This window comes from Chenopodium quinoa, unplaced genomic scaffold (assembly GCF_001683475.1).
Source record: "Chenopodium quinoa cultivar QQ74 unplaced genomic scaffold, ASM168347v1, whole genome shotgun sequence".
Taxonomy (NCBI): domain Eukaryota; kingdom Viridiplantae; phylum Streptophyta; class Magnoliopsida; order Caryophyllales; family Amaranthaceae; genus Chenopodium; species Chenopodium quinoa.
Window position 1 is genome coordinate 535,534 of NW_018745566.1, and position 72,089 is coordinate 607,622.

The following is a 72,089-nucleotide window of genomic DNA, read 5'->3' on the forward strand; positions in this document are numbered from 1 at the left end:
CTTGACAATCATATCATCAATATATGCCTCGACATTTCTCCCAATTTGATCAAAGAACACAGTGTTTATCATTCGCAGGAAAGTGGCCGGGGCATTCTTAAGACCAAACGGCATGACCGTGTAACAGTATAACCCCTGATCAGTGACGAAGGCCGTCTTCTCCTGATCTTTCTTCCATAAAGGAATTTGATGGAAACCAGAGTAGGCGTCCATAAAGCTCATCAAAGCATGGCCGGCTGTTGAGTCGACCAGGTTATCAATTTTAGGCAGAGGGTAAATGTCTTTGGGGCACGCCTTGTTTAAGTCTGTGTAGTCTACACACATTCGCCAGGTGCCATTCGGCTTTTTAACAAGCACCACATTTGCAACCCATTATGGGAAGTAACATTGCCGAATGAACCCTGCATCAAGTAATTTTTTAACTTCGGCGGCTGCCGCCTGACTTCTTTCTTCGCCATGGTTCCGCTTCTTCTGCCGTACCGGCTTCTTTTTCGGATCCACGTCCAGTTTATGTACCGCCAGATCAGGACTAATGCCTGGCATTTCATGGACTTCGAATGCAAAGATGTCCTTGTATTCTTTCAATAGCTTGTGAAAGTCGTCACCCAGGACTCTCAGAGCAGTCGTCCCAACCTTGACTGTTTGCTCAGGACGTGAATTGTCTAAGATCAAGTCCGTATGCTCACCAGTCGGCTGAGGGCGGAATTCATCCGACCCCTCCTCTGCCAATGATTGCTATTTTCTGTCTTTTCTTGCGGCCCCTGTCTGGGATGCCTTTCTCTTCTTGCCGCCTGCTTCTTGAATAGGCGCACTCTCCTTGACATTGTCAAGGTCTATTTTTCAACCACTCGACCCAGTGGCCATAACAGTGGGCTTGACATCCGAGAGATAGCACTCTCGGGCCATCCTCTGATCTCCCCTTAGGGACCCGACTGTTCCATTTGATTTATTATCCGCCTGGTTGCTATGATAGCCGGACTGACGGGAGGTGCCGCCTGACTGACTCTCATGATACGACTGAGTATGCCTCATCGAGGTATTTCGAAGACTGTCTTGGAGGTTTGAAGAAGAGGCCGACTCTGACAATCGGTCACTCTTCTTCTGCTCTAGCAGTAGCCGAGCATCTGTGTATGTTTTCCTCGACCCGTCCGCCTAAATATGACGAACAGGTTTCCTATTTCCTGGAGTAGGAAAACGGTATTTTGTGAAATCAAGGGCAGGTGGCTCCCACTTCCTAGATTTAGGATGAGGGGTCGCCTCTCGCCCTTGAACTGGTTTCCTCTTTCGTGAAGTGGAGGGTTTCTTAGCCGACTACTCCTTGTCCAGAGCAGGCGGCTTCTTGTTGATCAACTCTTGAATTTCTCCCTTGAAGTCCCTCATGAAGGTCATGAGTTCGTTCCTTGTGATGGGAGCAGACCCATCAGTCGGCTGCTGCCGAACAGGCGGTGCGCCTGCTGGCTCGCTTCCAGTTTGAAGATGTTCCTGTTCCCTCCTTTTGATATGACGGGCACGTCGGGCCCTTAGGGTCCCGTCTGAAGCTGTGTGAGCTTCAACTTCAAATTCATTCTTAGTATCGTGGTCCGACTGAACTTAAGGGTCGTCCAGGGGACGCCTCTCTTCAGGAGTCGGTACAGACGTGGATGCCATCTCAGAAGTACTCTCCCCACAGACGGCGCCAAATGTTTCAGGGTTTTCTGATGTCCTGCGGGAGAGTTACAATTCCGAGACTGGAACCGGACGCCTGTACCTGCAAAACAAACGGATGCTCCGGATGATTGGAGATCCGCCTCCGACGGTCAAGTTAGTACTTGATTAAGGAGTAATTAATGCGGAAATTAAAGTGATTGGGTCTCTCTAGGTGAGAGTGTTTAATGTGTGTAATCTGCGTTTTTAGCGTCCTCTCTCTTAATAAGGATTAAGGGAGGTATTTATAACCTCGGGAAACGTGTCAATCTAGGTTTAGGTTAACCTTAGGCTGATTGGGCTTCCCTCGGAAGTTGGGCCTAGGTGACCGGTTATCCTAGGTGTCATGGGAAGGACACGTGTCGTGTCGTAATTGGTCCATAGTGGACGGATCATTGCTTGACACGTGGCAGACTCCTATTGGCCCATGTGACGGACACATGGCGGAACCTGATTGGTCCACTTGTCAGATGGTGATTGGTGGGGAAAAATCCCCTAATCAAATGTGGGTTTGTGACAATTGTGGAAATTTTAACTAATTTGTAGCACTTTTAGAATAAAACATTCAACCTTATAGTAGAATTGTGCTAGATTCACAAATTAGAGAGGAAAAGAGGAAGAAGTGAATGTGTGTGGTGTGAGAGAGAGAAAGAGAGAGAGAGCATGTAACCGGGAGAGAAAGAGAGAGATATTTAGAGTGATAAAGAGAGAGATGGGTCGGTGGAAAAAGAAAGAAAGGGAGGTTCAAAGAAAGAGGGAGATAGAGATAAACCGAGAGATATAAAGGGGCAAGGGGGCGAAGGAGAGTGAGGGCAGGGGGAAGGGACTAAGGGGAGAGAGATAAATTGCAGCCTATAATTTTTAAAGTCTTTTAGAGGATGGAACAAGGATAAGAGGGATTGGGAATTTTCAAAACTTTTTATAATTTTCAAAGCCTTTTAGAAGATGGAACAAGGACAAGTAATCTAATTAGTAGCACATTTAACATAAAAGTTCAACATTATGGTAGAATCGTGTTAGATTCATGAGTAAGTATTTTATTTATTTATTTATTTATTTTTTATGTTTGTACAACCATAGGGAGAGAAAGAGAGAATATAAAAAAAAGGGGGAGAGGGAGAAGGAGAAAAAGGAACCGGGAAAGAGAAGGAGGAGGAGGAAGAGAGAAAGAGAGCGCGAGAAAGAGAGAGAGAGAGAGAGAGAGGAGAAGAGGGAAGGAGTAGGCCAGGAGAAGGAGATTAGAGAAAGAGTAAAAGAGGAAGGGAGTAGGAGGACGAGAGAGAGGAAAAGAAGGAGGGAGTGGGACGAGAGATAGAGATAGATCTAGAGAGATAGGAGTGAGAGAGAGAGAGGTCGAGATACAGATGAGCCAGGAGGGGGGGGAGGAGAGAGAGAGAAAGAGAGAGGTTGGGAGAAAAAGAAAGAGATAAGAGTCGGAAATGCATTTCAATTGTACTTTACTTATTTTGGAAATACAAGACACACATACTCATCCATGCTTCTTCAACAATACATTCGTTTCTACCAACTACATTCCTTCTAATTTGAACAAAATAACTCATTTCAATAGTACAAAAACGAAGGTCTTATTAATAACTGTGACTACAATTTCCAATTTTACGATATTAATATACTTACCTTGTCATACACTCGAAATCTATATAGCAATAACAAAGAAAATAACAATAACTACACTGACAAATAGCATACAAACACTTACGCTACGTAATTTCACAAGCCAATAACATCATTTTGGGCTATCGCGCGTGTTTAGGGTAAAAATACTCCCAGTCCACGTGGACCAATTGCATGCTAACACGTGTCAGCCTCAGAGAAGTTCTGAAAGAACCAATCCTATGATGACACGTGGCAGTCCTAGTCATGAATGGGAAGTTGATCCTCAAACCCTATAAATAGGGAGAGATCCCCATTTATTGCCCATTCAGAAATATTCTCACAAACCAGAGCAATATTAATTGTAGATACTCTCTCTCGGAATCCGAGAGAAACTCTTTACATTCCTCACTTTCAACTCCGTCCGTACACATACTAACTTGATCGTCGGAGGCGGAACTCCACCGTACCGAAGTTTCCGTGGTTTTGCAGGTACAAATGGTCGGCACCCATTCTTGGAATTGTAACTCTCCCGAGGGACTCCAAAAACCCCAAAATATTTGGCGCCGTTTGTGGGGACAGTACTTCTGAGATGGCTTCGCATGAGTTTGTACCGCTTGCTAATGAGAAACGACCTACGGTTGAGGTAGAGGTCTATACAGACCAAGACAGTGGTGACGACTCCGATGTCGACACCTATGTGGCCCCAGACGGGTCACTCAGGACAAGACGCACCCGTTCCAAGGAAACAAGGGAACGGGGCGAAGACAAAGCTAGTCCAAGCAACCCAATTGTCAAGTCAGCTGGACAGCCCCAGGCGGAGGAGGGTGCTGCCCCTGTTACAAGAGAGGAGCTCATGAAATTCATGACTAGTTTCAAAGGGGAAATTAAGGACCTGGTAAGTAAGAAGACGACTGGCACGAACAGGGGTCAGTCGGCTAAGAAGCCTTCTCCCTCAGGGAAGAAGCATGTGAAGGATCGTGTGCCTACTCCTCACCCCAAACCGAAGGGGACGGATGGGCCCATGATTGATTTATCGAAGTTCCGTTTCCTTGAAGCAGGGATAAAGAAGGTCATCCGACAAGTTCAGCCGGATGGATAAAAAAAGACTTACTCGGATGCCCGAATGTTAATCAGTAGAAGAGAAGTCAACAATTGTCTGAGTCGGCTTCAACGTCGACCTACCTAGACAGTTTCCCGAATACTTCAATGAGGTATTCAGAAACAAACCGAGGGAGTCAGTCACGCGGCATGTCCGCACGACCTGGCCCTCAGATTATCCAACCGACTCCGTATGTGCCCCAATAGCCATACATTCCATATAGATCACCATACATGTAGCCAGCCCTCTTTGGGGGTCAGGCGGCACTGAATGTCCAGCCAATGGACTGGCAGCTTCGGCTGCTAAACCTTGGGGACATCCATCGGCGTTCTCCAGGGAGATAACCGAGGCGCCTCAGCCGGCCAAGGTTAAGAATGTGTTGGTTGGTACCTATGACGGTACCACCAACCCGGAAGACCATCTAATGGCATACACCAACCTCATGTATTTACAGGGGTTGGATGACGCCGCCTGGTGCTGATGCTTTCCGGCGACATTAAAGGGTATAGCCCAACGATGGTTTGGCAATCTTCCAGTCGGATGCATCAACAATTTCAAGACGCTTGCATACTTGTTTGCGTCCAACTTCTCTATGCATATCCCCGCCAAAAAGAAAGTCTCGACTTGGGAGCTATTTAGCAGGGAGATAGAGAGGGGCTAAGGTTCTACGTCAGGCGGTTCAATCTGATGAGAATTCAGATTCAAGGGTTGTTTGACGAAGTTGCCTACATACACTTCTTCAAGGGTCTGAAGGACGGGTCGACCTTTAAGTTCGACCTGGTCAGAATGAGGGTTGCTAACCTCCAAGAAGCTTTGATGGAAGCCGAAGCCTATATATACAGGCGACGGAGCTCTGTTCCATCAAGTAGCCGTTGGACCCTAAAAAGTCTGACAAAAAAGAGAGCCGGTCAGCTCAGCCGGCTAAAAAAGAAGAGAGTAAGAAAAGGAAAGAGGTCTGGGTGGCGGACAATTCTGGTCAGCCATCCTAGAAGTAGAAGAAAGAGTTGAAACCGTACGTCCCCAAGTATGAGTTCAACAAGGATTGTTACTCCATCCTCATGGAGATCAAAGACCGAGTGATTATTGAGAAACCGACTGCAATGAAAAGTCTTGTCAAAAGTCGGGACAAGGACAAATATTGTCACTTCCATGATGAAATAGGCCATGACACCAACGATTGCTATAGCCTCAGGCGGTCGTTAGACCGTCTGGCTGACAAAGGGGTACTGAAGTCCTACATTTGGAAGTCCAAGGTGACCCTCAAAACAAACAATGGATAGTTGTCCAAAAAGTCAGACCAGCTTGCTATTAGCTCTGACACTGATGATGGCCAGATCTATACTATAGCAGGCGGTTTGATAGAGAGGGTCCTACCATCCGGGGCACCAAGGACGACATCAGAAGGCTGGAGGGGTTAACTCGGTTGATAAGGGTCAGGCGTTGAAAGACACCTTCCCTGAGGTCATCATCTCTGAGAAGGACCGTGGCAAGGTCAGGCGGCCACATGATGACCCTATAGTCATCGAGTGCAAGGTCGCCAATCAACGAGTAGGCCGGATCCTTATTGATACCGGGAGCTCGTCTGACCTTATCAGCTACAGGTGCTTGGCAAAGCTCAAGTACAAGCCTAGCAGCATGCACAAAGTCTCTCACCCCTTAGTCGGTTTCGGGGGTGGAGTAGTGCATCCGGTGGGGAGGATTGACCTACCCATCTAGCTAGGAGAAAAGGGGGAAGGACGCCACATGGTCGTCAAATTCTTGGTGGTTGAAGAATTGACCGCCTACAATCTGATTTTGGGCCGTCCAACCCTCAACGAGTCCAAGACATTCATCATCCTATCCCTCATGCTGCTGAAATTTGAAAGGGATGATGGGTCAGTGGGTTCCCTGAATGGGGATTAGAAGACGCCAAGGGAGTGCTATCTCTCAGACGTCAAGCCTACTGTGGCCGCAACCGGCTAAGGTGAAGAACCCATTGACCTTGATGACTTCAAGGAAGCCGCGTCTGCTCATAAGGCACCCGGCAAAAAGAAGAAGTCGGACCAGTTGGTGGCCGTCAAGAAAGAAAAGCAATAGCAATCACTAATTGGGGAACGGTCAGATTATCTCCGTCCCCAGCCGGCGGGTGAGCATATAGACATCACTTTTGAGGATGCACGTCCGGAGCGAACTGTTAAGGTGGGGACGGCTGATTTTGCAAAGTTGGGTGCCGACTTGCACCAACTGTTGAAAGAATACAAAGACATTTTTGCCTTTGAAGTGGAAGAGATGCCAGGCGTCAGCCCGGATTTTGCTATCCACAAACTCGTCGTGGATCCAAAACAGAAGCCGGTTAGGCAAAAGAAGAGAAATCATGGCGAGGAGAGATCTCAAGCGGCTGCCGCCGAGGTCAAGAAGCTGACGGATGCCGGGTTCATTCGGGAATGTCACTATCCGGATTGGGTAGCAAACATTGTTCTAGTGAAAAAGCCGAATGGTACCTGGCGCATGTGTGTTGATTACACAGATCTGAACAAGGCATGTCCGAAGGATAGCTATTCACTTCTAAAGATTGACAGTCTGGTCGACTCTACAACCGGTCATGCCTTGATGAGTTTTATGGACGCCTAATCAGGCTTTCATCAGATACCCTTGTGGAAAAAAGATCAAGAGAAGATGGCATTTGTCACTGATCAAAGGTTATTCTGTTACGGTGATGCCGTTTGGGCTGAAGAATGCGCCTGCTACTTTCCAACGAATGATTAATACAGTCTTCATTAATCAAATTTGGAGGAATGTAGAGGCGTACATTAATGACATGATACTCAAATCTAAACTACAGCCAGATCACCTTGCTAACCTCCGAGAAACATTCACCACCCTCATGTGGCATAAGGTCATGCTTAATCCCAAGAAGTGTGTCGTTGGTGTTGAGTCTGGGAAGTTTCTCGGATTTTTTATTGATCAAAGGGGGATAGAGGCCAATCTAGAAAAGGTGTAGGCGGTAATTGACATGAAGTCACCCCGCACTTTCTAAGAGGTCCAAAAATTGACCAGTTGCCTGGCGGCATTGGGGAGATTTCTCGACCGGTCAGGTGATAATTGCCTCTATTTCTTCCAAGCAATCAAGAAGAAGACTAGATTCGAATGGGGGGAAAACGCTAAGGCGAAATTTCAGAAATTGAAAAAGCACTTGCACTCGTTGCCAAGGCTAGTTAGCCCGCTAGCACAGGAGGTTCTTTACATGTACTTGGCCGTCTCAGATCATGCCCTCAGTGCCGTTCTCCTAGCTGAGAGAGACGACATTCAGCTCCCGGTCTATTTCATTAGCCATATTCTTCGAAATGCTAAACTACCGTATCCTTTGGTTGAAAAATTTGGCCTTGCCCTTGCCCTTTTCATGGCAATGAAGAAGTTGAAACCCTACTTCTTGGCTGATCTGGTGGTGGTCTACACAGATCAACCCCTCAAGTAGCCAATGACAACTTTGGAGTCATCTGGTAGGATGCTCAAGTGGGCTATTGAAATGCAAAGCCTTGAAATCACTTTCAAACCTAGAAAGGCAGTGAAGGGTCAAGCGTTTGCCGACTTCATTGTCAAAATGACGAGGCCGGCCCAGCCGGAAAATCTTAATCAGGTTTGGAAAGTGTATGTAGATGGGAGCTCTACTATGAACGGTTGTGGTGTAGGGGTAATATGCTAGTCTCCGGAAGGGGACAAATATGAATATGCACTGCGGTTCAAGTTCCAAGCCTCAAATAATGAGGCGGAATATGAGGCCCTGTTAGCCGGTATCCGCATGTGTAAGTTAGCGGGAGCAAGAAAGGTTGACGCATACTCTGACTCTCAATTGATCGTTAGCCAATACCATGGGGACTACGAGGCCACCCATCTGGCTATGATCAAATATCTTCAGTCAGTCAAAGACGAGGCCGAGACACTTGACAAATTTCATCTAAGTCAGGTGCCCAGGTCAAACAACAATCAGGTGGATGCCCTCTGTAAACTGGCATCATCCGCCTCCTATGATATGCCTAGGTCAGTCTTTTGGGAAGTCATGGAGAAGAGAAGTATTGAACATGGTCCCATTGGAATTCTTGACCGAAGCTTAACTTGGATGGATGGCATCCGGACCTATCTGGTAGACGACACTTTGTCGGATGCCCATTCAGAAGCGGATGCATTGAAGAAGTGGGCCGCAAGTTTTGAGATCCATAATGGAGAACTTTTCAAGAAGGGTTACCTCCAGCCACTGCTGAAATGTGTCACCCCGGAAAGGGAGAAAGAAGTTCTAGAGGATCTGCACTCGGGCTTTTGTGCATCACATATAGGCAACAAAACTTTAGCAAAACGGGCTAGGCGACAAGGCTACTTTTGGCCCACTCTTGAGGCAGATGCCATGGAAATGGAGAAGAAGTGTGATAAATGTCAAAAATTCGGCAAACTCATCCACCATCCGGCTACTGATTTAACGGCTATCTACAGCCCAGTGCCATTTGCCAAATGGGGCATGGACATTCTAGGTCCGTATACGCCTACTACAAGCGGATGGAGGTACATTCTAGTTTCCGTTGATTACTTCACCAAATGGGTAGAGGTAGAGGCGGTCAAGGGCATAAAGACAAAGGATGTCATCTCCTTCATTTGGAGGAACGTTATCACCCGGTTTAGGGTACCTATGTCTATGGTCTTTGACAATGGCCCTCAATTTGAGATGCCTACCCTCAAGAGTTGGTTGGGAGATCAAGGGATGTCACATTGTTTTGCATCAGTCGGTCGTCCCCAAGCAAACGGCCAAGTTGAAGCCTTCAACAAGCTCATCTCAGACGACATTAAAAAGAAAATTGAAAGGGCTGGCGGTCTATGGGAAGATGAGTTGCCTCATGTAGTATGGGCCATTAGAACAACCAAAAAAGGGGCAACCGGTGAAACCCCGTTTCTCATGACATATGGCATTGAAGCCATCTGCCTATTGAACATTACGAGTCAACACTTTAAATCATGCTCTATGATGAAGAGGTTAATTGGGAGGCCATGCGACTAGCATTGGATTCACTCCCGGAACGCAGGGGCAATGCTTCCTTGCGTCATGAGATTTACCGTCTGAGAATGACGAGAGCCTACACAGAAGAGTGCACAAACAGCCCTTAAAAGTGGTGGACTTTGTGTTACGAAAAATGGAGGTAACCGGTAGGGCCAATGAGTAAGGAAAGCTGAACCCTAAATGGGAAGGCCCCTATCGGATTTTTGAAGAAGTTAGAGGAGGCACCTACTGCTTTAAAGCTCCAGACGGTAGGCAGTTAGCCAGAACTTGGAATGTAGACAACTTGAAAAAGTACTACTTCTAAAGACTTGTAAATCTTTGTAAATAGAGTATGTTAATGAAAAGATGGTTTAATTATGGTTTCTTGTACAAAGTTCCGTCTGTGCAATGCACAACCGGGAAGACGTCTGCTCTAACTTGAGTAGATATAGGCTAAGTCCCAAACTTAGCAGCTATTTACCAGGCCAATGGCCGGATAACCTTCAAACCGCCTGCTCCAACATGAGCAGGCAACCTGTGACGCCCATTTGGGTGAATTCGTCAAAGAGAGGATCTCCCATTTGGGTGGTACATTGTTCCATAAATCATAATTCAAGCGGCTTTAACCGTCCGTCTAGGTTAAAGATAACTCATGGCCGTTTGAATAATCAATTGAGACCTAGATACAACCGGTCATTGCTTCAAAGCAACACAAACGGTAACCGATATCATGGTCATATATAACCGGTCTTTGCCCAAAGGCACTACAGCCAGTTACAAATCAAAATTTAGCATGGCTAAAGCCTCAGTAGCTAAAACATAACATGGTTATGACACCTACACACGGCTAATGGTCGCATGTTATTAAACAAATGGCGAAGACTGATTACCCTAAGGGCTAAACCACATTCGGTTAATAGAGTAATCTAGGTTGGCCCCTAGCCGAAACCGTTTGCTAATCCAACTTAGAAAATAATTTGAGAAATTTCTCTAAAAGCGGCCAATGACCGTCTGTCTATTCGTCCGGATGCCTGATTGGACGGCAGCCTGCCTAGGGATGGGCAATTACCAAGTAAACAACCGTCCAGGGGAAGATAAGGCCAATGCACCCGGTAAACCGCATGTGTTGGGTTACTTGCAAAAATATTTGTGCATACCAGAAAATTGAGAAAATTGCAAAAATTGAAGCAAAATATATCAAAGGCAAATATAGGCAAAACTAACTCAATCGGCAAATTCTATTAAAAAATAATCGAGTAATTGTCAGCCGGAACTACGTTCGGGGAGGAAAGAGAATACATATGAAATACTCGGCACGCAGGCTTGAAATAAAAAACAAGGTTCACTGTTGCTGGGGAGGTTGAGACGTCTGGCCTTGGCCGGATGGAGGAGCATCTTGAGTTTGCTGAGGTTGGTCTTGATTAGCCTCAACCAGCGCTCGTTCTTCCGCTTGCTTCTCCTCCTGATCTTCCTCTTCAATGCCAGCCCATTCTTCGAAGGGAGCCGGCTTCTCAAGGCCAAGAGCCTGAGCATCGTACACCTTGGTGGCGTACTTGTACCTCAGCTCAAAGAACTCCCATTCGAAGTCCGGGTGGATGAGAGACCAGGCCATCTTCATACGAGCCTCGCAGTCCTGCTCGTTTTCAGCGACCAGCCGGTCCTGCTCGGCTACCAGTTTAGCCTTGTTGTTGGCCTGCGTCTTGGCCAACTCGTTCTTCAGCCGGGAGACGTCTGCTCTCAGCTAGGTGTTCTCTTTATCAGCATCCCCTAGTTCCTTGACATCGGACTGGAGGTTCTTCACCTGCAGCTCAAAGTCAGCCGCCTTCTTGTTGGCCGTCTCCACAACCACAGTGAGCTCCTTGATAAGCTCCTCCTATTTCATCTCCCGGCTTTTAATTTTAATTTCATACATTAATGTGTTGTACTGAGTAACATCAATGAGATCAGTCGCCCGCCTATTAGCGTCCCTTACCTCCTCCTGCTTCTTCCTCAAGGGAAACTTGAGGCCGTCTACCCTCAGCATCACCTGCAAAATCAGCTGGAAAAGAGTTAGTCTCTCAATTATTGTACAAACCGACAAAGAGGTAAAAACACATTCTAAATGCCAGGCGGTGGAGAGCCAATTTGCCTTCAATACCCCAACCGACAAATTACCTTAGCAAGCAGGGTGTTGAGGCGGTCAATGTTGACCTGCTGCACACCCGGCACCGCCTCCTCCTCGGATCGTGTGAGGGTCCTCAGCATCCTCTTTGCATATTGTTAGAGGTCAGGCTAACGGGAAGAGGCATCTGCACAAACAGAGTCATTTGTTAAGTAATGAGCATAGGCGGTACCTATATTCTTCCGGTTGTCGGAGGAATCCCCTGATTGAGTAGCTTGGGACTTGACTCGTATAGGCCTAAGCGGCCAGGGGGGATCAAAGGTGAAAGCCATACCTTCATTTTCAAGCCGAGGGGTCACCCTACCCCCAGCCGCATTGGAGCCGGTTGCTGCAGCAGGCTGCCGGCTCGAGGGTGTTTCAGGCTCCCTCGCCTCAAGGTCAGCCGGTCATGTGTTTAGCCCGAGGTCTTTTCAGCATTTTTGCAATGGAGCGAGAAACATTCTTGCTCTCCGCCTGAAAAAGAAACAGAGCACAACCGGTTAATATTTGAGTTGACATCGAAACTATACAGACGGTAAAAAGGACTCAGCCGGAGCTTACCCCATCGTCCTTGGCCGCCATTTGGGCCCTTCTCTTTTCTAATTGATCCTTTCGGATCTGGGCAGCAGACTTAGCCGGTGTCTTCTTAGGCGGCACCATTTTTAGTCCTTTTTCCAGCAAAAAGAAAATCAGTCAAATACAACTTAGAATATTATAGACAACAGAAAAAAAAGCTGGTTAACTTCTCTACATACGTCTGCTGAAAAAGGTGCTAAGGCAGCAGGCAGAGAGGAAAGCCTCATCCCTAAGCCAGTCCGGATGGGGTACCCAATTCTTGGGTATAATAATCTTAGACCCGTCATCTAGGGGCATGGTTGTTTTCTCAAACAGCCCTGCCTCTACTACTTATGTATATGCCTCCTCCGGGATGCGAGGAAGAGCGCACTTCTTCCCTAGAAGAGCCGGATCCTTATTATAGTGCCGGAGCTGGCGGTTTAGGCGGAGGGAAGGAGAGGAGACTAATTAAAATTTTCTTTTCCAATTGCTCCATTTTGACGGCTTGTTAAGCATCATCATATATTCCGGGTGAGTGGTCAAAGTATACCACGCCCGCCACCCGCCTCGGCACAGCTAAGGTAGTGCATATGTGCAAACGCCTCCCAGCTAGGCATTACGTTCTGCATCTTGCAGGCGGCAACATATCCTACAATGTTCACCCAAAAATTGGGTGTTAACTGTCAGACGCCCAAATCATAGCCTCTCAATATAGCTCTGATGGCGTTGTGAAGAGGGAACCGGAGGTCGGCTTTAAATGCCGCCTCATAACAGCCGAAATAGTTATCGGCGTGATCAATGTCGTCATCTTAGATGACGGTTGCCTCTGCAGGCGGTACTAGTACTTCCCACCTATCCCCAACCGGGCACTTCTTAATAAAGGCGGGGAAGGTGGCATTCAGGGTAGCGATGTCCCTGGCAGACATGCTCGCTTCAGTAGGGTTATTGATGGAGGGCCATTTGTACGCCTCCTCATCCTCCTGGAAGGCATCCGGTTCTAAGGATGTTGACTCTTCAGAGTCCGATTGTTGGACGGTCTCATCACCGCCTACGTCCTCAGACTCCTCCAAAATATTGTCACTGGGTGTGCTGGGTGCACCCGAAGGGTCAACATATTCTATATCAGCCGGCGCTTCTGCTGAGCCGTTTGATCTGTATTCGGGGTCAACAGTCGTCCGCTTCATCCGAGTCATCTTCTCCTGCACATGCACAGAGACGGTCGGGTTCGTGGAAGAGAAAGGGTGGTCCAAACACCCTGAGACGGCATCCCCAGTCCTAGACTCAGCCGTATCAGGAGACCAGCTGGCAACTGTCCTAGGCCGTGTTGTGTGTGTTTTGGGTGAGTCCATTATTCTTTACAAAGCGTACAACGTGAAAAGCTCAAAAGAGTTGCAAAGGGTAGAGACGGTACCATGAAAAAGCTTTGAAAGTGGAGAAGGTTGACTAGCTGAATCAGCAGCCGGAAATCTATCAATTGCTTGCTAGATACCCAGATAGTTGCCCAGATGTACCCCCTTTGAAAGCACTCAAAAATTGTTGAAGAGCCTAGGCGTTTCTCTGAAGTCTTGCTTGATGATACCCCACACGGTTAACCGGATATGGGTGTATTGAAAGTAGAGGGAAGCAATTAAAGTATGCTCAGACGGTGCTAATAAGTTTTGAGTAATGGGTACCCAGGTGGTAGCCGTTTGAGTGAAGAAGGGGTAGGCGGTTATGAAAGAAATGGCAGCCAGTCTCAAAGCTCTTTTTCCTCTCTTTCAGAATATTTCTCAAAGTGTAAAATGAGGAAGATGAGGGGGGTGGACTTCTACTTATCGAAGAAATCCCCCAGAAGGCGAACCGTCGCCTCCAAAAAAAAAAAAAAAAGAGAGAGAAGGAGGCGAATCGTCGCCTTCTCAGATGTTGACACCTGTCACAGGTGCCACGTGGCAAGCCACGTCACACTTGTGAGGGGCAACTGTTTAGGGTAAAAAATACCCCGTTCCACATGGACCAATTGCATGCTGACACGTGTCAGCCTCAGAGAGGTTTTGAAAGAACCAATCCTTTGACGACACGTGGCAGTCCAAGTCATGAAAGGGGAGTTGATCCTCAAACCTTATAAATAGGGAGAGATCCCCATTTATTGCACATTCAGAAATATTCTCACAAACCAAAGCAATATTAATTGCAGATACTCTCTCTCGGAACCGAGAAAAACTCTTTACATTCTGCACTTTCAACTCCGTCCGTACACATACTAACTTGATTGTTGGAAGCGGAACTCCACCCAACCGGAGTTTCCGTGGTTTTACAGGTACAGACAGTCGGCACCTATTCTTGAAATTGTAACACTCCTGAGGGACTCCAAAAACCCCAAAACAGCGCGCGTTGCGCATGATGGCTTAACTAGTATATATAAAAAGATAGTCACAATTCTTTGAAGAAAAAACACTTTCAAGATATTTTTCTAGTATTATTGCCATGTGTCTTAAAAGTTGAAGGAGATTAATATTAGGTATTTCCTTATTTTTGTTTAGCCTATCATATGTGTAACTTATTAAAGTAGGAATTAGAGACATATGACTACTGTGAGGGCTAAGGTTTAACTAAATAATCTACTGTTATTCTTATAAATAGTAGAGAAAAATAATATTGTGGAACAATTTACGTGACCCACATAGTGTGTGTAGTTGATTAATTTTTACATCAATGTTCAATGGTTTATCAAAATCGAAAAGAATGACATTCTTCGAAAAAGGTAAATATTAATTTATTTAGATAAAATAATTGAGTTTTATAAGGATATGAGTCTATCATACTTTGGGTGGGGGTGATTTATGTGCATTATAACATACATATCATATCAAATCTGATTGATCCATCAATGCTTTGTGTAGCAAAAATTCTTATATTCCTTTGCAACCTGGGAGATCGATCCATTGCAATTGAAGTTCCACTTCCCCGCACTCAACATTTTTTAATCTCAAGCAAAAGTTTTGAATGACCCTTGAATCTGTCCAAATAATATGACTTTCTTCGGCTAAACAATTTTGTCTACAAGGTTGAACTCTTGATATTAAAGTTCCACTTGGTAGATTATCTAAGTTCATCTTCAAGGCATCTATGAAGGGCTTGATGTCAAATTCTGCTTCCCCCATTTTATCATCTTTACTAAACATGTCATGGTCGTAAACAGTCTGGGAGCACAATAATATGAAACGATGATAAAGTTAATTTAAGTGCTAAGATAAAAAAAATTGTACACAAATTAATTTTAAACTTTTTTATAGAAACACTTTTATTATTGTTCATGATATCAATAGTAAGAGCTCTACCTTTTATGGTTTCCCAATAGAATTTGAAGAAAATGAGAGTTTGTCTTAATTATTAAATTTATCCTTTACAAATTTAAAATTAAAACAAGAACGAAACAAGCTAGATAAATTAATAGCAAAAAGATAAGAGTGACAATATTACTATTTTTTTGGTGTTTAGAAAGCCAAAAGGGCAGGTGATTAGAATCAATCTCGAAATCCCCTGGAATCGGAGGGAAGCTCTAACCAATTGAGTTATCCCTCACTCTCACAATAACATTGCTATTATGAGATGATCTTTACTAACTTAATTTGAGACAATAATTATAATTTCAGTATAATTTTCTGATATCTTTCAACTTTCTTCAACTATTTGTTGAATTAGTTTTCTTATAGTAATTATATTGTAACAAAACTTACTCGATAATTTTTCAAATGGTAAAAAAACATCGTATGCTCGGCTTTGTGATAACAAATGAGGAGCTATCTTACCAGCTGAATAGGTAAACTGGGATCTGAAACGGAAAGGGTGAGATCTTCATTCCATTCAGGGTTCACATCTTTCTTAATGACACGAGTCTTCAATTTCTGAAATATTTTTGTAAAATAAAATTAAATTAAAGAAAAGAAATCCAAATTTAAATTATAGAATTGTTATAGAGTTAAACTATTTTAATGTTTTACACAAAACTTTCCCTAGTACATAATATTATACAATGTAATTTAAGCAAGAGATTAAATTTTTTAAACTATTAATTGCACATACCGAATGATTATTTTATACTACCTCTGTTTCATTTTATGTGCAACAAAGGCCTTAACACAAATTCATAGGCAAAATTTGTTAGTGAGTGTTAAATGGAGAGAGAAAGATATAGATGCATGTAATAAGGAGAGACATGACAGCTTAAAAATGAAAGAAAACATTTGTGGTAATGTGTAGCATTGGTTTTTAGTAAATGTTGCATATAATATGAAATGAATATACTCCGTAGTAATAAAAAAGATTAAAGTAAAAAAATTCTCTCGCCTTTCCTCTTTTCTTCTCTCTTCCTCTCTTCTAGGATTTCTCCAAAATCTTAGCCGTTTAGGCCGGAAATAGTCTAATATCTTCGAAAATTAGACTATTTGCGACTCTTTTCCCTTAATTTTCTTTAGTTTTGCAATTTAGATTTCAATAAATCTACACGAGTAGTGTAGATATTCGTCCGTCTCCCTATGGTGGAGTGTCTCCCTGTGGTGGAGTCGTTAGTTTATGTTAGTTTAGTTGTTTGTTTATGTTTAGGGTTTGTTTGTGTGTTAGGGTTTATAAAAACGGTAATCATCTTTTGCCCTATTGTCAGTTCATTGGTAAAGATTTGTTCGGGATCGCAATGGTTGTCAAGTTTTCAAATGCGTTCAAGCGAATCAGATCAAAATTATCCTTATAGCTATAACAAATCGTTAGGCCGTCTCTCCAAAAAGGCTGTATATTCCAGCGATGTGTGCGAGAGATGTACCACAATGCAAGATCTTTTCAACGATCGTAGCTTTGATGTAGGAAACCCTAATTTGATTCAATTTTATATATTTGTTAATTTAGATTTCATTTGTAGATCAGATGTGGATGACTTTTTATTAATGAATTGATCTGTTTCAAAAAATGTACTCCATAGTATTTATGTGCAAGCATACTTTTGTCAATTATGCAACAAAATTATGTTCTTTTAACTCAAGGATTTGACCTATCATTATTACCATCATCACACACTATAATTAAGAAGATAATAAGTGTAGTGTACAAAATTGTAGATAATAGTCATGTAAATTAAACAGGGATAGTTTGAGAATCATTTTTTTTATTACTTCCTCCATTTCAATTTAGATAACACGTATTCCTTTTTTGAAAATTTCTTTTTATAATTGACATGTATCTATTTTAGGGAACTTTTTTTTATGATAAATTGTCAATATTACCCTCACACTCTACTTTTAACTCCCCCACAATAGAATATTCTCTCCACTCCCTGACCCCTTTTTCTCTCCTCTGTCATAGCCTAGGATGTACGGACACTTCGTCTAACAGCCGTGTCCGTGTCCGACACCGTGTCGGACACTGACACTCGTTCGACACACGACGGACACACATAAAAACTGCATCCGGTTTTTTAACATATTTAGACACTTTGAGACAAATCGTATCCTACTATGATACGATCCGGTTTGCATTTTGATATGTCACCTCATCTTTTTAACTTTTTTAATTAGAAAGTTAAGGTAAAGTATGAGAGAAAAAGATAAGAGTTGTTTTAGCCTTCAAAACACATTTCATAACTCATTATTGTATGTGAATTAGGAGAATATTATTTAGCTATGGTAAATGACTTGTTTTAAGGTTAATTATTTAGTGTTTTGTTGAATAGGTTGTCAAAATCTCGTTTTTTTGATATATTATTTGTCTTGTTATTTGCCGTACCCGTATCCCCTATTTTAGAATTGTCATTTTGCCGTGTCCGTATCGTACCCATGTCCGTGTCTTTTGCGTCAACCATGGATCATTTTTTCTCTTTTGCGTCAGCCACCACCACCCATATATTCAGTCGTCCCTTCTCGCTGACTTTCCCTCTCTAGTCGTTGATATTAGTCTTTTTCCTTCCCATCGTATTGGAATTGAAGAAGCATTTTCTAGTGGAGGTATAGAGAGAGATAATGGGCGGGGCGAGATTTGAAATCGAGAAGATGATACTCGTCTGGAAAGCAACCATCTTTCAAGAATCACAATACCAAAGCAAGTCTCTATCATCACCACCAATATCGCATCCACAATGAAAGAGAAAATTCATCAAACTTTTGAGCATCAAACATCAAAAGTAACCCCACACAAAAATTTTGAAATTTAGAGGAGGAATTGGTCATAGGGAATATTATTTTTATGTTATCATACGAAATTGTAATGTATGTTGCAATATATTTGAGCTCTTGGCAGTTGACCCTATTGTCCATATCTTTAGGCTGACACTCAATCTCAGCTTATCATCATAATTAATTAGTGGTTAGCAAAAAATCAGGTACCCTGATCCAGAATCGGAATCTATTAGGAATAGCTGGTTACGGAACCAAAATCTGTACAAGAGGTCCCAGTTTCAGATAGCAAAATGGGGAACCTGTTGTAACAGGTTTCGGTTCAGGTTCTCAATTTTTTGGAACCGGAACCTGTAGGATACCCTGTAACCTGATAAAAATATCAGTTAAGCTCAAATTTTACACCAATTTTATACTATTTTTTAATTAAAAAATATCAAAATTATAATTATACATATATGTATCAAAAAATTTCAACAATAACTATCAATTTGTTTTATTTGAGAGTTGTAAACATTATAAATTGGTAACCATCTAGTTTTTAAATGAAAATCTGCAAAAAATATATTATATATATTACAAGACAGGGTACCTTGAATCGGACCGGAACCTATAGGTTTCGTTTCCGGTTCCTAATTTCCAGAAATATTCAACAGGTTCCGGTTCCGGTTCCCATTTCCCAATTTGAGAAACCTGTTGCAACAGGTTTTGATTCCGATTTCAGGAATTTTAACAGGGTACCCTATTATACTCACCCTAGTTAATTACACTTTGGTGCATTGTTTATGATTTACGTATTTGCATTTATAATTTGTATAATTTATCTCTTTGAGAAAGTTTAAGCTTAAATGAGTTAGACTACTTGAAATGAAGAACTATTTATGATATCCAAAATCTATTATGAAGTATAAATTTATGTTATCAATGTATCATCAACTCAACTATCAATAATAGGCCAAATTAATAATTCTTAATAAAAAATAAAAATTCATTGATATAATCATATAAAATAAAATAATTATGGAGACAAATAGGTAAATAATGAAATTAAAAGCCAAAGACGTTATATATATAAGTGTAACGGTCGTTTTGTGTTGCGTCGAAAAAGACCCGCACTAAATTTATTGATTTTTCTATTATATATTTCTCCTCTCATTCCCCAAAAAGTTACCAATTCTAGTAAAATAGTAGGGGACATATGCGTAAGTAATAGCTAGATATATAGATTAATTTGTACGAGCTTCATGTTGCAATTTTGTGATACATGTAAACATCTTTATATAAGCTAAGCATTAGGATTTTGTATATGCTTCTTTTAACTTTTATTATTCATTTATGATTAGTGTAAGCATAATGCTTAATGGAGTGATCTTATACAGTTTTATAAAATCTTTAATTATATATTTGTCTCGTTAATGATGTTATTTGATACTTGCTCGGTTTCTTTTTAGTTGACACGTTGCTTTAGTCGCGTTTGCCAATGCACAAATTCAATCATTAATATCTTTAATTACCGCTAAGAAAAAATTATGAAAAGTTGATATTTTGAAAACATATATCATGACGAATCTAACAAGATCCCACGTGATTATTTTTTTCTTTACATATAAAACCCAAAACACGACCAAAGACGAGTTTGTGAATAATGCTAAAGTCAAAACGTGTCAACTAAGAATAAGGAGGTGTATTAGAAAACTAAGATATATCCGTTTAAAAATAGGTGTTAGAAATGTATGTCATAATAAGTAAATTTTAGATGTTGATTATTGTCTTATTAAGTTACATTGTGTGTATTAAATACAATTAAAAAAATTTTTTGACCAATGTGTATAAAAATATTTTTAAGAAAAATTTGATTCTATAAATTGAAAATGATTAAAAAGGTTAACAAATTTGGTAAGAAGATTGGTCAAATGTTGTTTATTTAAGTAATTTACATGCTTGAAAAACAATCGGGTTAGTTAGCAAATAAGCCAATTTCAATTACTTTTTCTAATTAGCTTCTAAATTCATAGATTGTATGTGTAAAGAATTTTATAAAATGTCACTCTTCTCTTTATATATATATATATATTTTTTTTTTCGAACTATCCTTCCCCAATTATTTAAACATTAACATAATGTTACATAATAGTTTTTTATTATTATAACATCTGTCGGGCACAATTACCTTGAAGTAACTAGAGGTAAATCGGTGATATAGGAATATTGCAAACACATCTTTTAATTATCATAATTTTATCTAATTCAATACTCAAGATGATTGAATGATATTAAAATACATTTTGAAAAATTAAGATTTGTATGATTGAATGCACATACTTAAAACAAGAGGGGAGATAGATAATTAATAAGAAGAAAGATTGACCTGTTTTCCCATCTTGATAACAACATAAGGATCGCTTGTTCGAACATCTCTAACCGCAAGATTTATCCCTCTAATTACTTTCACTCTCAATAGACCCAAAAGATTATCCATCAAAGAAGATCCCGAGGATAAACGTCCACTACTAGGTGGTGTTTTCGGCGGAGATTCCATTTTTCTTCAACCTTTAATGATATTTACTTGCTGAAGCCGCACTTCTTTTGGTGATTAAAAAAATTACTTAGTCTCTTCCACCTGAAATTTAACAAATAAGTTAATAACATTAGACTTTAATTTTTCCTTTACTATAAAGAAAAACTCCATAATAAAAAGGTTATTTTGTAAGGATATGAATATTTTATCTCCTATGTCATTGAAATATTGATTATAGCAAGAGGCCTGCAAACCTTTTCAATATGTAAATTTGGAGATTATTAGGGATAAAAAATCGTATAAGTTTTTCTTCATCCAAAGGTTTATCAAATTAATGATTAATAATATTTAATATTGTGAAATGATCTTACACATCAATAGGGAGGAGAGAGACAATGAGAAGGAGAAGATGAAGGGAAATGTGTGATTTAAAAAATTAAAGTTTTTATTTGTCTTATTAACAGGATTACTTTCCGAGTTATACGGATATATCAATGAGAAATGTTAATAAATGTGTTCATTGTTATAACCACTCTTTGTACAAAAATTTAAAGCTTGCATTTGAAAGGAATGGTATCCTTCGAACAAGTGTATTATTCCGATAGAGGGTTCGCAATTATTAGAAAGCTAATTATTCAGTGAGGTCAAGTGACCGAAATATCTAGATGGAGGCCGCTTCCGATCAATAATATTAATGCATGATTAATATTACAGCTTAATCTTGACTGAACCCTTCGGGTCACACCTAAATGAGTCATTGGAGTATTACATACGAACAAGGACGTCGGATTCCGAGCTTAGAGCGTCGAAACCGAGCATCGTGAGTCAAGTCAATTCTAGGAGTTGACTGAATGATGAAATTAGTTAAACGACATATTACCTAGGCCCGGATGCCTAGTGCAAGGTCTTGATATACCACGATAGTTAAACAAGACCTAGGACAAGAACACGTGCCAAGGACACCAACCGCACCACTCGGGCTAAGTGGCCTTGTGCGTGCTGCCTGGTGGTCACAACACAAGGCCTAGCCAGCATGCTAGGCTATGCGGGCTGCCAAGTCGCCCAGCATAAGGACCAGCGCGCTAGCTGGCCTATGTGTTGGCTAGCCATAGGGCCCAACAAGGCTGGCATCTAACCAAGCCTTGCGGCAAGGGCCTAGCAGCAGGCCGCATATGGGGCACCAAGGCCTAGCTAGCATGCTAGGCCATGTGAGTAGCAAAGCCACCCAACACGAGGCCCAGTGCGCAAGCTGGCCTATGCGTGAGCTGGCTGTGCCGCACAGCATGGCTGGGCACCAGCCAGGCCTTGCGACAAAGCCCAGCGACAGCACAGCCTTGGAGCACAAGGCTGCTATCACAGCACGCCTTGTTGCCCAAGGCAGCTGCTACCAGTTGGCGCGTGGTGGGCGGACAGCCAACCTTGGTCCCCAAGGCTTGGTGGTCTTCCCACCTACCCTCCTTGTTCTTGTGCCACTTATCGTTTACTTATTGTATGGATATTTAATTTAATTTAGAATTAAATTAAATCATTCTTTTTCTGACTTTACCACCTCTCCCATATTGATGGGAGTTGGAATTTCAAGGGGTTCTTTCCCTATAAATACCAATCATTTGGCATTGGGAACACTACTAGAAAACAGGCCATTTCCAACGGAAAAATTCCGTCGGAATGACCCCCTCTTCCGTCGGAAAACCCGGTTTCGACGGAATTTCCGATGGAACCGGTTGTCGGAAAACCTTTTGTAGGAAAATCGACCTTTTCCGACGGAAATTCCGTCGGAACTGGGTTTTCCGACGGAATTCAGGCATCGAAAGAGATTTTCTGGCCCGGCAAAGTCCGTCGGAAAATCCTATTAAAAAAATAAAAAAAACTACGCCGCAACACCACCGCCATGACGTATCACCACCTATTACCACCACAACCCAGTACCCCCACCCAAATGCAGGAAGAACTCAGTACCCCCACCATAACCAAACCCCACTTAACCCACCACCACAACCCAGTACCCCCACCCTAATCGAACCACCCAACCACCTAGCCTAACCGAACCAGACCCACCACCTTAACCTACCCCACTTAACCCTAACCAACCCAAATCCAAATCTACCACCTAAACACACCCAAACCAAACCTAGATCTACAATCCTAACTAAACAACCACTTAAAAATTAACAAAAAAAAAAAGAGAAAGAAAATTAAAATCAAGAAAACATACCTTAACACCGAAATCGGATGTTAATTTCTCATCGAATTTGGTTTAATACGGCCAAATTCGATCATGAAACCTCTAGATCTAGAGGTTTCATGGTTGAATTTAACCTGAATTACCATGCGACGCCGGCGAGAAGGAAGACAGACAACACCTCCATGGTCGAATTTTGCTTTGTCGAATTTTACCCAAACCCAACCCCTCGCCGGCGACAAAGAAAAGAGAAGAGAGAAAGGGAAGGAAAAGAGGAAAGAGAAGAGATAAAGAGAAGGATAAGAGAGAAAGAAGAAGGAGCGTAGGTTGCGTAGTGGTGGTGGTGGTGGTGTTGGTTGTGCAGCGGCGGTGGGTTTTGTTGTTGGTGTGAGAAGGAGAAAGAGAAGAGAGGAGAAGTGAGAAGGAGAAGAGAAATGACGAGAATGGTGGAGCAGAGAGAAGGAGGGAGGAGAGAGAAGGAAAGAGGAGAGGAGTTCAGAGAGAAATAGAAGAGGAAAGAGGAGAGGAAAGAGAAAGAGAAGAGAGGCGGAGAGAGATAAGAGGAGAGGGGAGAGAAAAGAGAAATGAAGGGGCAAGGGGTGTTTCAGGTTTTTAGGGTTTGGGGTTTTTTATTCTTTATTTTTAAAAAAATCCATAATTCCGTTGGAAAGGCTGTAAATTTTGTCGGAAATTTCCGACAGAATAATCCCTCAGAAACTAATTATTTTCCGACGGAAAATCCGTCGGAAACTAAGTATTTTCCGATGGATTTAAATTCCGTCGGAAATTCCCGATGGAAAATTTAAATTCGTCCGAAATTTTTGACGGAATTTAAATCCATTGGAAATTTTGTTTTTTCCGACGGATTTTCTCGTTCGTCGGAACACATCCATCGGAAATTGACCTTTTTCTAGTAGTGGAAAGAGCACTTGAGTTGTGAACTTGAAAGGATCTCCATAAGCGATAACACTTTCGTTCTAATACTCTAAGTACTTTTGGTCTAGCCCCGACTAAGCTTCGGGGTAGGGGCCGTTCGGGTCGGGTCTCGAGGGTAAGAGCCGTTGGAGGCTTGCGCATTTGCGAAGCTCTACACTTTTAAGTACGAGCTCTAAGAAAGAGCGAAGCAGGCATCAAGGGTATGATCGGCTTTTCTCTCTTTCTCTTTGTTAATTAATTATGTGATTGTTAATATGCATGTTTAGTTACTTTAATTTGTGTGCGGATTTTGAGAGGGTTTCATTCCGCGTAGTGTCGGACACTACGAAACCCAACAGTGGTATTAGAGCCAGGTTCATTTAATTATTGTAACTATTTATTAAGGTGATTTAAAAGGATTTAAATTTCTGGTTTTGCTTTCTAATTAGATTAGAAGCTCGTTTTAATTAGTTTTAATCTCGTTTTAATGTTAATTTTGGCTAAAGAACCCAGATTTCGACCCAAAAGTAGTGAATTTTGGGTGGAATCGATGTTCTAAATCAATTTTGATCCTCTTAGAGTTAGAGGGTTGTCTAGAAGCCAAAATCCACCAAGAAACATGTTTTTGAGGGATTTTTCGTTTTTGACGAAAAATTTAAATTCTTCAAACCTTGATTAATTATGGCATGTTAATGTTAGATTGTGTGTATGGTTACATCATTAATCTACTGCAATAATAACCCTTATTAAGCTTGTTTATGAAGTCATATTTGGTGCTTAATTTAGTGAGTTCATTTTTCACATAAACTTACAATTTCAAATTTTTGCAAATTAATTGCTTCAAGTGTGAATGTTTATGGTGAAATTATAATTTTGAAGCCCCTAAAATGTTAAAGATCCAATCTTTATTTGTTTATTTGGTTGGAACTTTACTTTCTAGATTCCATGTTGAGATAATTTTTGATTTTAATCATTTTTGAATTGATTAAAGTCCTAAAAGTTCAAACTTGTGATTGGAATTTGATTACTCTTCATATTGGAAGGATGTAATTCTTCAAGTTTACACAAGTTAGTGTTGGAAAATTATTTATTGGATGATTGTTCTTATTTTTCCAACTCCTTTCATTTTGTCAAAACCCATTATTAATTTATGTTTGGTTAAATTAATTGTGAGAATAATCCTCAATTTTTGTAGCATCAAGTTGAGCCAAAAATAATTTAAAGAATGGTTCTTGAATTAATATTGGTTTGTGCACTAAAAAATTGAATTTATTTAAGTTGGACTTGTTTTATTTTCATTTTGCTCAAATGTTGGTTCTAAAAATAATTTAGAATTAATTTTAATATCACACACAAAATTCGGAATAAAATCCCGAAGGTACGAGCACGCAAATCGAGCCACTCAATCCTTGAGCACTCCCTCGGCCAGCCGGGCTGCTTGCGTAGCCCACATGTGGCTGCCGAGGTGTGCGGGGCTGCTGGTGCATCGATGCGTGGCTCGTGGTGCGTGTATGCGAGCATGGTGCGTTGCTTGGTGCGGCATGGTGCGCTGCTTAGTGCAGCGTGGTGCAGTGTGTGGGCTGCGATGTGTGGCTACGGTCAGCACAAGGTCGTGTAGCTTAGACCTTTGAGGCCGTGACTTGTGTGCGTGCAAGAGCGCTGATGTGGTCGGTGTAACGCGCAAGCGACATCGTAACCCACTCCCATGTGCTTGGCGCACCAAGCGGTTGTGCGGGTAGCAGCCACGTAAGGCACACAAAGCCTTGGTGCTAGGCACTTGGGCATCGTAGGGCTATGCAATTTTTGGGATTTTGCCGTTTTAATTATTTTATTTAATTATTATTATGAGGCTAGGCCTCGGTTTTTCCTGGTACTTGAAAAATAATTTTGGCAAAATTTGGTTTAACCGGCTTAATTAATTGGATTAATTAAGTTGGATGCGGAACTTAGTGTGAGCTTCGTTAATTACTTGAGCTAATTTTATTGCGTTTAATCACATAATCGATTAACAACTTTGACTTGTTTTAATTAGGCGTGTTAATTGGATTAACCACCTAAGTTAGTTACTAGTTTGCGCGTGTTTTGCATTGTTGCTTGTTTTACATTGTAAAATACATGGGCCATTCACGTATAATGAATGGATGAATGGAATGAATATTCTATCACAGGTTTTATGAAAATGGCAACTAGTGGGGCCTGACTAGGATGGTAAATACGGATTGCGTTCGGTTATGTATTTTAGTAAATCTAAATACGGTCTGCATACCGTTGTGTATTTTTGTACCTTAATATTTAGATTAGTCCTAGTCATAATTACTAGTAGTTGCATTTTTAATGGCGATGTCTTGAAGATGGCAATTCTTAGAAGATGAGGCCAAGATGATGTGATGAAGACCCTTGAAGACTTGAAGACTCAAGGGGTCATGCTAGTTGCCAAATGCATCTTTTACTTATGTTTTCTATATATAATTATGCTTATATATGAATGATATGTTGGATGCATGTTTAGGATTTTGAATGTTGCGATGATTAATTAAGTTCACTTAAATCAACCAACATAGAAACCCTAGGTTCCTATAATGTTGAGTCAAATTTGCCATTCCAAGATAACACTTACCGAAATAATGTGAATAGTGATGGGCTATGCCAAAGCAAGGCATCACTATCTCCCTAGGAACGTAAGGTATACTAGGTATACAAGTTTATTTTGGTTAAACTCAACGATATCAATAAGGAATCCCTAGATGTCGTGGCAATGGAGATAAACGTCATGAAAGCATCAGATGTGACATTTTATCGAACCAAGAATAGCTTAAAGCTATTAGCAATTAGATTCCTTACCTTAAAATATTAAGTGTTAAGACAAGCCAAATCATGCTTAATCACTTTCTGATTTTTGGGATCTTGGAATCGTTTTATAAAGGGACAATTTTAATCGTGGATAAGACGCTTAATAAGATTGAAAGTTTGCATGTATGCTTTAAATTTCAAACTTCTTATGTTATTATCTTGATAAATGGTTATACTTTGCACTTATATTTGTACAATTCTAAATCAAACTATATTGCTTCCAATGGTTGGTAAAAGGAAATATTTTGAAAATGGTTCTCAAAGGAAGAAAAGGCATTTCTAAAATACAACTTCTCATAAATGACTTTTATAGCTTAATCCGAAAGGACGGTTGGACATATTCAAAATACTAGGTAGTTTTGATGAACATCAAGTATTGAGTTGAAACACTCAAATTGTCAATAGTTGGCAACCAACATATCTTTTCGTTTCATAAACTAATGGGTAGGAATCATTGATGTAGTAATTCAAGTACGAATTAATTAAAGGAAAAGATGGAACTTTGTTTTACGGCGCATTAGATACTTAATTATGCCTAACAAAGTATAAAAGTCAAAACACTTAAAGAAATGGTTCTTAAAGTTATGAGATGATGTGTGACAAGAAATATAGGAAACAAGGAACAAAGAAATGAATTTGAGATTTCAATTCTACCTAAAAGTTCATGTTATCGTAGTTAAACTTAGCAAGTAATCTTCACAAGTATTAGATACTGCTTGAGAGTTCCACTTTCAAAGTGACCTCAAAACAAATGAAGTTAAGCTAAGTTATTGACTTACAAGCTTGGAATGAAGCAAGTAGTTCTACATCAGTTGTAAGGTCATCTGCTTTGTTTAAAGAACTTTTAAAGCTAAGGTTGGAACAAATAATGGTTATTGTGTTCTATAATCAGCAAACAATCCGTTTACACACAGAAAGACTCACATTCAAAATAAAAAACACTGGTTTTATTTGAATGGCATGGTTGTTTAAGCCATGATTCAAGGATTCTTGATTATAAACAAACATTTCTGTAGCATGAAAACTCACAAAGGTCAAGTTATGGAGATGATTTGTGTTTCGAACATCTTTACTAATGTCACATAAACAAGAACGTACACAAGGCTCTGTTAGATACACTCTTGATAGTTAATCGATTCGGAATCTTTCTAAGGCAAGCAAGTCTCACTTGTTCAAGCCAACAAAGAAAGGAGCTATTGTGCCTGGTATAGACAATTCAATTGATTCCAAAAGCTAAAGTGGATTCCATTATTTCAACATTTTCACAAGAATTTTAAGAATATGGCTATATTCATCAAATGTGAACAAACTAGATCTTGAGTAGTTCAAAAGTTTAGTGAAGTATAGAATCAACTTGGCAAGATATCAAAACGTCTAGATTAGATCGACCCGATATTTGCTTGAGCCAAGGGTGATCATCTCAAAGTTATGAAATTGGAATTTCATAAATAGCTCCATAAAGAATATAATATGTCTTCACGGTGAAAGGAATGGTGTCCTTCCAACAAGTGTATTATTCTGATAGAGGGTTCGGAATTATCAGGAAGCTAATTCTTCAGTGAGATCAAGTGATCGGAATGCCTGGGTGGAGGCCGCTTCCGATCTGTAATATTAATGAACGATTAGTACTACAACTTTGTCTTGACTGAACCCTTCGGGTCGAACCCAAACGAACTGCCGATCCGAACAAACGAATCAATCCGAAGGATTTGATGAGTCACTAGAGTATTACAAACATTGACGTCAGATATCGAGCCTAGGGCGTCGAGACCGAGCATCGCAAAATCAACAAGCAACAAGTACGAGCATAGCCGTAGCATCACGTTAGCCTAGCCATGTGAGTGCTAGGCAATGCTAGATTCATCGCAAGCCTAGCATGCTAGGCGTGCTAGGTCCTTGCGTATGTGCTAGCAAGCCATGCGCCCAAGCATCGCAAGGCTAGGCCTTGCTTGCATGCTAGGCACTGGCGCTAGGCAAGGCCTAGCATTACTCGTCGCACCATCGCAGCACATAGCACAGCACTAGGTACCATCGCCATGTGCGTGTGCATCGCATAGAACAGTACTAGGCACCATCGCCATGTGCGTGTGCATTGCTAGCACAACACCAATCAGCAGCATGCTTGTGCGTGTGCCTAGCATGACAGTGCCCAGCATGAGTGGCTCGCTAGCAGCACGTATGCTAGCTATGCGCTATATGCGAGTACCTAGGGCCAGCACTGTGCACCACCCAGCAGGGCTGTGCGTGCGTATGCCCAGGGCCAGCATCTCACCAGGCATCACCCAGCACCATGCGTAGCTCGCTAGCAGCACGCAAATGCTGGGAGTGCTGGCTGATGCGTGCTGGCAGATGCACGCTGTGCTTGCTGGTGTGTGCTGGCGTGCTAGCTGGCTGCCAGCCCTGCAACTCTTGTGCCGGTTTTGGAGAGGTGGGGACCAAGGCCTCAAGGCTTCCCTTGGGGAGCAAGGCAATGGTACCCCCCATTGGTTTTGGTCCTCACCTAACCAATTCTCTCCTCTTGACACTTGTTGCTTAGTGATTGCATTTGCTTTATAATTTATTTTTGAATTAAATAAATTAGTGAAAAATGCAACTATCCGACATTGATCATGAAATGGGGATACAAGTTGCCATTCCCAATAAATACCCCAATATTGGGCATTTAGGAATACAACTTGAGTGGAACTCAAAAAGGCATCTCTTATTATTGAGAAAACCTGTAAGTTCGTAAAACTCTAGTTTTATTCTTGGTCAGGTCTCGACTAACCCTCAAGGCGAAGATCGTTCGGGTCGGGTCGTGGGTACGAGCCGTTGGAGGCCGTCATGCATGTGAGGCTTAATAGCTTCGAAGTAAGAGCTCTATTTGCGAGCGAAGCACGCTTCAAGGGTATTACTTCTTTATCCCTTTTCTTAATTATTGTTTAATTATGTTTATGCATGCTTTATTGCTTTAATTATTGGGGCGGGTCTTAGGCGGGTTTCTCTTCCGCGTAGCGTTAAACGCTACGAAACCCAACAGCGGTATCGGAGCCGCGCTCTTTTTAATTATTGCAATTTGTAATTAATTAAGGTAATTTAAAATGGATTTAAATTTTTGGTTGTGCTTTCTAATTGGATTAGAAGCTCGTTTTAATTGATTTTAAAACTCGTATTTTTTTTATTTTGGTTGTCGAACCCAGATTTCGACTCAAAAATAGTGATTTTTGGGTGGAATCGAAGTTCTAAATCATTTCTGATCCTTTTAGGTTTGTCCATAAGCCAAAATCCACCCTGAAATTTTTTTTTCGAGGGGTTTTTCGTTTTTGACGAAAATTTTTAAATCTTTATGCCTTGATTAATTTATGCATGTTAAGGGTAGATTAAATGTATGGTTGCATCCCTAATCTACTGCAATTATAAACCCTTTTAAGCATAGTTATGAAGTCATAATGTGTGCTTAAGTTGGTGTGTTCAATGTTTGTTGTGAATGTGAAATTTTAAGTTCCTTGTACATTAAAGATCCAATGTTTAAGTGTTTAAATGGTTAGAACTTTGATTCTAAATTCCATGGTTGAACTAATTTTGGATTTAATCATTTTTGAGTTGATTAAAGTCCTTAAAGTTCAATTACTTGAGATTAAATTTTGATTAATCTTCATATTGGAAGATGTAATTTTGTTATTTTACACAAGTTAAAAGTTGAAATTTTTTTTTTCATTGGATGATTGGTTTTATTTTCCAACTCCCTACTTTGTCAAAATCATTATTAATTTGCATATTGGTCAAATTAATTTTGGGTATAGCCCTTCAATTTTAAGCATCAAAGAAAGACCTAAATTATTTCAAAAGGGTAATTTTGGATGATTTAGGCTTGTGCACCATTAAAATTGAATTTAATTAAGTTGGACTTATTTTAATTTCATTTTGCCCTATATTCATTCTAAAATAAATTTAGAATTGATTTTATGTCACATGTAAATCGGTATTAAAATCCCGAGAAACGGCACGCAAATCAAGGCAAAAACACCCAAGCGTCACCAAGGCTAGCCGGGCTGCCTAGCAACCCACATGTGGCTGCCTATGGTGCGCACAAGGGAAATGCCTTGGAATGCTGTTTTGTGTGGTGAAGGGTGCTGTTGCGTGCTGCCTATGGCTGGGTGAGTGGGCCTTAGGTTGCTGGAGAACTTGTGCGTGCTGCTGGGCAGCGAGAGAGCAAGCCCTAGCCAGCCAGCCCACTGCTGCCAGCGCCAGCGAGCAGCTAGCATGCGTAGTGTGCTGCTGGTGCTAGCTAGCAAGGCATGCTGCGCTAGGCGAGCTTGCTAGCAGCCAGCACCACACGCAACACATGGGCTGCCTAGCAGCCATGGTGCGCAACCCTCTCTTTTGTTGGTGGGCTGTTTTTTTTTTGCTTGATTTGGGGCTATCGTCTTTTGCAAAATTTTGCCGTTTTAATTTTATTTAAAAATTTTAACGAGGATAGACCTCGATTTTTCCATCTCTTGCAAAATTTTAATTTTTACAAAATTTGGGTTTACCGGCTTAATTAATTAGATTAATTAAGTTGGATGCAGAATTTAGTGGGAGCTTATGATTTTTTCGTGAACAAATAGCGCCTTAATAAACATAATATGTTAAACAACTTTGACTAGTTTTAATTAGGCGTGTTAATCGGATGAACAACCTAAGTTAGTTACTAGTTTGCGTGTTGTGCAATTTTACTTGTTTTTCGTCGTAAAATTTCATGGGCCATTCACATATAGTGAATGGATGAATGGAAAATATATTGTTTCACAGGTTTCGTGAAAATGGCAACTAGTGGGGCCCGATTAGGATAGAAAATACGGACTGCGTTTTGTTACGTATTTTTGTAAATCTAAATATGGTCTGCATACCGTTGAGTATTTTTGTACCTTAATAATTAGATTATCCTAGTCGTAGTAGCTAGTAAATTTATTTTGGCAAAGATGTCTCAAGACGGCATTTCGATGAAGACGAGCCAAGATGAAGACCCTTGACAATTTGAAGATTTCAAGGGGTCATGCTAGTTGCCAAATGCATCTAATTTTATGCTTTATATATATTATTGTGCTTATATATATATATATATATATATATATATATATATATATATATATATACATATACATATATTTGAATGTTAGATGCATATCTAGGATTTCAATTGTTGCGATGATTAGTTAAGTTCACGTAAATCAACCAACATAGAAACCCTAGGTCCCTTAAAATATTGAGCTAAAATTTGCCGTTCCAAGAACAACACTTACCGAACTAATGCGCGTACGTGATGGGCTACGCCAAAGCGAGGCATCACTACTTCCCTAGGAACGTAAGGTATACTAGGTATACGAGTTGATCTTGGTTAAGCTCAACGATATCAGTAAGAAGTCCTTAGATGTCGTGGCAAAAGAGATAAAATGTCAAGAATGCATTAGATGCGACGTTTTATCAAACCGAGAGTAGCTTAGAGCTATTAGCAATTGGATTGCTTACCCTAAAATATCTAGTGTTAAGACAAGCCAAAGCATGCTTAACCACCTTTTGATTTTTGGGATCTAGGAATCATTTTATTCTCGCCGAAAGGGACAAATTATTAATGCGTGGACAAAATGCTCAATAAGATTGAAAATTTGCATGAACGCTTTTAAAATTTCAAACTTATTGGTTTATGAATGGTTTTTCATTTCAAATTCGTTCAATTGTAGAACCATGTCTACAAGTAACTCAAACAAACAGTTTTCATTAAGTTCAATTCTCGACAAGGAGAAGTTGAGTGGGCCAAATTTTCTTGATTGTCAAAGAAATTTGAGTATTGTTCTCATGCAAGATCAAAAGGAATACATCCTTGATGAGGAAATGCCCGACACTCCCAATGAGGAAGTCACTTAGGCTACCCTTAACCGATGACAAAGTGCCAATCGGGATGTCATGTGCATCATGTTGGCCACTATGTCTCCGGACCTTCAAAAGACTTTCTTTGAAAAGGAGACGGTTTTTGAGATCATATCTGAGCTTCAGAATATGTTTTAAGAGCAGGCCCGAACCGAAAGGTTCGAAACCCACAGGCAAATCCTTGAGAGCAAACTCAAGAAAGGAGAGCCGGTGAGCCCGCATGTTCTTAAAATGATTGGATTGTTTGAGAACATGGAAAGGCTCGATGCTGGGTATTCAACTGAGATGGCAATTGACATCATTCTCCACTCGCTGCACCAAGGCTATGATCAATTCAAAATGAACTATAATATGCACAGCATGGAGAAAACTCTCACCAAGCTTCATGGTATGTTGAAGCAAGCCAAACAAACCCTCAAGGATGAGGGAAAGCATAATATGCTCATGGTGAGTAAGGGCAAGCCATTCAAGCGCTCGGGCAAGAAGAAGAGCTTTAAAGGGAAAAAGAAGAATTTTCCGCCTAAGTCAAACACTGCCAAGAGCAGCAAGGACAAGAAGGTAGCCTCTTCCAAATCCGATTCCGAATGTTTCTACTGCAAGAAGAAGGGACATTGGAAACGGGATTGCCTCAAATTCAGGGAAGATAAGAAGAACGACACCGTTGCTTCTTCATCAGGTATTTTTGTTATAGACTTAAATTTCGCTAGCAAAACATCATGGGTATTAGATACCGGATGTGGCTCACACCTTTGTTCCAATGGTCAGGGACTAAGGATAAATAGGAGGCTAGAGAAGGGAGAGGTCGAGCTTCGGGTCGGCAATGGAGCAAAGATGTCTGCCGTCTCCGTTGGAACTCTCAGTTTGTCTTTGCCCTTTGGGCTTATTTTAGAACTTGACAATTGCTATCATGTTCCTAGAGTTACCAAAAACATTATTTTAATTTCGGCGTTGGACACCAAGGGATTTGAATTTCGAATTAAGAACAATAGTTGTTCATTTTATTTCGATAATGTTTTATATGGTAAGGCATATTCAGAAAATGGTCTTTATGTGCTTTCTCTTGACAAACAAGTTTGTAACATTAATGATACCACCAAAAGGTCTAAGACCATCGAGTGAAGCAAACCTACTTGTGGCATTGTCGTCTTGGCCATATTAACGTCAAACGCATCAAGAAACTTCTACACGAAGGTGTTCTTGACTCATTCGACTTAGAGTCGTTTGAAAATTGCGAAGGATGTCTATTAGGCAAGATGATAAAGCAGCCATTCTCCAAGTTGGGAGAAAGGGCAAGTGACTTATTGGGTCTAATACATACGGACGTATGTGGACCAATGAGTACACCAGCAAGGCAAGGTTATCGATATTTCATTACCTTCACCGACGACTATAGTAGATATTGCTATGTCTACCTTATGTCGAATAAATCTGAATCCTTTGAGAAATTCAAAGAATTTCAGAGTGAAGTTGAGAATCAACTTGGCAAGAAGATAAAAGCACTTCGATCGGATCGAGGTGGCGAATATTTGAGCCATGAATTCGACGATCACTTGAAAGAAAATGGTATTCTTTCAGAGTTGACACCTCCTGGAACTCCTCAATGGAATGGAGTATCCGAAAGGAGAAATCGAACCTTGATAGACATGGTTCGATCAATGATGGGTCTTAGTGAACTTCCTATCTCTTTCTGGGGACATGCGTTACTAACTGCGACACTAACACTGAACTGTGCTCTGTCAAAAGCTGTCAAAAAGTCTCCATATGAATTATGGACTGAGAAACCTCCAAGGTTGTCTTTTCTAAAGATTTGGGGTTGCGAAGCATATGTCAAGAGATTAATTACTGACAAACTTCACCCAAAATCGGACAAGTGTTTCTTTGTGGGCTACCCAAAAGAAACCAAGGGGTATTACTTCTACAATAAATCAAAGAACAAAGTGTTTATTGCTCGTGATGGTGTCTTTTTGGAGAAGGAACACCTTTTCAAAATGACAAGTGGGAGGAAAATTGAACTCAACGAAGTTCGAGAGGACGAGCAACAATGTCAACCTGATAAAGCTGACAATCAAAATGCTTTAGAAGCAGTTGATAAGATTGGTCAGAATCAAACAGACAATGTAAATGCTCAACCTATTACCCTTTGTAGGTCGCAACGGCCAAGATCTCAACCAGAAAGATACCTTGGTATTGTCTTAACTGAAGATTAGGACATTATAGTCATGGATGGAGATGAGCCAGCGACATACAAACAAGCTATGACGAGCCCCGACTCTGCTAAATGGCAAGAGGCCATGAAATCTGAGATGGACTCCATGTTTGAAAATCAAGTCCGGGACTTGGTAAATTTGCCCGAAGGCTACACACCCATCGGTTGCAAATGGATTTTCAAATTGAAAACAGATAAAGATGGAAATGTATCAGTATACAAAGCTAGATTGGTGGCAAAAGGTTACAGGCAAATCCACGGGATTGATTATGACGAAACCTTTTCACCAGTCGCAATGCTTAAGTCCGTCCGGATCATCCTAGCGATTGCTGCATATTAGGATTACGAAATATGGCAAATGGACGTCAAAATCGCCTTCCTTAATGGGATTTTGGAAGAAACTGTGTATACGACACAGCCGAAAGGTTTTGTTGATCCAAGCAATGCTGGGAAGGTATGCAAGCTTAAGAAGTCCATTTATGGACTGAAGCAGGCAAGCAGAATTTGGAATCTGCGATTTGATGAAGCCATCAGTAAGTTTGGTTTTATCAAGAATCCATATGAGTCTTGTGTTTACAAGAAGGTCAGTGGGAGTGACATCGCATTCCTAGTCCTATATGTCAATGACATATTGCTCATTGGAAATAGCACAAAATAATTAGAGTCCATAAAGGGCTGGCTGGAAAGTGCTTTTGAATGAAGGACTTAGGATAGGCACAGTACATATTGGGCATCAAGATCGATAGGGATAGATCTAAGAGGATGATTGGATTGAGCCAGAGTACTTACATTGATAAAGTACTGGCATGATTCAGCATGGAGAATGCCAAGAGAGGGCACCTACCCATGTCCCATGGCGTAACTCTCAGCAAGAAACAGTGTCCACAGACACCTGTCGAGTGGGAGAGAATGAATCAGATTCCATATGCTTCGCTAATTGGATCGATCATGTATGCCGTGATATGTACTAGGCCTGATGTATCGTACACCTTAAGTGCTACAAGATAATACCAATCAGACGCAGGAGAGGCGCATTGGACTGCGGCCAAGAATATCCTAAAGTACCTGAAAAGGAACAAGGATAAATTCCTGGTCTATGGTGGCCACAAAGATTTGGTTGTTGAAGGTTACACCGACGCTAGCTTCCAAACTGATAGAGACGACTTCTAGTCATAGTCAGGGTATATATTTTGCCTAAATGGAGGAGCGTTTAGTTGGAAGAGTGCCAAGCGTGGGCACCACTGCAAATTCTACAACTGAAGCCGAATACTTAGCAGCTTCGGAAGCAGCTAAGGAGGCAATTTGGATTCGTAAGTTCGTCAGTGAACTTGCTGTTGTACCCTCCATCAAGGGTCCAATAGATCTCTATTGTGACAACAATGGAGCTATTGCTCAGGCCAGAGAGCCAAGAGAGCACCAGAAGGTCAAACATGTCCAAAGGCGATTTCACATGATAAGGGAATGGAAATCCGAAGGTGAAATCAGAATTTGTAAGATCGGAATGGATGATAATGTGGCCGATCCTTTGACTAAACCTCTGCCTCAAGTGAAGCACAACAAGCACGTCGAGGTAATGGGAATCAAGCACGTTGGAGATTGGCTTTGAATTCCCTGTACATGTGTTTTAATTAAACTAGATGTCTTAATGTAAAACACTATGTTGAAACCATTCATTTATGGAGTAATTACTTTTTCATGCAAAATTACTATTCACTCCATTGCTATTTAATTGTGGTTTAGAATTAAATATTGAGTCCAATCGATTTTTGAGAATAATCAAAACAGGGTATCAAGACCATATCTTGGATAAAGAAACACCTGTTAGGTGAACATTGAAAATTTAAATCGAAAATTATCCCTAATCGAGGTCATTTAACTGATGGACGATTAATGACCACTGGAGATTAGTGTGTAGTATGATTTACAGCACCGTCTCTTGTGCTGCAAGGACATAGTAGTCGTAAGTCATTTACATAGGTGCTAGTTTGGAACTGCACCGGATCGACCTATGAGAGTACTTTAAGAGATTTAAAAATGTTATAAGTACATTTCTCATTATAGCTATCGGAACTTGTTTCCTTGACCATGAGTATTGTGAAGTTCTCTTGTTTGAGTACTAGTCTCTTTGATGTTGTCAAACGTCCGCCGTAACTAGGGATTATAACGGGAACACTCGGGAGATTAGGTCCTCTTAGTAAGAGAAGCTTACAGTACAAGACTGGGAATGTCCCTCTATTAACAATAGGGAATATGTCTTTGCAATTTACAAGGCCGCTCGAAGAGTGAGACTGTGAAAATGCAAGGCCGTGCTCAGATAGAAATCATGTGCTTATTGACAGTCGAACTTGGAGATCGAGAAACACTTCTGGACGTAATAAGGATGACCAAGATTCTTACCTTACAATTCATGAAGAGACATTAAGCGACATAGGAAATGGGCTATACACTGTATGCACACTTGTACGGAAGGACAAGTGGGAGATTGAAAGGAATGGTGTCCTTCCAACAAGTGTATTATTCTGATAGAGGGTTCAAAATTATCAGGAAGCTAATTCTTCAGTGAGATCAAGTCATCGGAATGCCTGGGTAGAGGTCGCTTCCGATCTGTAATAGTAATGAACAATTAGTAATACAGCTTTGTCTTGACTGAACCCTTCGGGTCGAACCCAAACGTACTACCGATCCGAACAGATGAATCAAAGTATTGAGAACACTGACGTCGGATATCAAGCCTAGGGCGTCGAGACCAAGCGTCGCAAAATCAACAAGCAACAAGTACGAGCATAGCCGTAACATCACGTTGGCCTAGCCATGTGAGTGTTAGGCTAGGCTAGGTTCATCGCAAGCCTAGCATGCTAGGCGTGCTAGGTCCTTGCGGATGTGCTAGCAAGCCATGCGCCCAAGCATCGCAATGCTAGGCCTTGCTTACATGCTAGGCGCTGGCGCTAGGCAAGGCCTAGCATTACTCGTCGCACCTCGCAGCATATAGCACAACACTAGGTACCATCGCCATGTGCGTGTGCATCGCATAGCACAGCACTAGGCACCATCGCCATGTGCATGTGCATCGCTAGCACAGCACCAAGCAGCAGTGTGCTTGTGCGTGTGCCTAGCATGGCAGTGCCCAGAATGCGTGGCTTGCTAGCAGCACACATGCTGGCTATGCGCTATATGCGAGTACCTAGGGCCATCACTGTGCACCAGCCAGCAGGGCTGTCCGTGCGTATGCCCAAGGCCATCATCTGGCCAGGCAGCGCCCAACGCCCAGCACTATGCGTGGCTTGCTAGCAGCACGCAAATGCTGGGAGTGCTGGCTGATGCGTGCTGGCAGATGCACGCTATGCATGCTTGCTGGTGTGTGCTGGCGCGCTAGCTGGCTGCCAGCCCTGCAGCCCTTGTGCTGGTTTTGGAGAGGTGGGGACCAAGGCCTCAAGGCTTTCCTTGGGGACCAAGGCAATGGTCCCCCTATTGGTTTTGGTCCTCACCTAACCAATTCTCTCCTCTTGACACTTGTTTCTTAGTGATTGCATTTGCTTTATAATTTATTTTTAAATTAAATAAATTAGTGAAAAATGCAACTATCCCACATTGATCATGAAATGGGGATACAAATTGCCATTCCCAATAAATACCCCAATATTGGGCATTTAGGAATACAACTTGAATGGAACTCAAAAAGGCATCTCTTATTATTGAGAAAACCTTTAAGTTCGTAAAACTCTAGTTTTATTCTTGGTCAGGTCTCGACTAACCCTCAAGGCGAAGATCGTTCGGGTCGGGTCGTAACAGCTCTATTTGCGAGCGAAGCACACTTCAAGGGTATTACTTCTTTACCCCTTTTCTTAATTATTGTTTAATTATGTTTATGCATGCTTTATTGCTTTAATTATTGGGGCGGGTCTTGGGCGAGTTTCTCTTCCGCGTAGCGTTGGAAGCTACGAAACCCAACACACGGAGACCTCGTTGTCATTTGGAAATCACTCGAACGATGATGGATCACATCCTTTCCTATAAAGATCTTAAAATATTTGCACAAATGACTAATGTTTCACTAAATAAAATGTCGAAGCTAAGAAATGACGCCATATTCAGTTATGGATAACGTATTTTCAAGAATATGTCTAAGGCTCTTAGCCTAAGTGGGAGCCAAGTGGCTCAATAAAGGCTAAGATAGCTTAAGTGTGAGCTAATTGTTTGTTTCACAATGAACTTTTACCTAAAGACAATATACAAGTCTCTTTGTGAGGCTACTAACATTACCTGCACAACCTAATTGAGAACATAGTGTTTGTTGCTCTAAGCGGTGTCTTTCTGGAATGTAAAACATTTCCTAAACGACAAGTGGGAGTAAAATGAACTCAATGACCATCGAGATTAGCAACAAACAAGAACTGAGAATCTCAGAAGACTATTAGAAGGGATTCATGAGAATGATTGATCAAGAATACTCAAAGGACTTTACAAGTGCCTTATGAGAGAATTCATTACTCACAAAACTTTAGAAGTGTCAGAGTAAGATCAACATAATCAAAGGTCTTTAAAAGCGCCTTGAAACTCAGTGTTTGATGCAATTACCCCGTATAGGTATAGAACTCACCAAAGGGTTGGATTGAATCCTATAAATTTCTATTAAGTTAGTAATAAACCTAAGACTTATAAGCATACTATTTACTATTATATGGTAAGGGAATAGTGTCTTGTAAATTAGCTACGACAAATCCAAATTCCGAATAATGGTTAGAGGCCATAAAACCCGAAATAGACTCCATGTTTGAGAATCATGTTTGAAACTTGATTATTTGCATGAAGGGTAAAGACCCATCAATCGCAAATTAGTTTTCAAGGAGAAAACTAACAAATGTGGAAATGTATATGCATACATAGATAGACTTGTTGAAAAAGAATATAATTAAATTTACGGCGTTGATTTTAATAAAAACCTATTCACCACTCGGAATGCTTAAGTCTTTTCGTGACTATTCTAGCAAAATTGCGCATATGAAATATGGCAAAGTAGATACCAAAACCAACCTTTCTTTAAAATAGGTTTTTGGAAGAGACTATGGAAATAGTCTAAGGTTTTTTAAATAGTCTATGGAAATCTAGATTTGAAAGCAAGCTCAAGAAATCCATTGTGGGATTAAGGGAAGCAATGTTTGTAGGAATTGGAACGTGTTTTCTCATAAAGTTAATAGAAGGATTGGCCTATTGAGAGACATATAAATTGTTTTAGATATGAAGTTTAGTGGGAGTAAAAGTCAATTATGCAAAGGTCCATCAGGAAGTTTACGAACTCTATTGTGAAATGACTATCAAATGCTAAATGATTAGATTTGAAAGTATTTTCGACAATGGACCAAGATAAAGGCGATACTTAGTACATATTGGGGATTAAGATCTATTGTATAGACGTAATAAAATGTTTAAACGAGTAAAGGAATTTACCATGTTAAACATGAAGGACTTTGAAAGGCTTTCAACCCATATGTATAAAACTAAGTAAATGTTTGGACTAAGTATAAGCTAGGCTAATACTAAGTCAAACAAGAAAGACTCTAGTAGAGACTTTCAACTGCATCACATAGCAAATAGTTTCGCAAGACTCGGTGAAACTGGATGAGCTAAAATGTCACATGAATGGAATAAAATTGGGAATTAAATCCGTCATGTATGCTACGATATAAAATCATCATACGACTTACATTCTTAGAGCATGTAAAGTATAAAAGTACCAATCAACTTGAATCTAAGTAATGGATCGTTAGATTATGATCAAGAACATCCAAAGTACTTGGATAAGTAAAATGATGAGTTCTTGATGCATGGAAACAAATATAATTTGAGTATTTATGTTGCGAGCACAACCTTATAATTAAGGATTACATCCTTAACAAGGAAGCCATTTATAAGCACGAGCTAAGATACATCGTGGCATGAGAATGGTAACATGGATGTGCATCCATGTGTAATGTGCGGAAATTTAAGGTAAATTTCCATGATCACAAGTGATTAGGGTTCCCCAAATCATTGTGAGCCGTTTGGAGTGAAATCCAAGCAAAACATCATTAAGAAGTCTACTAAAATGTATGTTGAGAATATTGTTGCCTTAAAGCCAATAATAAGGAAGTTGTTCAATGGATAGCTCGTTGTTGAACGTTGATGATTGTAGGTTGTTGAACGTTGATGATTGTAGGTTGTCAAGTTGAAGATCCCAAATCATGAAAATGAGTGGGAGCCATCACTTGGACAATAAATCCTGAATTACATATAATCCATGACACTCTTGAATTTTACCATCTTATTATGAAAGTGTTCGATAATGAAGATGCTAAGATTTGTAAAGTAATCAGAACTAAACCAATGCAATAAGTGAACCACAACATTCACAATTGCATAAAAGAAATCAAGCATATTAAATATGGGTGTGATTTCTATACATGTTTTGCAAAGAGTATCACTATTAAAACATTTGGCGAAAGCCATTTATCATAAGATGAAACGTTGAAAAGTTTCATGGTGGAATGAAATTTTTACTAATAATTCCATAAACTATTTAATTGTGGTTTAGAAAAATAATGAGTCCATTCGATTTTTGAGAATATTCAAAATAGGGTATCAAGACAATGTCTTGGATAAAGAAACACCGATTAAGTGCACATTGAATATTTTAATAAAAAATTATCCCTAATCAAGGCCATTTAAATGTTGGGCGATTAATGACCACTTGAGATTAGTGTGTAGTTTGATATATAGCACCGTTTCTTGTGCTACAAGGACATGATTGTCATGCATAAATCATTTGCACAGGTATTGGTTTGGAACTATACCGGATCGACTTATGAGAATACTTTAAGAGATTTAAAATCGTCATAGGTATATTTCTCATTATGGATATTAGAACCTCTTTCCTCGACCATGAGTATTGTAAGTTCTCTTATTTGAGTACTAGTTCGTTTTGATGTTGTCAAACGTTTTCCATACATGGGGATTATAACGGCAACACTCGGGTGGCTAGGTCCTCTTAGTAAGGGAAGCTAACAATGCAAGACTGAGAATGTCCCCCTACTTACAAGAGGGAACATGTCTTTGTTGTTTACAAGGCCTCTCGAAGAGCGAGACTGTGAAAATGCATGGCCGTGCTAAGATGGATTTTAGAAATCATTTGCTTATTGACAGTCGAACTAGGAAATCGAGAAACACTTCTAGACGTAATAAGGATGACGTAATAAGGACGCAAGCTGGCCTGTGCGTGAGTTGGTTGTGCCGTACAGCAAGGCTGGCTGCCAACCAGGCCTTGCGATAAAGCCTTGCAACAGCATAGCCTTGGAGCAAAAGGCTGCTATCACAACACGCCTTGTTGCCCAAGGCAGCTGCTGCCAGCTGGCGCGTGGTGGGCGGACATCCAATCTTGGTCCCCAAGGCTTGGGGGTCCTCCCACCTACCCTCCTTGTTCTTGTGCCACTTGTCGTTTACTTATTGCATGGATATTTAATTTAATTAAGAATTAAATTAAATCATTCTTTTTCTCACTTTACCAACTCTCCCATATTGATGGGAGATTTAATTTCAAAGGGTTCTTTCCCTATATATACCAATCATTTGGCATTGGGAAAGGGCACTTGAGTTGTGAACTTGAAAAGATCTCCATAAGCGAGAACACTTTTGTTATTGATTAGGGGATTTTTACCCACCAATCACCATCTGACAAGTGGACCAATCAGGTTCCGCCACGTGTCCTCCATGTAGGCCAATTGGAGCCTGCCACGTGTCAGTCAGTGATCTGTCCACCATGAACCAATTGTGACAATCCACGTGTCCTTTCCCATGACACATGGGATAGCCGGCTAACAAGGCCCAACCCTTAAGGAGGCCCAGTCAGCCCTAGGTTAAACCTAAACCTAGAGAGTGGCACGCTTCCCAAGGTTATAAATACCTTCATTAATCCTCATTAAACGAGAGGACACACATTAAACACTCTCACCTAGAGAGACTCATTTACCTTATTCCGTATTTATTATTCCCTAAGAAAGTACTAACTTGACCATTAGAGGCGGAACTCCAATCACGTCCGGTTCCAGTCTCGGAATTGTAACTCTCCCGCAGGACGTCAGAAAACCCCAAAACATTTTGGCGCCGTCTGTGGGGAGAGTACTTTTGAGATGGCATCAATGTCTGTACCGACTCCAGAAGAGAGGCGTCCCCTGGACGACCCTCAAGTTCAGTCGGATCATGATACCAAAGATGAGGTTGAAGTTGAAGAACACACAGCCTCAGACGGGACCCTAAGGGCCCGACGTACCCGTCACACTGAAAGGAGAGAACGGGAAGATCATCAAACTAGACTCAGTGATCCAGGAAATCCAGGAAATGATCAACAAAAAGACGCCTGCTCTGACCAAGGAGCAGTCGTCTAGGAAACCTTCCTCTTTAGGAAAGAGAAAGCCTGTTCAAGGACGAGAGGCGACCCCTCATCCTAACTCTAGGAAGTGGGAGCCGCCTGTGCTTGATTTCACAAAGTACCGTTTTCCCACACCTGGGAAAAGGAAGCCCGTTCGTCATATACAGGCGGACGGGTCAAAGAAAACATACACAGACGCTCGGCTATTGCTAGAGCAGAAGAAGAACAACCGACTGTCAGAGTCGGCCTCCACATCAGATTTTCAAGATAGTCTGCGCAATACCTCTATGAGGTATACCCAGTCAAATCATGAGAGTCAGACAGATGGTACCTCCCGTCGGTCTGGATTTCATAACGACCAGGCGGTACCAAACTTACCGTTTGTACCGCAACAAAAATATTTTCTGCAGCCACCTCTGTTTGGAGGACATGTGGCAAAAAATGTCCAACCTATGGACTGGCAGCTACGGTTGCTTAGACTTGGAGAACAGTCGTCGGCTTTCTCCAAGGAAATTATAGAAGCCGCTCAGCCGGCCAAAGTTAAAAATGTGTTAGTAGGCGCCTATGACGGCACTACTAACCCTGAAGACAATTTGATGGCATTCACCAACCTAATGTACCTCCAAGGTTTGGATGATCCCACTTGGTGCAAGTGTTTCCCAGCAACTCTTAAAGGAATCGCACAACAATGGTTCGGCAACCTGCCGGCTGGTTGTGTGAACAACTTCAGGACGCTTGCTTACTTATTCACCTCTAATTTTGCCATGAACATACCTGCAAAGAAGACGACCCTTGATTTAGGGACGATTGAGCAGGGCGAGAAGGAGGGACTTCGTTCTTATATCAGGCGGTTCAACCTGATGAGGATACAGATTCAAGGGCTACCGGATGAGGTGGCCTATACTGACTTTTTCAGAGGTCTCAAAGACGGGTCGACCTTCAAATTTGACTTGGTTCGAAAGAGGGTGGCGACTCTTCAAGAAACCTTGATCGAAGCAGAAGCCTATATACAGGCGACTGATCTCTGTAGTACTAGAAAGCAGTCGGACGGAAGGAGGTCCGACAAGAAAGAAGGCCGACCAAAGGCATCGGCCAACAAAGTTGATAAGAAGAGAAAAGAGGTCTGGGCGGCTGATTCCTCTAAACAGTCGGCTCAGAAGAAGAAGAAAGAGTTCAAACCATACTCTCCAAAGTATTTGTTCAACAAGGATAGCCAGGCTATCCTCAAAGAAATCAAGGGACGAATCTCAATTGAGAAGCCGGCCCCCATGAAGGGTTTTGTGAACAACTGGAACCAATATAAGTTTTGCCATTATCATGAAGATGTTGGTCATGAAACTAACGAATGTATCAGTCTCATGCGGTACCTAGACCGCCTGGCTGAACAAGGCGATCTTGACTCCTATGTCAAGAAATATAAGGGGAATACTTCCTCAAAGAATAAGCAGTCGGCCAAAAAGAACCAACAGGCCGACAGTTCTGATACAGATGATGCAGTCGTCTACAAAATTGTAGGCGGCTTCTCAGGAGGCGGCCCAACTATCAGGGGCAATAAAAAAAATATCAGGCGGTTAGATGTCAATTCTGTTCACCAAGAACGACCCTCCAAAAATTCATTTCCTGAAATTATCATCATAGAAGAAGATTTAGGAGGGGTGAGGGGGCCGCATGACGACCCCATTGTTATTGAATGCAAAGTGGCCAACAAAAGAGTTGGCCGCATCCTCATAGATACCGGTAGTTCCTCCGAACTTATCAGTAGCAAATGTCTGTCAAAGCTCAAATGCCAAACTGATTGCATACACCTGGTATCCCACCCTCTAGTAGGGTTTGGAGGAGGAGTCATCCACCCTGTAGGACGAGTGGATTTACCCATTCGCTTGGGTGAAAAGGGGGAAGGTCGCCACATGGTGGTCCGGTTCCTGGTAGTTGAGGAACTCTCGGCCTACAACATGATTCTGGGACGACCAACCCTGAATAATTCAAAAGCTGTCATAATCCCATCTCTTATGTTGCTCAAATTTGAGAGGGATGATGGAACAGTCGGCTCCCTAAGGGGAGATCAGAAGATGGCCCGAGAGTGCTACCTGTCGGATATCAAACCCACTGTCATGGCCGCTGGGTCAAGTGGTGAAAAGGCAGACCTTGACGTTGAGAATGCGCCTGCTCAGGAAAAGAAAGGCTGCCCAGTTGGGGGCCGCAAGAAAAGAGAAAAGATAGCAATCATTGGCTGAGGAGCGGTCAGACGAATTCCGCCCTCAGCCGGCTGGTGAGCATACGGACCTGATCCTGGACCACTCGCGCCCTGACCGAACAGTCAAGGTTGGGACAACTGCTCTGAGAGTTCTAGGTGAAGATTTCCACCAACTTTTGAAAGAATACAAAGACATTTTTGCATTCGAATTCCATGAAATGCCAAGCATCAGTCTTGACCTGGCAGTACATAATTTGGCCGTGTATCCGAAAAAGAAGCCGGTAAGGCAGAAGAAGCGGAACCATGGCGAAGAGAGAAGTCAGGCGGCAGCCGCCGAAGTTAAGAAACTACTTGATGCAGGGTTCATTCGTCAATGTTACTTCCCAGACTGGGTTGCAAATGTTGTGCTTGTTAAAAAGCCGAATGGTACCTGGCGAATGTGTGTAGACTACACGGATCTAAACAAGGCGTGCCCCAAGGACAGTTACCCTCTGCCCAAAATTGATAATCTAGTCGACTCAACAGCCGGCCATGCTTTGATGAGCTTTATGGACGCCTACTCTGGCTTTCATCAAATCGCTTTGTGGAAGAAAGATCAGGAGAAGACGGCCTTCGTCACTGAGCAAGGGTTATACTGCTACACGGTCATGCCGTTTGGACTGAAGAATGCCCCGGCTGATTAGGGGATTTTTATCCACCAAGCGCCGTTTGACAAGTGGACCAACCAGGTTCCGCCACGCGTCCTCCACGGACCACTTAAGACACGCCACGTGTCCACCCATGCCAAATGGGACAACCGGCCATCAAGGCCCATTTCAGTCTAGAAGCCCGATCGGCCCTAGGTTTACCTTAAACCTAGAGAGTTGCACGCTTCCCAAGGCTATAAATACTCGATTAATCCTCATTAATCAGAGGACCGAATAATTAACGGAACAGAGGAGAAACATTACGGAACACACTAATAACCAGCTGATCTCGCTAGCAAAGCAGATTACCTACATTAAATACTCTCACCTAGAGAGACCTTATTACTTTAATTTCTGTATTAATTACTCCTTAATCAGGTACTAACTTGACCGTTGGAGGCGGAGCTCTCAGGAGTCTCCGTTATTTTGCAGGTACAGGCGTCCGGTTCCAGTCTCGGAATTGTAACTCTCCCGCAGGACATCAGAAAACCCCGAAACATTTGGCGCCGTCTGTGGGGAGAGTACTTCAGAGATGGCATCCAAGTCTGTACCGACCCCAGAAGAGAGGCGTCCCCTAGACGACCCTCAAGTTCAGTCAGACCATGATACCGAAAGTGAATTTGAAGTTGAAACTCATACAGCTCCAGACGGGACCCTAAGGGCCCGCCGTACCCGTCATACTGAAATAAGGGAACGGGAGTATCTTCAAACAGGAAGCGAGCCAGCAGGCGCACCGCTTGCTCGGCAACAGCCGACTGATGGGTCTGCTCCCATCACAAGGAACGAACTCATGACCTTCATGAGGGGATTCAAGGGAGAGATCCAAGAGTTGATCAACAAAAAACCGCCTGCTTCAGTCAAAGAGCAGGCGGCCAAAAAACCTTCCACTTCACTGAAGAGGAAGCCAGTTCAAGGGCGAGAGGCGACTCCCCATCCTAAATCTAAGAAGCGGGAGCCGTCTGCTCTTGATTTCACAAAACTCCGTTATCCTACGGGAAATAGGAAACCGGTTCGTCATATTCAGGCGGATGGGTCAAAGCAAACGTTCACAGATGCTCGGCACCTGCTAGAGCAGAAGAAGAGTGACCGATTATCAGAGTCGGCTTCTACTTCAAATTTTCAGGACAGTTTGCGAAATGCCTCGATGAGGCCAACTCAGTCGTACCATGAGAGTCAGTCAGGCGGCACCTCCCGACAGTCTGGCTTTCATAGTGCGCAGGCGGTACCAAATTTGCCATTTGTGCCGCAACAACAATATTTTATGCAGCCACCTCCATTTGGTGGACCTGCAGCAAAAAACGTCCAACCTATGGACTGGCAGCTACGGCTGCTTAGACTTGGTGAACAGCCGTCGGCCTTCTCCAAGGAAATTACTGAAGCCGCTCAGCCGGCCAAAGTAAAAAATGTTTTAGTAGGCGCCTATGATGGCACTACTAACCCGGAAGACCATCTGATGGCATTCACCAACCTGATGTACCTTCAAGGGTTGGATGATCCCACTTGGTGCAAGTGTTTCCCAGCAACTCTCAAGGGAATTGCACAGCAATGGTTCGGCAACCTGCCGACTGGTTGTGTAAACAGTTTCAGGACGCTTGCTTACTTATTTGCCTCCAACTTTGCAATGAACATCCCTGCGAAGAAAACGACCCTTGATTTGGGAACAATTCAGCAGGGTGAAAAGGAGGGGCTTCGTTCCTACATCAGGCGGTTCAACCTGATGAGAATACAGATTCAAGGGTTACCGGATGAGGTAGCTTATACTGACTTTTTTAGAGGTCTCAAAGACGGGTCTACCTTCAAATTTGATTTAGTTCGAAAAAGGGTGGCGACTCTTCAAGAGGCCTTGATTGAAGCAGAAGCCTATATACAGGCGACTGATCTGTGTACAATGAAACAGTCGGACGGGAAGAGGTTCGACAATAGAGAAGGACGACAGAAACAGTCGTCCAACAAAGATGAAAAAAGAAAAGGGGTCTGGGCGGCTGATTCCTCTAAACAGCCGGCCAAGAAGAAAAAGGAATTCAAACCATACTCCCCAAAGTATGTGTTTAACAAGGATAACCAGTTTATCCTAAAAGAAATAAAGGGACGGCTCTCAATTGAGAAACCGCTCCCCATGAAGGGTTCTGCGAGCAACCGGAACCAAGACAAAATCTGTGCTTATCATGATGACATTGGTCATCACACCAACGACTGCATTAGTCTCATGCGGTACCTAGACCGCTTGGCTGATCAAGGTGATCTTGACACTTATGTCAAGAAATCTACGGGGAATACTTCCTCAAAAAAGCAGTCGGCCAAAAAGAATCAACAGGCCGACAGTTCCGATACAGATGATGCAGTCGTCTACACCATTGCAGGCGGCTTCTCAGGAGGCGGCCCCACTATTAGGGGCAACAAAGATAATATAAGGCGGTTAGATGTAAATTCCGTTCACCAAGAACGACCGTCCAAATATACATTTCCTGAGATTGTCATCACTGAAGAGGATCTAGGAGGAATAAGGGGGCCGCATGACGACCCTCTCGTTATTGAATGTAAAGTGGCCAACCAGAGAGTTGGTCGAATCCTCATAGATACTGGGAGCTCTTCAGATCTCATCAGCAGCAAATGTCTGTCAAAACTGAAATATCAGACGGACTGCATACATCCGGCCTCCCACCCTTTAATAGGGTTTGGAGGAGGAGTCGTCCACCCACTGGGACGAGTAGATTTACCCATTCGTCTGGGCGAAAAAGGGGAAGGACGACACATGGTAGTCCGGTTCCTAGTAGTAGAGGAACTCTCGGCCTACAACATGATTCTGGGTCGACCAACCCTGAATATTTCCAAGGCTGTTATAATCCCGTCTCTTATGCTGCTTAAGTTTGAGAGGGATAATGGAACAGTCGGCTCCCTAAGGGGAGATCAGAGGATGGCCCGAGAGTGCTATCTCTCGGATGTCAAGCCCACTGTTATGGCCACTGGGTCAAGTGGAGAAAAAACAGACCTTGACAATGTCAAGGAGAGTGCGCCTGTTCAAGAAACAGGCGACAAAAAAAGAAAGGCGTCCCAGACAGAGTCCGCCAGAAAGGCAAGAAAATAGCAATCATTGGCAGAGGACCGGCCGGATGAGTTCCGCCCTCAGCCGGCTGGTGAGCATACGGACCTGATATTAGACGACTCCCGCCCTGACCGAACAGTCAAAGTTGGGACGACTGCTCTGAGAAACCTTGGTGATGACTTTCACAACCTGTTGAAAGAATACAAGGACATCTTTGCATTTGAAGTCCATGAAATGCCAGGCATTAGTCCTGATCTGGCAGTACACAAACTCGCTGTGGATCCGAAAAAGAAGCCGGTACGGCAAAAGAAGCGGAACCATGGTGAAGAAAGAGGTCAGGCGGCCGCCGCCGAAGTCAAAAAATTACTTGATGCAGGGTTCATTCGGCAATGTTACTTCCCAGATTGGGTTGCAAATGTGGTACTTGTTAAAAAGCCGAATGGCACCTGGCGAATGTGTGTAGACTACACAGACTTGAACAAGGCGTGCCCCAAAGACAGTTACCCTCTGCCCAAAATTGATAACCTGGTCGACTCAACAGCCGGCCATGCCTTGATGAGTTTTATGGACGCCTATTCTGGTTTTCATCAAATTCCTTTGTGGAAGAAAGATCAGGAGAAGACGGCCTTCGTCACTGATCAGGGATTATTCTGCTATACGGTCATGCCGTTTGGTCTTAAGAATGCCCCGGCTACATTCCAACGAATGATAAACACAGTGTTCTTTGATCAGATTGGGAGAAACGTCGAGGCATACATTGATGATATGATTGTTAAGACTAAACTTCAGAAAGATCATCTGACGGACCTCCGAGAAACTTTCGCCACACTCAGGCGGCACCATGTCATGCTCAATCCCAAGAAATGTGTATTTGGAGTTGAGTCTGGGAAATTTCTCGGATTCCTTATCAACCAGAGAGGAATAGAGGCGAACCCTGAGAAGGTACAGGCGGTCGTTGACATGCAGTCGCCTCGTACCGTCCGAGAGGTTCAGAAGTTAACAGGTTGTCTGGCGGCCTTGGGAAGATTTCTAAGCCGATCAGGCGACAAATGCCTATACTTTTTCCAGGCAATTAAGAAAAAGGCAAGGTTTGAATGGGGGCCGGATGCTGAGGCCGCCTTCCAGAAATTAAAGGTTCACTTGCATTCCTTGCCAAGGCTGGTCAGCCCTTTGCCCAAAGAAAATCTCTACATGTACCTGGCCGTCTCTGATCATGCGTTAAGCGCGGTGCTCCTTGCTGAAAGGGACGGCTGTCAACTTCCGGTCTACTTTGTCAGTCACGTACTGAAAAATGCCGAGTTGAGGTATCCCCTAGTGGAGAAATTTGGTCTTGCACTCTTCATGGCTGTTAAAAAATTGAAGCCCTACTTTCTGGCACATGCAGTCGTCGTGTATACCGACCAACCGATCAAACGGCCCCTTACCACCATGGAGTCCTCCGGACGAATGATCAAATGGGCCATAGAAATGCAGAGTCTCGAAGTTACTTTCGAGCCTAGAAAAGCAGTGAAGGGGCAAGCCTTTGCTGACTTTATTGTAGAGATGACTCGTCCTCCTGACTCTCAAGTTCCAGACCAAGTCTGGAAGGTATATGTGGACGGAAGCTCTACTTCAAACGGTTGTGGAGCAGGCGTCGTATGTCAATCTCCAGAGGGCGACAGGTTCGAGTATGCTCTACGCTTCAGTTTCCAGGCTTCAAACAATGAGGCAGAATATGAAGCTTTACTAGCCGGGATCCGCATGTGTAAGGCGGCCGGGGCAAGGAAAATAGACGCCTGTTCTGATTCACAACTGATAGTGAGTCAGTACAATGGCGAATACGAAGCAACACATCCGGCCATGATCAAATATTTACAGGCGGTCCGACAAGCAGTCGGCTCCCTTGAGGATTTCCATCTGATCCAAGTACCGAGATCAGAAAACAACCAGGCAGATGCACTCTCGAAATTAGCATCATCCGCCTCCTCCGATACTCCTCGAACTGTGTTTTGGGAAGTAATGGAGAAGAGAAGCATCGAGGAAAATCCTATTGGAATTCTAGACAGAAGCTCAACCTGGATGGATTCAATCAGGGCATATCTGACAAACGGTACACTGCCGGATGATCCTCAACAGGCGGCATCACTGAAAAAACGAGCCTCCTGTTTTGAAATGATACAGGGGAAACTGCACAAGAGGGGGCACCTTCAACCCTTCTTAAAGTGTGTTACTCCTGAAAAGGGACGAGAGATACTAGATGATCTTCACTCTGGTTTCTGTGCTTCCCATATAGGTGGTAGGATGCTTGCTCAAAGGGCAAGGCGGCAGGGCTACTTTTGGCCTACTTTGGAAGCAGATGCAATGGAGATGGTGAAAAAATGTGACAAGTGCCAAAGGTTTGGCAAATTAATTCACCGTCCGGCTACTGACCTCACTACTATTCACAGCCCACTACCGTTTGCTAAGTGGGGCATGGACATTCTGGGTCCATATACGCCTGCTACAGGCGGCAGAAGGTATATACTTGTTGCCGTTGACTACTTCACTAAATGGGTAGAGGCGGAGGCTGTAAAGGGAATCAAGACGAAAGATGTAATTTCATTCATTTGGAAAAACGTCATCACTCGGTTCGGGGTTCCCATGTCTATGGTTTTTGATAATGGTCCCCAATTTGAGACGCCTGTTCTCAAAAGCTGGTTGGGAGACCAAGGAATTGGACATTACTTTGCATCTGTCGGCCGTCCACAAGCAAACGGCCAGGTAGAAGCCTTTAATAAAATCATCTCAGACGGTCTCAAGAAAAAAGTTGAACGAGCAGGCGGCCTATGGGCAGATGAACTACCACATGTTCTTTGGGCCATTAGGACGACTGAAAAAGGGGCGACTGGAGAAACTCCATTCCTCCTAACTTATGGTGCAGAAGCTGTTCTTCCAATAGAATACTACGAGCCGACTCTTCGAGTAATGCTATATGACGAAGAGGCAAACTGGGAAGCTATGCGCCTGGCATTAGACTCACTTCCTGAAAAGAGGGGCAATGCTGTTTTGCGCCATGAAATCTACCGCCTGAGAATGACTAGATCATACAACAAAAAAGTGCACAGGCGTCCACTCAAAGTAGGGGACTTTGTACTTAGAAAAATGGAAGCAGTTGGTAGGGCTAACGAGTCTGGCAAACTAACTCCCAACTGGGGAGGACCCTACCGAATCTATGCGGAAGTCAGGGACGGTACCTACCGTCTGGAAACACCAGACGGACAACCGTTGCCTCGAACTTGGAATGTAGATAACCTTAAGAAATATTTCTTTTGAATGATGTAAAGTAAAGAGCTACTTAATAAAGTTGGCACTTACTATTCAATTTTGTATTACGAGGGGCATGCCGTCTGTACCTTTACAGTCGGCTACTCTCCATTGAGTTTTTTCACTCTATCTTCAGAGGGGCATGCCGTCTGTACCTTTACAGTCGGCTACTCTCCATTGAGTTTTTTCACTCTATCTTCAGAGGGGCATGCCGTCTGTACCTTTACAGTCGGCTACTCTCCATTGAGTTTTTTCACTCTATCTTCAGAGGGGCATGCCGTCTGTTCCTTTACAGTCGGCTACTCTCCATTGAGTTTTTTCACTCTATCATCAGAGGGGCATGCCGTCTGTACCTTTACAGTCGGCTACTCTCCATTGAGTATTTTACTCACAATACTTAGCTAAAAAGATTAGGGCCTGGCCGACCCTGTGCCTAACAGGCGGCTACCCTTCTTTGACTTAGCACCTACGTTCACCAAGAACTTACCAAGGCCACCGGCCGAATGATCAGACCAGGCGCCTAGTCAACTGATCTAACTTTTAAAAACTAATCCGACCTGTCCCAACATTATAGCAGGCGTCCGGCGGCATCCATTCGGATGAAATTCGTCGCAGAGAGCAGCTCCCTTTTGGGTGGAACATTGTTCTATAAACTAATTACACGGCACCTATACGACTGTCCCAAAGGGCAACCACGTAGCCGTTTTTGAGACAAGGATAACTCTATCACTAACCAAACCAGTGGTAGCAGTTGACATCTGAGTCAGATGACCGCCTGTATTACTTGGGATAAATGCAGGGGGTACCTATTGAGTTAATAGCCAACAAACATTGGCGAATCAAGGGGTCTAGCCGGCCTACGCCGCCTGGTACCTCTACTTCTCAAACAAAAGTGACGGCGACTGAGTAACTCCAAAGTTAACTCATAGTCACTCCTTCAAATTTGGTATGGAACCTAAAAAGTTTGAGTCGTCCGCCTGTTTTATACAAACAAGGGCACTCGAACCCCTATTCCTACTGGATAACCTATTGAGTAAATAGCCAACAAACATTGGTAAATCAAGGGGTCTAGCCGGCCTACGCCGCCTGATACCTTTACTACTCAATCAAGATTGTGACGAAGACTAAGTAACTCCTATGTTAACTTAATAGTCACTCAAACTTAGTACTGAGCCTAAAAGGTACGAGTCGTCCACTTGTTTTTAATAAACAAAGGCTCTCAACCAATACTCTTGCTAGGTTAACAAATAACAAATTAGAGGCCAACATTGGCAATAAAGGGAAACAACCGGTACCCGCCGCTTGTTTTCCTACTTAAATTCCTTGGCTACTTGGTAATTCTATTTACTTGGTCAAATTGAATAAAGAGTTCGAATACCGATTGATTAAATGGCCGACTGATCATCTATCCTGGAAACAGACAACCAGTCGTCCAGGGGCATAGGCGGCATACTTACTATTTGTACCTGTCTTAACGTTCGGCCATACACAACAGTCTGTCTAGTGAGCAAATTTCAAATACTTAGACAAATTTGAACAAAAACAAAAAGTTTGATTAAAATGAGCCGGCCATAAAAGACCAGCAGAATATTCAAAACCCCGGCCCCCTGGCCGGGTAATTACAAAGCAAACGGCACGCAGGCCGTGGAAAGAAAAAATATACTTAAAGCTTAAGAAGGGGGCAGTTCAGTATCAGCAGCAGCCGCCTGGTCAGCACTCTTCTTGCTGGACTCGGCCTTAGCTGCATCATCTTTTGATGCCTTACCCCCAAGTGGCACAAGCGCCACAACCGGCTCTTCCTCCTCCAACGCAACGTCCATCGCCTCTTCTTCAGCAGCCGCCAGGATCTGTTGATTATATATTTCCGAACACTGGCGGTACGTTCTTTCCCATGAGGCAAAGTCGGCACTGGGGAACAGTCGTTCCCAGGTCATGCGTTGGATTTGGGCGGAGTCTTCCACCATCTCCCGGACGAGCTCTTGTTTCTCTTGCTCGGCCTTGTCCGAGAGCTCTTGGGTAAGACTCTTCTCCTGGTTCACCAGGCGTTCTTTTACGTTAGCCAAAGATTTCTCCATGGCTTCGTAAGAGTGCATTTTCTGACGAAGGGGCTTCAGCTCGGCTTTAAGTTTGGTGACGGTCCCCTCCAGCTCGTCAACCTTCTTTTGGGCCGCCTCTAGCTGAGCCCGAACAGCGGCGGTCGCCTGCGCCTGATAATAAAGAAGATCAATGGTCAGTACTTCATTTTGGGCAATTTGAAACATTGCTTTATCACAGCTGGAGGCGGCCATAGCCTTTGCGGCCTTTACCTCTTTGTTTTTCCGATCAATCGGCTTGCGAAGGCTGTTGACTCGGAGCAGGGCCTAAGTACAAAGAAAAACAGGCGTCAGTTTCCAATCATAGGGGTTAACAGGCGTCCTGGAACTTCAAAAGGGTATACCTCAGCTAGGATCCCCGAAATTCCATCGAGGTCAAGGGTGCCGGCACCCTTGACCGCCTCCCTGTCAGAGGGAGGAACTACTTTAACCATTGACTTGGCTACCTCAACCAAGTCAAGTCCCTGGGGGCCGGCTGCATTAAGCAAAAGGAAAAACAAGTTAGACCTAATCAAGAAGGAAGCAAGAGTGAGTTTTTACAAGCAAGTGTCCATACATCTAGGCGGCCCCGCCTGGGTTTTTGAGGAAGTGGCCGGCTGCTTCTCAGCCGCCACTGTTTTCCTGGAAGACCCAGGAGAGCTTGCAACAGTCGTTCTCCGGGCCTTGGGGTCCGGCTGTTGCGAGGAAGAAGCCCTTGGAGTGCCAGACTGAAAACAAAAAGAGTTAGTATATGCATAATACAACTTAAAGGGGAAGAGTTTTCAAAGCTTACCAAGGGTGCCTCCTTGCTGGGGGAGTCGGCGTACGACTGCTTCATTAGCGAAACCCGCAGCATGGCCGCCGCAGTCTTAGATGCTGTTATTTTACTCATGGCGTCGGCTGAAAGAAATAAACAGCAAAGTTAGTAAAAATCCCAAGTAAACAAGGCGTGAGAAAACAGAGTATTCGTCAGGCCGGCTACCTCTAGAGCACCGACTGCCGAGGCCACAGGCGGCCAAGAAGTACTCATCATAGAGCCACTTGAAGCTCGGGACGCAGTGTAGGGGTACTTGCTCTCGTACCCCTGAAGTAGAGTTCACCCTAGTCTCTACTTTGAAGAGTCCTTTGTCTAGGATCTCTCTTTTAGCCTTTGGGGGAACAGGCGGCATGCTGCGGCCGCCTGAAAGAAGAGGCGGATCCCTGTTCCACTTGTTAAAACGTTTGTTCAGCTCCGTGTCTGAACTCTCGATAATAAGGAAGGTGTTCCGCCAATCCTTCCATTTGTTTGCCTTACCTCTCGTCATGAGGTAACCCCTGTGGCTTGTTAGTTGATACCAGCCGGTACCTCCCGACTTAGGGGTCCGGCTGAGATAGTTCATGTGGGCGAAAGCCTCAAAACTTGGCTCCACCCCGTTCAGTTCGCACCCGGCCACATAGCCGAGTACGTTTACCCAAGAGTTGGGGGCTAACTGCCATAACCCCAGATCATACCCATCTAAAATCCGCTGAACAGCCGGATGTAATGGGAAGCGCAGACCAGCTTTGATGGCCGCCACATAGCAGCCAAAACAGCCGTCACCATAGCTGGTACCAGCCGGCCAGACGACAGTATCTTCTGGATCCGGCACAAACAGTAAATACTCCGGGCTCATTTTGTGGTTAGCAATAAAGCTCGCCACGTTGTCTCGCATGGTTGCGATCCGGCCCCGGGCACCCTGCAGTAGTAGGGGGTGTTTTCCTCTCTGTAAGAGGCGGACGGCTCTGCCCAATTATCCCCCTTCTCCACTGCATGGGAACTTCTCGCCTCTTGTAGGCGGTTATGTTTTTCTTCTGAGTCAGAAGAACTATGGTCAGAAGAACTATGGTCAGAAGAGCTGGAATCGGACTCGTCCCCTGACGAGTCCGAAGAGGACGACTCCTCCCCTCTCCTAGAGGGGCCCGCCTCCTCTCCCTTAGAAGGAGCAGAAGGTAAATTGGACATGTCCACGGTTAGATGAGAAGGGAACACCTTGGTCCCTCTCTCAGAACTGTCAGCTTGACAGTCGCCTCGTTCCACATCTGGCGCCTGGTCAGATGTTTCGCTAAGGAGTACCCTTTGGGAGGAGCCGTCTGAGTTTGATATTCTAGCAGTCTTTTTTGTTCTGGCCATCACGTTCTGCATAGACACAGATTCAGTCGGACTTTGTATAAAGGGCAAAGATGGGTCCAGAAAAGGGCAGGCGGCACTCCTAGTCCTAGATTCAGCCGTCCCCGGTGACCGGCTGATCACTAACTTAGGGCGTGTCGTGTGCTTCCATGGTGCCATTTCAAAAAATAAAAAGAAAATTAAGAGTAAGAGAACTGAGTTACCTGAACGGATGACAGTTGATGAAGTCCTGAAAGTTCGGGTCAGTCGGCTTGTCAGAACAGGCGGTAGGCAGAAAAAGTCCGAAAATGTCAGATCAAGTTCAGGGGTCCGAATGTTCTCGCAAAAATTCTCAAATGTGAAAATGACCGAAGTCAGCACTTCCTTTTATAGGCAAAATGAGAAGGCGGAGGGTCGCTTCCGAATTCAAATTTGGGCGGAAGAATCTCCCGGCCGTCTGCAAGGTGACACCTGTAACGGGCCGTCGCCTGTCACCGTGCGACACCTGTCACAGGCGACACGTGACCAGTCGCGTGCCACCTGTGAGGGGCAAATGATTAGGGGATTTTTATCCACCAAGCGCCGTTTGACAAGTGGACCAACCAGGTTCCGCCACGCGTCCTCCACGGACCACTTAAGACACGCCACGTGTCCACCCATGCCAAATGGGACAACCGGCCATCAAGGCCCATTTCAGTCTAGAAGCCCGATCGGCCCTAGGTTTACCTTAAACCTAGAGAGTTGCACGCTTCCCAAGGCTATAAATACTCGATTAATCCTCATTAATCAGAGGACCGAATAATTAACGGAACAGAGGAGAAACATTACGGAACACACTAATAACCGGCTGATCTCGCTAGCAAAGCAGATTACCTACATTAAATACTCTCACCTAGAGAGACCTTATTACTTTAATTTCTGTATTAATTACTCCTTAATCAGGTACTAACTTGACCGTTGGAGGCGGAGCTCTCAGGAGTCTCCGTTATTTTGCAGGTACAGGCGTCCGGTTCCAGTCTCGGAATTGTAACTCTCCCGCAGGACATCAGAAAACCCCGAAACACCGGCCACCATCCAAAGAATGATAAATACTGTATTCTTTGACCAGATTGGGAGGAACGTCGAGGCATACATTGATGATATGATTGTTAAGTCTAAGATTCAGATAAATCATCTGTCGGACCTTTGAGAAACTTTCGCCACACTCAGGCGGCACCATGTCATGCTCAATCCCAAGAAATGTGTATTTGGGGTTGAGTCAGGGAAATTTCTCGGATTCCTCATCAATCAGAGAGGAATAGAGGAAAACCCAGAGAAAGTGCAAGCGGTCATCGACATGCAGTCGCCTCGTACCGTCCGAGAGGTTCAGAAGCTAACAGGTTGTCTGGCGGCTTTGGGAAGATTTCTAAGTCGATCAGGCGACAAGTGTCAGTACTTTTTCCAGGCCATAAAGAAGAAGGCAAGGTTTGAATGGGGGCCGGATGCTGAGGTGGCCTTCCAAAAATTGAAAGTTCACTTACACTCCTTGCCGAGGCTGGTCAGTCCTTTGCCCAAAGAAGTGCTTTACATGTACCTAGCCGTCTCTGATCATGCTTTAAGCGCTGTCCTTCTTGCTGAAAGAGACGGCTGTCAGCTCCCGGTCTACTTTGTCAGTAATGTACTGAAAAATGCCGAGTTGAGGTATCCCTTAGTGGAAAAATTTGGCCTCGCTCTATTCATGGCCGTCAAAAAATTGAAGCCTTATTTCTTGGCACATGTAGTCGTCGTGTATACAGATCAACAGATCAAGCGGCCACTGACATCTATGGAGTCGTTAGGACGGATGATCAAATGGGCAATAGAAATTCAGAGCCTCGAAGTCACATTCGAGCCCAGAAAAGCAGTAAAGGGGCAAGCCTTTGCTGATTTTATTGTTGAGATGACTCATCCCCCTGATTCTCAAGTTCCATACCAAGCCTAGAAGGTATATGTGGACGGGAGCTCCACCTCAAATGGTTGCGGAGCAGGCGTCATATGTCAGTCGCCAGAGGGCGACAGGTACGAGTATGCTCTACGTTTCAATTTTCAGGCCTCAAACAACGAGGCAGAATGCGAAGCTTTACTAGCCGGAATCCGCATGTGCAAGGCGGCTGGGGCAAGAAATATAGACGCCTGTTCTGATTCACAATTGATAGTGAGTCAGTACAATGGTGAATACGAAACGACCCATCCGGCAATGAACAAGTTTTTACAGGCGGTACGACAAGCAGTCGGATCCCTTGAAGATTTTCATTTGAGTCAAGTACCAAGATCTGAAAACAACCAGGCGGATGCTCTTTCAAAGTTAGCATCCTCGGCCTCCTGTGATACTCCACAAACTATTTTCTGGGAGGTGATGGAGAAAAGAAGCATCGAGGAAGACCCTATTGGAATCTTAGATAGAAGTTCAACCTGGATGGATCCAATCAGGGCATATCTGACTGACGGCACCTTGCCGGATGACCCTCACCAGGCGGCCGCACTGGAAAAACAAGCGTCCAGCTTTGAAATGATAAGGGGAGAACTTCACAAAAGAGGGTACCTCCAACCCTTCTTGAAGTGTGTTACTCCAGAAAAGGGGCGAGGGATACTAGAAGATCTTCACTTTGGTTACTGCGCTTCCCATGTAGGCGGCAGGTCGCTTGCTCAACGGGAAAGGCGGCAGGGTTATTTTTGGCCTACTTTAGAAGCAGATGCAATGGAGATGGTGAAAAAATGTGACAAGTGTCAAAAGTTTGGCAAGCTAATTCACCGTCCGGCTACTGATCTCACTACCATCCATAGCCCACTACCGTTTGCTAAATGGGGCATGGATTTTCTGGGTCCCTATACGCCTGCTACAGGCGGTAGGAAGTACATACTTGTGGCAGTCGACTACTTCACTAAATGGGTAGAGGCGGAGGCTGTCAAGGGAATCAAGACGAAGGATGTGATTTCATTCATCTGGAAAAATATCATCACTTGGTTCGGGGTTCCCATGTCTATGGTTTTTGATAATGGTCCCCAATTTGAGACGCCTGTTCTAAAAAACTGGTTGGGAGACCAAGGTATCTCACATTACTTTGCATCAGTCGGTCGTCCACAAGCAAACGACCAAGTAGAAGCTTTTAATAAGATCATCTCAGACGGTCTCAAGAAAAAGATTAAACGAGCAGGCGGCCTATGGGCAGATGAACTGCCACATGTTCTCTGGGTCATTAGGACGACTGAAAAAGGGTCAACAAGAGAGACTCCTTTTCTCCTAACCTATGGGGCGGAAGCTGTTCTCCCAATTGAACACTACGAGCCGACTCTTCGAGTAATGTTATATGACGAAGAGGCGAACTGGGAATCCATGCGCCTGGCCCTGGACTCACTCCAAGAAAGGAGGGGCAATGCAGTCTTGCGCCATGAAATTTACCGCCTGAGAATGACCAGTTCATATAACAAGAAAGTACACAAGTGTTTGCAGTTACCATCCGTGTCAGATAACCGACTGAACTACTTGGGATAAGTACAGCCGGTACCTTCTGAGTTAATAGCCAACAAACATTGGCGAAAAAAGGGGAACAATCGGCTTCCGCCGCTTGATACCTCTACTACTCAAACAATAGTGGCGGCGACCAAGTAACGATCATGTTTACTTATAGTCACTCCTTAAAACTTGGTTTGAAACTAACAAAGGTGTTCATATGTCGACTGTTCTTACTAAGTTATCACAGTAGGGACTAGCCGGCCTATGCCGCTTGGTGCCTCTACTACTTAAAACCATGGCAAGTGGGTAATCACTTTCCTACTTGGCAAATTCTAAAAAATGATGACGGAACCGCCTGTCTAAAGGAGAACTAGTCATCAAGATATGTTGGAAACCGGTTGGATAAATGGCCAGCTGATCGCCTGACCTAGAGATAGACAATTAGTCGTCTAGGGGCATAAGCAGTCCCTACATTTTACCTGTCTACAACTATCGGCCATACAAAATAGTCGGTATATCATGCAACTGGATATCAGAGTTTTGACTCGGCTGGTCAGCATTCTTCTTGCTTGACTCGGCCTCAGCTGCATCTTTCTTCGACGCATCTACCCCAATCGGCACCAAGGCAACAATCGGATCCTCCGCCTCTTCTAGTGCCACATCCTCAGCAGCCGCCAGGACCTCTTGGTTATACCTCTCAGAGCATTGGCGAAACTGTTTTTCCCAAGAGGCAAAGTCAGCATTTGGAAAGAGGCGGCCCCAGGTCATGCGCTGGATATGTGCCGAGTCCTCCGTCATCTCTCAGACCAAATCCTTCTTCTCTTGCTCAGCCTTTGCTGAGAGCTCTGCAGTGAGACTCTTCTCCTGGGTCGCCAGGCGTTCCTTAACGCGCTCCAAGGATTTCTCCAAGGTGTCGTATGAGGACATTTTTTGGCGAAGAGGTCTCAGCTCGGCCTTGAGATTCTGGATGGTCGCCTCCAACTCATTATTTTTCTTCTAGGCCGCCTCCAACTGAGCCCTGATAGCAGAAGTATCCTGCGCCTGATAATAAAGAATATCAGTTGTCAAAATTTCATTTTGGGCAATTTGAAACATTGCATTATCACAGTCAGAGGCGGCCATAGCTTTAGCAGCCTTTACCTCTTTGTTCTTCGCATTAAGCGGCTTGCGAAGGCCGTTTACTCGGAGCAGGGATTGATTAAAAGAAAACAGGCGTCAGATTTCAAATAAAAAACAGGCGTCCTGGAATTAAAACAACAAAAATACGCTAAGTATACCTCAGTAAGGAGCCCTGCAATTCCATCCGGGTCAAGGGTACCGACACCCCTAACCGCCTCTCTCTCAGCCAGAGGGACGGCTTTGATCATGGACTTGGCCACCTCGACCAGGTCCGGTTTCTGAGGGCCGGCTGCATCAAGCGTAAACAAGAATGTTAGATGAAGCAAAAGGAAAGAAGGTCCAAATATAGAAGGGCAGTTTCATACTTCTAGGCGGCCTGCTAGGAGTTTGAGAAGGAGTGGCCGGCTATTTCTCAGCAGCCGCAGGTTTCCTGGCAGAACCAGGAGAACTCGCAACAGTCGTCTTTCTGGCTTTAGAGTCCGGCTGTTGGGAGGAGGAAGTTCTTGGTGTGCCCGTCTACAAAAAAAAAAAAAAAAAAACACACGGTCAGTATATGTATAAACCCAACCTCTTAAACATAAAAAGGGGAAAAGGTGAAAGCTGGGAACTTACTAAGGGCGCCTCCTTTTTGGGAGAGGCAGCTGAAGATTGTTGCATGATGGAAGCGCGCAACATAGCAGCCGCAGTCTTGGAGGCGGTAATTTTGCTCATGGCTTCCGCTGCATGAATAAATGCTAAAGTTAGCAAAAGTTCATAAAAATAATTTCTGCAAAAGAGCGTATTCGTCAAGCCGGCTACCTCTTGAGCACCGACTGCTGAGGCCACGGGCGGCCAGGAAGTACTCGTCATAGAGCCATTTGTAGCTCGGGACGTAGTGCAGGGGTACTTGCTCTCGTACCCCTGTAGTAGAGTCGACCCTAGTCTCTACTTTAAAGAGTCCTCGGTCTAGGATCTCTTTTTTGGCTTTTGGTGGAACAGACGGCATGCTGCAACCGCTTGCAAGAAAGGGCGGGTCTCGGTTCCACTTGTTAAAGCGCTGGTTCAGCTCTTTGTCTGAACTCTCAATAATAAGGAAGGTGCTTCTCCAATCCTTCCATTTGTTCTCTTTACCTCTTGTCATGAGGTAGCCTCGATGGATTGTCAATTGGTACCAGCCGGTACCGCCTGCCTTAGGGGTCCGGCTGAGATAATTCATGTGGGCGAAAGCCTCGATGTTTGGCTCCACCCCATACATTTCGCACCCGGCCACATAGCCGAGAACGTTGAACCAGGAATTTGGGGCTAACTTCCATAACCCCTACTCATATCCATCCAGGAACCGCTGAACAGCCGGATGTTGGGGGAAGCGCAGCCCAGCTCTGATGACCGCCTCATAGCAGCCAAAGCAGGCACTATCGTAACTGGTCCCAGCCGGCCAGACGAATGTGTCTTCCGGGTCTGGCACAAAAACTAAAAAGCCAGGGCCCATTACGTGGTTGGAAATAAAGCTCCCCACTTTCTCTTGCATGGCCTTGATCCGACCTTTTGGAACTGTGCAGTAGTAGGGGGTGTTTTGCTCTCTATGGGTGGCGGATGGTTCCGCCCAATTGTCCCCTTTCTCTACTACATGAGAAAGCCTCGCCTCTTGCAGGCGGTTGTGTCTCTCCTCTGTGTCTAGAGAAGGATGGTCAGATGAACTAGAGTCGGACTCGTCCTCTGAAGAGTCCGAAGAGGACGACTCCTCCCCTCTCCTAGAGGGGCCCGCCTCCTCTCCTTCAACAGGAGCGGGAGAAAATGTAGACATGTCTACTGAAAAATGGGAAGGGACCACCTTGATCCCTCCCTCAGAGCTGTCGACGGTCAAGCCGCCTTGGTTCATTTCAACATTTGGCGCCTGGTCAGATGTCTCACTAATCGGCACCTGGTAGGAGGAGCCGTCCGAATTTGTGATCCTAGCAGTTCTTTTTGTTCTGGACATTATGTTCTGCATAGACACGGAGACAGTCAGACTTTGTATAAAGGGAAAAGATTGGTTCAAAAAGGGGAAGGCGGCACTCCTAGTGCTAGACTCAGCCGTCCCCGGTGACCGGCTGATCACTAACCTAGGTTGTGTCGTGTGCTTCCGTGGTGCCATTTCAAAAAGGAAAAAATAAAGAAAAGTAAAAGAATGAGAAAACCGACGGTTACCTGAACGAGTGAGAAGTTGACGAAGTTCTGGAAAGTCTGAGTAACAGCCGACTTGTCAGAGCAGGCGGTAGGCAGGAAGTGTCCGGAATGTCAGAGCAGGTGCAGGGGTCCGAGTGTTCTCTTAAAAACGTTCTCAAGTGATAAAATAACTGAGGTCAACACGCCCTTATATAGGCTAAATGAGAAGACAAAGGGTTACTCCAAAATTTAAAATTTGAGCGGGAAAAACTCTCGGCCTTTCACCAAGTGACACCTGTAGCAGGCCGTCGCCTGTTACGATCCGACACCTGTCACAGGTAACACGTGACCAGTCACGTGCCACCTGTGAGGGGCAAATGATTAGGGGATTTTTACCCACCAATCACCATCTGACAAGTGGACCAATCAGGTTCCACCACGTGTCCTCCACGTAGGCCAATTGGAGCCTGCCACGTGTCAGTCAGTGATCTGTCCACCATGAACCAATTGTGACACTCCACGTGTCCTTTCCCATGACACATGGGATAGCCGGCTAACAAGGCCCAACCCTTAAGGAGGCCCAGTCAGCCCTAGGTTAAACCTAAACCTAGAGAGTGGCACGCTTTCCAAGGTTATAAATACCTTCATTAATCCTCATTAAACGAGAGGACACATATTAAACACTCTCACCTAGAGAGACTCATTTACCTTATTCCGTATTTATTATTCCCTAAGCAAGTACCAACTTGACCATTAGAGGCGGAACTCCAATCACATGGAGTATCCGTTTGTTTTGCAGGTACAGGCGTCCGGTTCCAGTCTCGGAATTGTAACTCTCCCGCAGGACGTCAGAAAACCCCGAAACAGTTATAATACTCTAAGTACTTTTGGTCTAGCCTCAATTAAGTTTCAGGGTAGGGCCGTTCGGGTCGAGTCTCGAGGGTGAGAGCCGTTGGAGGCTTGCGCATTTGTGAAGCTCTATGCTTTCAAGTACGAGCTCTAAAATAGAGTGAAGCACGCATCAAGCATATGATCGTCTTTTCTTTCTTTCTCTTTGTTAATTATTTATGTGATTGTTAATATGCATGTTTAGTTACTTTAATTTGTGTGCGGATTTTGGAAGGGTTTCATTCCGCGTAGTGTCGGACACTACGAAATCCAACAACATTTAGGTGTTTTAACAATTTTAATGCATGTGTCTATCAAGATTAGAAAATAAGAATTCATTTATATGTGAATGGAAAATATCAAAACTTCTAAATACTTAAAATAATATTATATTCGCATTATTCTTATAATCAGGGCCTATTATTTGAATTTTTTTTAATTTTCTTCTCACCACTTAAATTCTTTGAATATACTTGATTAAAATATGTAATAGTATCTCCATTTTTACTCGTTTTTAATTTTCATCTGTTTTTATAAGTTTTACTCATATATACTTTTCTTTCCTCTATGATAGCCTTTATTAAGGTTTAATTTACATGTTTAATACAAACTATTCATATTAATCCCAAATATGAATTATTATGGAATAATCCCAATTATAAGGGGTGTCATCCAAAAATAAATTGATTTCATGTTATATTTCCAAAAGAGTTGCAAACGGATCCGCCGGCTCACTAATCATTGATGGTTATAAAACTGCCAAGCCTACACTATACGCAATAGTACCTAAAATTACTATAAGAAATATATATGAGATCATTAGGCTATGCGGGTCTCCCGTAATAATTATGCCTCATACCTTTCGCTAATTTAGCCCTTAATACATTATCATTCAAGTTTGGTTTTTTTGTTACTAGGATAGGTGAATTCTTTTCTTAGAGATTTGATTCATCGTTCGATCGAGAAATCCCCGTAATAGTTATGCCTCATACCTTTCGCTAAATTACCCGTAATAATTATAACTCGAGTCGGATGATGAAAAATTCTCATGCCCGGTTCTTTCAATGTAGTTGTAAGAACCAAATGGATCTAGAATACAGATCTTATCCATCTAAAATGTTCTTTGTAAGAACCTATTTTTTAAATCTTACTTTCCGAATTGTAATTATACATGGAAAGAAATTCCGCTCTTACAAATACATGTTCAACACCCAAGCAGGCTTACAAAGTTGATCATGCTCAAATGCTTTTTAGGTATGAGGAGGTTACTTGGTTAGGTGACATCTTGGGACTTGGTTACAATGTTTTATTCTTTTTTGTAAAAAGCCGTCCTTTATTTTCTTTTAAAACTAGTTAGACGGTTGTGTGTTTCGCACGTGTCAACCAACTTTCAATGCATATAAAAACTACTGTTTTTTTAAAACAAAAAACATGCATGTAAAAATAAATTTATTTCACTATTAATTGGCTCAATTTGTAATTGTGTGTAAAAAAGAAAAAACTCCAACAATTTGTTTCGTCACCATATTTAAATAATACTTCGTATTAAATAAAAAATAATTTATATTCAATGAAATTAATTTCAGTTTAGTAAATAAAAGTTAGTTTAGGAAAAAAAAACAATTCAGCTAAATAAGTTTTAATTAGTAAAAATCAGTAAAGAATTAGTAAAATTAATTAAGTTATAATTAAAAATATACAGGAACATAGAAACATTAGAGGAAATAGTAATTGGAGCAAAAATTACATTGGTAATATCTACATCATAATTCCAATATTTTTTTTTTTGTTTTTCAAAACTTTTTTTATATATATATTTTTTTATTTTCTTATGATATCCTCTTATTGTTATGGTCTATCATTTACTACCTACAAAGTGAGACCCAGTAATTAAATTCCTTTACATTCTGTCTCTCCTATCTTTAAAGTAAATGTACTAACTTAAGGGATCTCATTTTCACCTTTCCTTGTGTTTGTTACTGTAATAACATGTAATTATAAAGTGAAAGTTGCGGAAAAAATAGATTATTACATACCCATTTACAATTGCAGGCGCAAAATATATTGGCTTAAATAGTATATAATAGTAACTATATAAGTATATTCATCCTTGACACACAAAATTTTAATAATTTATTAATGCAAGTAAATCATATAGCTGTCTCACACTCATAAATCTTCTTGATTTGAGTCAGTAAATTAACTTGGTAAGTGCTTCGAAAAAGCTTATTTTGTGTCCCTTTTTTTCCCATATGATTTTGTACAATCATCATCTTATAATAGTCTAATAGAGTTATCATTACTATTGTTCATTTATCCTTAAGTGATATAATTTCACGTGTTTTTTTAACTAATGTTCAAGTACATGAACATTCATTCATTAATTGTTACTTTCTATTTTAAGATACATGTCTTATATTAGAAAAAGTTTGGATACTATAAGAAATATCATTGCATATATCTTAGATTATATGTATAAGTATATCTTGAAAACCCATTTACAAGTAACAATTTTTCTCCCTGAAGGCCTAGGAACAACATCCTAAGTCTTATTCTTATGAAGTGACTCCATCTCATCTCCCATTGTAGCAAGCTAATGAGTAGATCCGTACATGTAACTGCTTCCTTGTAGGTAGATGGCTCATAGACATCCACCTCTTTGCCAGCCTGTAGTGGACAAACCACGACATCTTCAAAACCAAACCTGTCGGGAGGTTTCCCAAAATTCGCACATTTAGGATGCTCTAGAGCTAGACTAAGCTTGTTCAATTTTGATAATGATGATTTTGGTGCTTCAGAATTTTCGTGTTGAACATCTTCTTCCTGTACCTCATCACTCTCATAATGAGTGACTTGCTGCTCCACCTGTTTATCAACACTACCACTATCTGATACAACTATCGATTGAACATAAGAGTTAAACATAGAATTTTCATCAAAACCTACATTTCAACCAAGTATAACACTATTCTCCGATGAAGACTGACGAGCGCTAAATCGGTCGCACAATTTAGGCTCATTCAAACACATTTATAACAAACACCTCACTCAAACAAGTATCATGGAAAGCAAGGGTTCGGTCCACGGAGAACGGGAATCAATTGCTAAATAATCTTAACGCTCAAGATAAATCAAAATCAAGGTATGAGTGGTGATTAACTAACAAACTACAACTAAAGGTTGAATTCAAGGGATTAAATCACTAGGGGAATGGGATTAACTCAACCAATAGCAATTAGGCGAATAGGGAGGAGCAAGGATAATTAGATAGCAAAGACCACATGCAAGACCAACTTCAAACGATATGAAAACAACTCAAATCACTAAGCTTAGATCCCTCATTAACTTAGCAACAAAAGATACATAATAATATTGCAATAGGTAATGAAACATTCAACCCACACTTCCATGTCGAACCAAACATTTCATGCCATCAAGTTCAATAATCTAGGTTAATTACTCCTATCATGAAGAACTAACAAGCAATCCCATATAATCCATTTTAATCACAATCCATCATCAAAATCACTCCCAAACTCACATAATCACCATGAGGTTGGGTTTCACCCAACCCCTAGCTAAGGAACTACTCACACATCATATTGAAAAGCACAAAATCAAAGTTTAGGGTTCTATCTTGCTCAACAAACTTGGAATAGTAACTTGCTACAAATAGAACTAACATTCAACAACAATCATCAAAGAACTAAAAGGGATTCAAATAACAAGGTACCACAAAATAAATAAGAAACCAAGTAAATTGGAAGGAGAAAAGTTACTAAAATGAAGCTTAAAAAATGTTGAATAATTGCTGAAAATATGAGAATAATCCTTGAAGTTTGCTTCTACAAATGATTAGATTTTTGAGGGTTTCTAAAACTAAATCAACTAATTTAATGAACTAAGGTGATAACTAAGAGAGCTTTTGCTGAAAACTATTCTACTGTTTTTTTCTTCTCTACCCCCAAAAACAATCTCAAAAGGACCTTAAATAGTCCGTACAAAATTGGCTGAAATCGGGAAAAGGTCTGACCGAACTCTGGGTAGGTTCGGTCGGACTCAGGGTAGGTTCGGTCGAACTCTAGGTAGGTTCGGTCGAACCTCCTTGATCCTTGTTTGGTCGAACTTTTGAGGTTCGACCTCCCCTGCAAAATTGCTGAAAACTGGTTTGACACTGCCTTCATTGCACCTTGGAGGTTCGGTCAAACTTTTCAAAAGTTTGACCACACCTAGGTTCGACCGAACTTTTCAGAGGTTCGGCCACACCTCCTCTTGCACTTCCTTTTCTTGCTTCCTCTCCTTCCCTTTTGCTCCTCTTGCCTTTGTCCATGGCTTCCATACTTGGCCAAGGGGTCTCCCACCGTGCATAGGACCGTCATGGAACCTGCAAAAGATACCAAAGTTCACGAGAGCATGGGGATGATAAAATAATGCATAAAGATTATCAAAATAAGCGCAAATAAGCATTACTTTTCATCAACACATAAAGAAGCCATAAGAGGATAAATGAGGTGGAAAAACCTAAGAAAAATAAGAGGAAAAAGACCTAAATACTACCCCTAAGAGTGACATAAATGTCACTCATCAAAGACCAAATTATATAACCTTTAACTTGACATAGGGTGCACTAGGTTGTTGACTAATCCACCCTAAAGCCAAACAAAATTTATAATCACTTAACAAACCTATATCCAAGTATAGAGGTAAGTCAAGGGTCGAATCACTAGGAACGGTTATGATTAAGTGTTTCCAACATGCGCCTAAGCTAGATCGAAGTCAAGGGTGAAGAATAGAGTAACTAATACTAATCAACTACCAAAACAAAGAAGCAAACAAATGAAACACTAGGGAACAGGGATCAACATGTAATCATGACAATTGCAACAACTTGGGAAGGTTGAGCTAATCAATGGTTGTAAAAACTAATGATAAGAGACATCAATTGGAATCAAAGAGCTATCTCTTAATAGTTAAGCTAGGTTTCTTCTATGAATAACAAACTAGGAGAATCACAATCCAAACCAATCAACAATTGCAAATCCTAAATCAAGTGGTCATGTCATTAGGAATCACAATGCAATCTAGCATAGTTCTCAAGGCCTAATCAAACTACACACATGCAAACTTATATTAATCACGTTAATCTCAACAACCAATCAACATAATTCCCAAATCAATCACAATCAATCACTCATACAAGTTTCACCTAAACCCTAGCAAAACAACTACTCAAGAATCATCATCTAATAAATAAGCAAGTAGTGAAATCAAGAATCAACAAATATATGAAGAATAACTACACTAATCAAGATTCAATCATCAAATCCCAATCAAACAAACATGAAATTAAACAAAGCAATAAGATGAGATAGAGTTAGAAATACCCATTGATAATGGAGAAGATTTTCAATACAATTGTGACCCTTGCATCATCAATCTCTCAAATCACCATTGAAATCTCTCACTTTCTCTCTCTAAATCTATACCTAAAACTAACCCAAATCTAGAGAAAGAAACTATCAACTAAGCTAAAATTATGAGGAAAATATTGTCTAAAAGCTTCTTACAAAAATCGGTTAAATAAGTATTTGTAAGAGGCGGGAAAAATGAAGTCGAAACAATCCAGAAAACAGGGAGACGCCCTCGCGCTTAGCAAGGATGCGCGCTCGCGCGGCTGTTATGCGCGCCCACGCTCTTCTAGGTTTCATCGAGTTTTTCGTAGCTTCGTGCGCTCGCAAATGATTCCTCGTGTGCGCACACAATGTCTTCATGATAGTCACTAAGCATGGCAGATTTAAATGGACTTGGCGGTGGGTTCAACACCATGGTTTCATGAGAGTGCAGCTTGAGAGCGCAAGAGCTAGAACTTGGAGCATGACACTTTCTTACTTCTTGAGCTTTCCCAATGCTATAAGCTTGCTCCAAAGGCATATTCCAACTTAGTAAGCCACCAATATCAAGACCCGAACCTCATACAATACCTACAACCACGAAAAGAGAACGAAAGAAGGAGAAACACTATAAAATCCACAAAAAAACATAAATAAGAGAGAAAAAAGGAACTAAAGAGAAAATGAATAAAACTAAGCATTTATTAAGAAAGAAAGCTATAAAAAGAATGTGTAACAACTTAAAAACTCATCAAATGAGTGCCATAAATTGCACTCATCAAATTCTCCCAAGTTTAACTTTTGATCACCCTCGAGGAAAACAAAAGCAAGCAAAGGAAAATGATGAGCTTATTCAAACAAACAAAAGAAAAGGGGAGATGAGAATATACACTAACTCACTTTCGTAGGAATCACGGTTTGTTTTAGCTATAACAAGCCCTTTAAACCCCAAAGTCGCCAATGGGGACGAGTGAGGTCTCGTAAGGGTTTCCTAAGTGTTTACCCCATAACTCTCCAAAACCAAACAAACAAGGCAAAGAATGAAAAGGAAATCAAAAGAAAAGTAAAGAAAACATATGCTCTTGAAAGGACTTTTGCAAATGAACAAGCACAAATGGATGCAATTCTTTCTAAGCAAATAAGGGAGTGCACATTTCAAGATATCCAAGGTTGATTGAAATATAAAATATACTAAGAATAGAGAGCTAATAAGACACAATTCTCCTTCATCCCAAAAAATCTTACCGCGTCTCCTTACTAGTTTCAAATCCACCTCTAGTGGGCATCTCAATGATTTCTCGAAGGAACCGGAAAAGAAGAGATTCTAGGGCTACTCGACATCTTGACTATGCAAACTGCTCCATAAACTTGATTCTCATCTCCCTCCACCGACTTGTAACTCAACCATAAAGGTCAAAAGGTCTTGGAGAGGGTTGCAACGTATGGGCGAAAAAGGTTAAAGGTAAGCTAAAATTTGAAATTTGGTGGTACACCTAAATTATGAAGCAAAGGGTGATCAATCCTCAAAACCATAATCAAGTAATCACCAAACAAAAACACCAACACCCCCAAGCTTATTCAAAGCAAAAATCACAAACATATATACAAAAAGCGTAAGAATGTTTCCCCCCAAGCTTAAATGGGGCATTGTCCTTAATGCTCTAAACTAGGGAGATCACACTTACATTAAAATATTTTTGCTATTCAATTTTTGTTTTTTCTTTTTTTTCTTTTTTATTTTTATTTTTAAAGCATGTGCTTTTTCTCTTTATTATACTATATTGCTTTGTCCTCGCCTCTTTTAACTATGGACGACTTTTTCAACTTTGGATTTGCTTTTATTCATAAACTTATATACAATACATACTTTCTATACAAAATGAGCTCATAATTTCAAACTATTGCACTTATAATCACCAAACAAACTCATCACCACTAGCGTCACAAACACCAAAGATGAAAGGAATGAAACAAATGGTAAGAAGTCTAGGAATTTGGCTAGAAAAGAAGGTCTAAGGCTCAAATGGTTAGCAAGGAGGCAAATGTAAACCCAAAACCAAAAATATAAAATCAAAACCTAGAAAAGCAAAAATAACCACCCCGAAAAGATGCCTTTGTCCTTCCCGAATGGTTCGGTCGCTATCTCGGGAGATAAAAGTCAAGTTCTAGATAAAGTAAGCGATAGTCAAGGATCCATGTGCCGCTCAAGCAATAAAGGTGGAAGGCAAAAAAAAATGACACCTCACATGGTTGTAGCAAATACTCACTATTAGCTTCAAATTCACTATAAGAAGCAACACCTTCTTACCACAAACAAGTAGATTAGGGCTTCAAGGTCCCAAAAGTTCTAAACACACTACCTTAGCATACTCTATCCTAGAATCAACAAAGAATATTCTCAAACCGTGCACACCGTTACCATTTAGGAAGAAAATCATTCAATTATACAAGTCCAAAAGTATTATGTCCAAAGCAAGAACAAAACAAAACACAATGCAAATTT

The 72,089-nt window shown here is 42.4% G+C and overlaps 1 protein-coding gene across 1 annotated transcript; it reads right to left on the reverse strand.

Moving 5' to 3' along the window:
* Positions 1-14,842: 14,842 nt before the first annotated feature.
* LOC110716232 (protein C2-DOMAIN ABA-RELATED 4-like) lies at positions 14,843-20,847 on the reverse strand. The gene is made up of 3 exons (XM_021894847.1): positions 20,602-20,847; positions 15,885-15,980; positions 14,843-15,275 (listed from the first exon to the last, which is right to left on the reverse strand). Exons 1-3 carry the CDS (start codon positions 20,770-20,772, stop codon positions 14,985-14,987), a joined length of 558 nt encoding a protein of 185 aa, XP_021750539.1. The 5' UTR covers positions 20,773-20,847; the 3' UTR covers positions 14,843-14,984.
* Between the last annotated feature and the right edge of the window lie 51,242 nt (positions 20,848-72,089).

What these genes read in the sequence shown, in the direction of transcription:
- LOC110716232 (XM_021894847.1), bottom strand. Translation starts at nt 20,772, where the DNA reads ATGGAATCTCCGCCGAAAACACCACCTAGTAGTGGACGTTTATCCTCG. An exon ending in TTATCAAGATGGGAAAACAG is followed by an intron (nt 15,981 to 20,601) that starts GTCAATCTTTCT and finishes AAAATATTTCAG; the next exon opens with AAATTGAAGACTCGTGTCAT. An exon ending in CCAGTTTACCTATTCAGCTG is followed by an intron (nt 15,276 to 15,884) that starts GTAAGATAGCTC and finishes TTGTGCTCCCAG; the next exon opens with ACTGTTTACGACCATGACAT.